Source organism: Cornus florida, unplaced genomic scaffold (assembly GCF_030987335.1).
Source record: "Cornus florida cultivar Cherokee Brave unplaced genomic scaffold, ASM3098733v1 CherokeeBrave_3.0.0_Hap2_Chr02, whole genome shotgun sequence".
In the NCBI taxonomy this organism is placed as follows: Eukaryota; Viridiplantae; Streptophyta; class Magnoliopsida; order Cornales; family Cornaceae; genus Cornus; species Cornus florida.
The window spans coordinates 75,610,287-75,682,375 of NW_026775572.1; the positions used below are offsets into that span (position 1 = coordinate 75,610,287).

General features: G+C 35.7%; 1 non-coding gene and 2 pseudogenes across 1 annotated transcript; 1 reads left to right on the forward strand and 2 right to left on the reverse strand.

Moving 5' to 3' along the window:
- Positions 1 to 35,749: 35,749 nt before the first annotated feature.
- LOC132296434 (transcription factor DIVARICATA-like) lies at positions 35,750 to 39,032 on the reverse strand (annotated as a pseudogene).
- Positions 39,033 to 48,025: 8,993 nt separating this feature from the next.
- On the forward strand, positions 48,026 to 48,131 carry LOC132297912 (small nucleolar RNA R71). The gene has a single exon (XR_009479453.1). It is a non-coding gene; the product is annotated as a small nucleolar RNA R71 (small nucleolar RNA).
- Positions 48,132 to 57,520: 9,389 nt separating this feature from the next.
- On the reverse strand, positions 57,521 to 57,619 carry LOC132297775 (small nucleolar RNA R71; annotated as a pseudogene).
- Between the last annotated feature and the right edge of the window lie 14,470 nt (positions 57,620 to 72,089).

A 72,089-nucleotide genomic window follows, 5' to 3' on the forward strand; every position in this document is an offset into this window, starting at 1 on the left:
TTCCATTTTTGTTGTTTGATAATCCATGCTTATGAGTACAAGTAGTATATTTCTCTAGATTCTTGAGTGTGCATTGATTGTGCGCTTATAGAAGGATTAATGGCTTAATTTGATACGTTATGCTATCCACTTGATTGTTTAGACAATGTATGCTTACTTGGCTATCCAAGTTTATCATTCCAATCAATTGCACACACCTTGTTTACAACACATAATCCCCCTAATTTATCAAATGTTGAATGTCTAGGTGAGCAATGCTTAGTGGTGAATTCTATGTCCGAAGAACCCTCTCTCATTCTCTACATCTCACTTATTTTAGTTGTTTTACATTGCACTACTTCAGTTTTCAATGTAGTTTAATTAAACCAATAAGCCATTTTTGATCATTCGACCTACTAATCCAACATTAATTTTGGAATACCTTCTCTTTTCCTTAGGACGATCCTTACTCACTCTTGTTACTTTAGTAGTTAGTAGTGGTAGTGGTATTTTACAAATTTAAGCTTGGCCACACCTTTAATGCACATTGGTGATGACACCACCAAGTTTTAGCGTCGTTACCTGGGATTGAGCAACGCCGTATTTTGAATTAATTAGGAATTAGTACTCTTTTGATCTTATCTTTATTTTATTTTATTTTGGTTACTTATTGTGTTTGTTCTTGATTAACTAGGTACTTGGAGCCTAGGAAATGAAGCAAAGGAAATTTAAAGCAAAGAAGCAAGTCAAGCTAAGCAAAGCAAAAAGCATAAAAAGCAAAAATAAATAAATAAATTTGCAAAGCAAAGCAATGCAAAAAAGTTAAAAACAATTTGAAATTGCTTAAGGACCCTTTGTGAGCTTTCCTAACTCTCTTTACTTAGTTAAATCGTCGGCCCGCGTGGAGGCAATTTATTTCTTGCATTTGTTAAAAGCATAGAAGTATGTGATCAATGTATGTGGAAGATTGTTGTTGATTGACTTGTTGCGAAGGAGGAGTGCTTGTTTTTGTTGGTTTGTTGCTTGAATTTTGTGCGGTCTTAGCCCACCCTTCATTATAGGCACTTCAATGGAAAATCTAGAGGGCAATCTTAGTTAGCTAGACCCGAATTTCATGGAACATCATCCTCTTGACCAATTTCTTCCCGGAGTTCAAGCTCTAATTTCTCCAATGATCCTTTATGATCATTACAATTTCCATGAATACCATGCACCGAATTGTATCAATATGAAATTAAGCCTGAGACTATTCAAATGTGTCCACTTTTCTATTGCTTAGATGATGAGGAACCATATAAACATCTTGATGAATTTCTTGAAATATGCTCCACTGTGAGATACATGAATGTTCCGGAAGAAGTCCTTAGGTTGCTTCTCTTCCCTTTCACTCTAAAAAATAAGGCAAAACATTGGTTCAACAATTTGGGTGCAAATTCAATAACATATTGGATACAAATGAAAAATCAATTTTTGAAAAGATTTTACCCCTTAAGCTTGACCAATTTAATAAGGACTGCCACTAGAGAATTTTCTCACAGGGAAGGAGAGTTTTTGCATGAGGCTTGGGAGAGATTGAATGACTTGCTACAGAAATGTCCACATCATGACATTCCAAAATGGCAAGTGGTTCAATATTTCTATGAAAGCATATCCGACATTCACTAGGACATAGTTGATACTTCATATGGGGGTTCATATTTTGGGAAACATAAAGATGATGTTTGGCACCTTTTCGCAAAAATGAGTGAAAATTCTTTGCATAAATTTCAAACTTCTCGAGTGAGTCATCATTCTATTGAAAAAAAGAAAAATTTAAAGGTGTGTCAAATTGAAAGTCCAATGGAGATTGTAGCCGAGGTCAAAACTCTCACTCAAAGGCTTGATCAATTTATATTGAATCAAAAACCGGTTACCCAATCATCTCCTTTTCATCATCCCCATCATTCATGTGAGCCTTGCATGACATGTTCAAGTGTGTTGCATATTACTTCCAATTATCCCTATAGACATGCATTTAATGAACACTTTGAACAAGTCAATGCCACATTTGCTCACCCTCATTCAAATACTTATGTTCCGGTGTGGAGTGAAAATTCAAGTCATTTTCAAGCTAAAAATTTTCAAAGTCGGTATTTTCCTCCTCATAAAAGTTATGATGATTCTGAAGAATTTGTTTTTTCTTATCATTAAAGAATGAACCACTATTCTCATCCTCAAGTTTATAATTCTCAAAATTGCTTTCATCATCCTTAATCACTTTCTAGCAATTCTACATTTGAGGATAAGGTTTTGGTGGCTTTGGGTAGTTTAGAAGTGAACACTAAATTTCTACATTCTCATTCTCAATCGATATCAAAGCTTGAATCCCAAATTGGGATGATAGCTAATTCCTTGAATCAAAAAGAGATTGGTAAACTACCTAGCCAACCCGAAAGAAATCCGAAAGCCCAATACGTGGAGGAGGTAAATCCTACATCGAGATGCCCTTCCAATGAGCAAGTGCAAGCCATTACCACTTTGAGAAGTGGTAGGCAAATTGATAATCGGGTTGAAAAACCAAATGAAGATAGTGAATCGGTACAACCCAAAGTTAGCACCCATCCCATTTTTAATCATATTCCTACTTCCTTGGATGAAAGTGGTCTTAATGAGAAATCTCAATCTTCTTCCTTATCTCCTCAAGTTGTAAAATCCGATGAACCAAAAGCTCCATTTCCATATGCTTTGAGAGAGACTTCACCTTTTGGGAGGCAAGAAGGAAAAATTCATGATATAATGGAGGTGTTTAAACAAGTTAATATAAATCTTCCTCTTTTAGATGCAATTGGACAAATTCCACCTTATGCAAAATTCTTGAAAGACCTTTGCACACAAAGAGAAAGAACAAGGGACAAAGCCTTAAAAAAGTGTTTCTCACGGAGCAAGTGAGCTCCATCATTCAGCATAACACTCCACCTAATTTCAAAGATCCCGGTGCTCCGACCAACTCATGTGTAATTGGAAACCATGAAGTTTGTAGAGCTCTTCTTAACTTAGGAGCGAGTGTCAATTTGATTCTTTACTCCGTGTATGTCCAATAAGGGTTGAATGATTTGAAGCCAACCTCGGTGGTGCTTTAATTAGCCGATAGATCCATCAAAACACCTAGGGGCATGCTAGAGGACATACTCGTTAAGGTTGACAAGTTTTATTTCTCGGTGGATTTTATAGTTCTTGATACCAAACCGGTTACCAACCCTACCAACCACATCCCAATCATCTAAGGAAGACCATTCCTTGACACTACAAATGCAACCATCAATTATAGATCCGGGGTTATGGACCTTTCTTTTGGTAACATGATAGTTAAGCTTAATGTCTTTAATACAAGTCGATATCCTATCGATGAAGACGAGTGTTATCTTATAGATGTCTTGGATGAAGTTGTTGAGGAGTCTATTCCTTCCATGATTTTGTAAAAACCAACTGAGGATAATCTTTCATCTCTCCTCTCCGATGATCCTCTTGTATCTTGTCTCCTTGAAATGTATGGGAATTGTGGGTTTAACAATGAGGGATCAATGAGTGAGGTAAGCAATCTAATAGAATTTGCTGCAAGTTTGGATTTTCACCTTAGAAAAATCCAAAAGAACCCCTTCCTTCACTCTCTAGCATTCCACCGGTTCCATCTCTAATCTCCCCACCCAGTCTTGAGCTTAAAACTCTTCTTTTCAATCATAAGTATGCCCTTTTAGGCCCGAAAGAGACTCTTCCGGTTATCATTTCTTCAAGTCTTAAAAAGGACCAAGAAAATGACCTTTTGAATGTGCATAAAGAAAATAAGGAAGCTATTAGATGGAGTATGGCCAATCTAAAGGGAATCGACCCTTCCATTTGTATGCATCGTATTCTTATGGAAGAAGATAAGAAACCTTTTAGAGATGCCCAAAGGAGATTGAACCTAAACATGAAAGATGTGGTTAAAAAAAAAGTTTTCAAGCTTTTAGATGCAAGTATCATTTATCCAATCTCTAATAGCAAATAGGTGAGTCCAACCCAAGTAGTTCCTAAGAAATTGGGGTTTACAGTAGTTGAAAATTCAAAAGGTGAGGCAATTTCTAAGCGTACCGCCAATTCTTAAGAAAACAGTAAACACAACCCGGAAAGATTGGTCACGCAAATTGAATGATGCATTGTGGGCTTACCAGATGGCATATAAGACTTCCATTGGCATGTCTCCTTATAAACTTGTATATAGAAAGCCTTGCCACCTTCCGATTGAGCTAGAACACAAAGCTATGTGGGTAGTTAAAAAGCTCAATCTTGACCTTAATAAAGCCGGAGAGAATCATCTCCTTCAACTGAATGAGTTGGAAGAGTTTAGACACAATGCTTATGATAATGCCGAACTTTACAATGAAAGGACTAAAGCTTTTAATGATGCCTATATTGTGAAGAAATCCTTTTAACCCGGACCAAAAGTATGGCTCTTTAATTCTAGACTTACACTATTTCTTGGAAAGTTGTGTACCGAATGGGAAGGCCCTTATGAAATCATTTATGTTGTGCCTCATGGGGCAGTTGAGATAAAGAGCTTAAAAGATGGCAACACATTCAAAGTAAATAGGCAAAGGTTGAAGCCCTACATTGAAGGGCAAGTCTTTCAAAGGCACATGGAAGCCGCCATTTTGGTGGATCGTGTCTATGATGAAGAGTGATGATAGATCTGGTGTCATCTAGGGATGTTCAATATGGTTTTCTTAGAGTCTCACTCACTCTTTTTGTTGTCATCTCTAAAAGCTTGCATGGATTATTTGTGCTCTTATCTCATAAAGAAGCATTTCATCTCTATTCGATCGATCATAAAGCTCTTCCGATCGATCGAACCTCTCTATAGACAATTCTCTGCATATTTTCATGTCTCTGTCCCATCATGCGAAAGTTTCTGCATTTTTTCAACTCTCTGTCTATCGTTCAAACTTTCTTTTCAATCGTTTACAGCAACCTTCTATCGGTCCAGGTACCCTGATGATCGATCGAGATTCTATACTTAGAAAAATTTTAGACCTCTGCATATTTCAACTCTCTATCCAATCGTGTAAAATTTCTGCAGGTTTTCAGTCCTCTATCCATCGTGGGAACCTTTGGCTCGATCGAAGTGTTGATCGTTCATGTTATGATTGATTGGATGTTTCTAAAAAAAAAAAAAACCAATCTTTCAAAATGGCATTCCGTCTAGCTAAAGACGTTAAACTTAGCAATCATTGTGCATATTTCTTGCATTTTTGTTCCTTTACATGCTTTCACTATCTAAAAAAAAAAAAAAAAAACTTTTCAACATTTTGCACTTTTGTGTAGCCATGCATACTTTATGATTTATCTTAGGCTTGATCTCATATCTCTCCTCCATTTTATGCTATATTGCATTAGAATGCTAGATTTATTTCTTATCCCATTAGATATTTGATGTGCATTTGCTAGTGTGGTTTTTCATAGTAGGTAATTGATTCGGAGTTTGGGGGTGCGCTTTTTCCCAATGGATCACTTTCGAGCTTCATGTCTTTGTCCACATGGTATATTCTTTCCATCTTTTCCACTGTTCTCATTGCACATTAAGGACAATGTGCGGTTTAAGTTTGGGGATAAGGTGTCTTTGTTGCATTCTACTTAAAGTTGAGTTTTAAATGCATGATTGAGATTGGAGATCCATGATTAGCTATAATTTTGATCTTTTGAGGCCTATATTGCTTAAAATTTAAAAATTACTTGACTTGAGAGTCCAATACTCCTTGTTCGCCTTATGGAAGCCATTTAGGAGTAAATTATTTGAAAGATTGATATCCTGCTTGCATTTATGGTCCACATCATCCTAATTTTGTGATTGTTTTGAGATTCATTCTAGGATTCTACATTAGCACAAGCACACACTAGCATTCATTTGTGGGGGTACATGCTTTGTTGATTATTGATTTGGTTATGTCCCAATTAAGCTAGTAGTGCATTGAAAGCTTTCATTCTTGATAAAGGTAGATAACAAACCCTTTTCACTAAGTAGTGGGGATTCTAGCTTCATCAAGCACTGAATTTCTCACGCAGAAAGGTGGAGGGCCCAAACTTTAGGTTAATAACTTGATTAAAAAATAAAAAAAATAAAAAAAATAAAAAAATAAAAAAGTGAGGTTTTCTCCCAAAAGGTGAGAAGTGAGAAATGATTAGATAGAGGTTGTTGTTATTTGTAGCCTAGTTGATTTGAGCTTGTAAGTCCTTAGGGGTATTTAAACACCTAATGCCCTAAAGTCGTCCGATTTGGGAGTCATTGACCAAACGCTCGACCTCATGGAATGCTAGAAAGCTTAATTGATCAACACATTGAACCATGCTTTCATCTTTAATCCTCTAGGATAAAAAAATAAAAAATAAAAAAATCGAGTGAAAAGAATAAGCACACCTAGTTAAAAAATGTTTTAATAAAAGGTCCATTCTTTGTCGTGATGATCGGTACTAGATTTGTGTGCTAGTTTGAGGCCAGATGTGATCATTTCTTTAGTTGGCTTAGATAGCAACATATTTGATGCCGGTTCACTTAAAAAGGATTCTAGAGTTGTTTTGGTTTGCATGATCATTGTCTTGATGTGTAGAGGACCATACTTACTTGCTTGATGTTTAGATTTTGGGATATTGCTTGGAAATGGTTGAAAAATTGCATACTTGAGGTAGTTCTCTCCCAATGTTTGTTTTCTATATTGGTGCCTCTTTAGTGAGAAAGAGCTTAATATTTATGGGTATCATTTCTGGAAACCCTCACGAGACTTCACTCATCCACTAGGGGTAGCCTGGGGATTTAAAAGGCTTATTAAATATGCTAAATGCATTCATGTTCCCTACGAAAGTGGCGTTATCCATTTTTTGCTTTCTAGTTTATAGTTGTTTAGTTGTTCATTTCATTTCTTTACTTCGTAGTTTATTACTAGGGACTAGCAATATTTAAGTGTGGGGGTGTGATAAGCGCTGAAAAGTGCGCATTTTAACTCCTTAATCTTGAATGTTCTAGGACCTTTATCTATCTTTTTTTTTTTTTTGTTTTAGTCTAATTTCATGTTATTCCCCTTTTCAGGCACTTATCTCCAAAACATGTCAAATAAGCTGAATTAGAGCATTGGAGGAAGTAATCTAAAGTTTAGTTGAAGAAAAGAGCAAAAAGGAAGCAAAGTGGTGAAAAAGTCCTCTATGATTGATCGAACCAAGCCATGGTCGATCGCACTGCGTCGTTCCAACCATGCCATGATGGATCAAACCCCTTGTCCTTATCCTTAGGAAAATTTCCTATTCGATTGATCCAACCTTTCCTTCGATTGATCGAACCTTTTTATCTTATCCTCACCAACCACTTTTGTCCTTTTCCCATAAATATCTCGACCTTTGTCCTTATCCTAATAAATGCGCAGCCTTACTTTGATCGATCAGAGCAACCATGTGATTGATCGAACTACCTCAAATTTCGTGCAAAATAAATTTCAAGCTAAATTGAAGGTGTGCTCGTGGTGCAATCATTTGGAGGTCCTAGTTGTGATATCCTTTGATTCTAGAACCACGGGTGATCCAGTCCGAGCACATATATGAGGGATACCAAACAATTAATATTTAACAATCATAAGTACAAAAAAATTAAGAAATAAATAATTAAATATGCTGAAAGAATTCTAGATAATAAATCTTCAAAAGTTATAAAACTAATACAATCCAAACTTTCCAAGACCTCCAATATAAGTGCAACTCAGGAACCTATCTAATGGACCCCTAATAAAAACCCAATAGAAGGTAAAGAACGGAAAAAAAAAAAATCCAAAGCTAAAACATGAAAGGAAATCCTACGTAGTTGGAGAAGTGAGTGACTGTCTCTGCTCAGCACGATCAAGCTCTAAGCCTGGAACTGACGATCACCCGAAAAATAAGAGTGGGTCAGACCTACGAGCAAGTTCTACTCTACTACAATCCATACAGAGACCCAATACATAGATACATCCTAGATAACTCAGCAATGACTAAAATAGTCTATATATGTATAAATACACACTATAGAACGCTCACTAGCCCATAGGTTTGTCTCAACCTGAGTAGAAGGTAACATGCAAATCACACATAATGTGGGCATGTATACCTAGACCTACCAGGGGACCAGGTATCTACTATGTCCAGTTATCCATCCCAGGCGATATGCGCACCCTAACCATGATCCTGAGACACAAGCTCATACAACGGTACCATAATTATATATATATATATATCAATCCATCCAAACTAAGGTATGTCATTCAACTGTTTATTAACCTAACACAAAGTATAAATACGACTTAACCTTTATAGTTAATCCATTCCTTATTCCAGAATAGGTAGGACTTAGTGTTTTGAACTAATCCATCCCCAATATGCCATCGTCCCATACTGGTGCATATCTACTAAACAGTCCAAATAATTGATGTAGTAAATAATAACTTAAAACATCAATTAATCCAATCTAAGTATAATAGTTTTCAGATAATCAACTACGCTTAATACACTGCTGAAACATGATTAACACTATTAAATCATGTAAAGAAACAAAATTGTTAAATACCAATATGCAATTACATTAACTATTCAATACTCAACATGCAGGTTTACTGTTTAACTTCATGTCGTTTCATTCCTTAGCATATTAATGTAATCATGTTTCTCAGTAGTTTTACATATCTATAACAGTTATTTAAATCATTTAAAGCAACTTAAACAACTTAGGAATACTCCAGATGGCAAAATAGAACTTAAAAAACAATATTTGCAAGTTCCAGCACGAAAGCAAGCTCCTAAACTTCGAGAGCCAGCTCTGCCCTCTTGGAATCCGGCTCCCCACAAGTGGGAGTCGGCTCTGTAGCACTGGGAGCCGGCTCCCTCCAAGTGGGAGCTGGCTCTGTCCATGAGGGAGCCGGCTCCCTCCATTAGAGAGCCGGCTCTCTCTCCCTGAGAGCCGTATACTGATCTCGTTCATCTTCTTCGCCTCTGGCGATGTTCAGAACCCTCTTTATTGTTTTATTAAGATTCTTAGGGTTTAATCTATGTCCTAAAGGTACTAGAAACTCATAGAAATCCAGTACGCATTGCTAACAAGAATTTAAAACATAATATGTAACAATTTATGCAATAAAATAATTTCAATTAATTAATACATAATATAGTTTCCAGTCTGAATTAACATGCATAAAACATCCATTTTAAAGTCTGATTAAGTCCTGAAGACTATCTAGGCATGCACAAAACACAGGTCTAAGAGAATGAGTTAGAATATGAATTTGCCTTTGATTTCAGTTTTGAAACCTTAACCCTCTTCATTGACAAATCCAACGACCTTGGTTGCTTTCACAGACCTTCCGTTGCTCCTGATTCAACCCACGAGCAAGCTTCAACCCTTGTTCCTTGCCAAACCCTAATTCTCCCTCTCCGTTCTCTCTCAAACCTTTCAGTTCTTTCTCTCTGCCTCCACTGTTCATGAATAGGGTTCTCAAACCCTTTGTAGACACATAACGATATATATATATATAGGCCTCTATGAAAACCTAATTCTGATTCCAAATCAACTATAAGTCAGCTAAATCCCACAACGTGATTACCTAAAAGAAAATAAAACCCCATACCTATAACTATACATATAAAAACTAATGACATGAATTTAAAACATTTAATCACAACAAACAATTATTTAAATTGCCACATAAGCATATAATAATAAAGCAAATAAGTCAATTAAATAATTAAACAATTAAACAAATAAGCAACTAATTCAATTAACTAATTAAACAATTAAACAAATAAGCAAATAATTCAATTAATCAAATAAAAATGCAATAAAACCATTAATTAAAATAACGAAACTATCCTTTTAAAATTAGGGGTATTACACTAGTGCACGAGGTCTGACCATTGGGTGTGACATTTGAGCTACCTATATAAGGAATTTGGTTATTTTTAGCAAAGAGATTGGTTAGTTGGAGATATTAGCTAGAGATCAGAGAGAGAAAGATTGCATTTTGGGGAGAATTCTTCATTCTTCTAAGGTCTTCTACCAAGAACAACTAAGGAGGAGGATGAATTCAACCATGGAGGAAGCCCTTGCCATGAGTGGCTAGACTATTCTCTTGGGGCTGGAGATAACCCTAAGCATGCTTCCTAGACTTTGATGATTGTAATTAATGGGGATTTGTGTTGTAACTATTGTTTTGACCTCTTATGTATATAAATCTTGTTTCTATATGATTTGTGTAGTTTAATACTTCCAATTGATCTTTTAATTCTATTCATATATCTATGTATGTTGGAATGAATGGTCATATGCTTTACACTTGATTCTTTACATTTGATGAATGTCTATGTGTGTTAAATTGATGAGTCTAGTGTGGGTGAAGGCATGGTGCTTAATGGATTACTCTTGTGGTTTATTTGGTGGTTCATACTTATTTCTTGATGCATTGTGCCACCTCCTTAGTTTAATTAGTTTAATTTTCATTTCATTAGTATAGTTGTAGTTTAACTGCCATAATTTCTGAGATAGGTGGACATTCCATTCTTGTTGTTTAATGATCCATGCTTATGAGTACAAGTAGTATATTTTTCTAGATTCTTGAATGTGCATTGATTATGGGCTTATGGAGGGATTAATGGCTTAATTTGATATGTTGTGCTATCCACTTGATTATTTAGACAATGTATGCTTACTTGGCCACATAATCCCCCTAATATATCAAGTGTTGAATGTCTAGGTGAGCAATACTTAGTGGTGAACTTTATATCCCAAGAACCCTCTCTCATTCTCTACATCTCACTTATTTTAGTTGTTTTACATTGCACTACTTTAGTTTTCATTGTAGTTTAATTAAACCAACAAACCATTTTTGATCATTCGACCTACTAATCCAACATTAATTCCGGAATACCTTCTCTTTCTCTTGGGACGATCCCTACTCACTCTTATTACTTTAGTAGTTTGTAGTGGTAGTGGCATTTTACAAATTTAAGCTTGGGCACACCTTTATCGCACATTGGTGACGACACCACCAGTTGACATCCTCGAATCATTTATTAATTTTATTTTCATTATGCATAGTATTTACCAATATATAAGGAAAAGTTGAAGACAATGAAAACGTTAACTTTTGAAAAGAAATCTGATCCATTTATCAGTGTTTCAAGGTTCACCAGAAAGAGAGATTTGAAAACAAAAAAAAAAATTATGAAACACCAACAATTCAACCATAAAAGTTCAACTATTTGCCGTCATAAAACAACATAAATATTGTATTTAAATCTAAGCCTTAATGGAATTTTCATCTTTCATTTGTACATTAGATTTCCAATTTAACTTAAAAGTAGTTCTTTGTTGCCAAGAAGAAGATGACTCCAGCCGAGAATACAATGGATCATCAAAACCTCTTAAGCTTCTTTCCATTTTTATTTTTTTTAATTTATTTTTGGTATCTTTATCGTGCAAAGAAATATTAACGATTTAGGTAATTATGTGGCAATTACACGTAGCATTCAGATTAAGAGTAGGCCAATTTTATCAGACAGAGTATCATTACTCTTTTCATATTTGTAAACATCAAAATTTTTAATGGGTCCATGGGTTATAACGGGTTGACCCTATACATTTTCAACCCGCCCATTTTTAACCCGTTCTGAGCAGGTTGAATATGGGTCTTAACCTATGTTTGACTCGCCCATTTTCAACCCAACCCAAATCCAACATAACCCGCTCATTCACCACCCCTATCATAATAATAAATAAAAATATGTCAAAATTTTTTACAAAAATTATCGAATTCAAAATCAATGTCCGATAGCGAGTTGATCAGTTAATTCAATAAAAAAAGGGAGTTAGCACTCAATATCGTTGGTACTATCCAACCGAATCCAATTCAATTGTTCTCTTATTCAATGAATTCATTTTCAAGCACAATCAACCCATTTTCAAACTACCAAGTGGATGGATAAGAATCTTGAGAAAGTCTTTTATTTGTCTATGATTATAAACAATCCCATTAAGATTATCTATGGAATTCGAACCCGAACTCTATTTATGATTCATTATTGCTAGATTCAATAAGGACTTAACCTTAAGAGTCAAAATGCCCCAATTTAAAAGATCATTCCATGGGAATTAATGCCATTGAATAACATATTTTGTAGAAATGAAACTCTGATGAGCACTGAAAAGTGTGTATTTAAACCACTTAAGCTTAGGCATTCTAGTACCTTTATCTATCTTACTTTACCGTTTTAGATTGATTTCATATTATTTCCATTTTTAGGCACTTATCCCGAAAATAAGCTAACTCAGCCAAATAAGAGCTTAATTGAAGCAATTTTGGGATTAATCAAAGAAATGAGTAAAGTAGAGAAAGAAGGAAGCAAATGAAGCCAAAGGTGGTAAGCAGTAAAGTTCGATCGATCCAAGTTCAAGGTTCGATCGATCGAACAATGATCGATCTCAGCACTTCAAGATAGATCCAAGCCTTGACCCAAAAGTATAAAGTTCCAAAAGTTCGATCGATCCAACACCATCCTTCGATCGATCGAACACTTTTGTCCTTATTTAAATGATTGATCCTATCCACAGCTGTACCACCTACTAACCACTTTTGTCATTTTCCCATAAATATCTCCTATAAATATCTCGGATTTGTCTTTCTCTAAAAAGCTCAACCAGTTGGATCGATCCAGCCTAAGTTCGATCGATCTCACTTACTTTCGATCAATCTAAGTTCAAGGTTCAATCGATCGAACTTCCTCCAGTGCGAAAAAGTTAAAATTCCATCTCATTGAAAGTTGTCCTTTATCCAATCATTAGGGAATATTGTGTGCACGACCCCAGCTCATTTTGGGTGTCATTTTGACCTACCTATATAAGGATATGGATTGCTTTTAACAAAAAAAAAAAAGCCAACATTATTTTTCATATCATCTCTTGGAGAGGAAGTTTGGAGGAGGAGGCTAGAGACACCATTGGAGTTCTACATCAACAAGGAGCAGATTTCAACCATGGAATTACCCTTGAGGGTTGGAGCATCATCACCATGAGTGGCTAAACATCCTCTTGGGGCTAGAGTTAGCCCCAAGCATGCTTTCTATATCTTAATCTTGTGTATTATTGAGGGATTAGTGTTGTAATTGATGTTTTGACACTCTGATATATATAGATCTTGTTTATTCAATGATTTATGTGGTTTAGTGCTTCCAATTGGTCATTTCATTCTATCCATATGTCTATGAATGCTAGAATTGATGTTCATGTGCTTGTCTCTAGATTTTGTGTTATTAATGCATGTCTATGTGTATTGATGCTATAGATTTGGTGATTGTCAAAATATTGTGCTTAAAAGAATGTTTTTATGATTCTCTCGATGGTTCATGCTTATCTCTTGATGGATTGTGCCTCTCCCTTAGTTTATTTTCATGCTAGTAGTGTAGATGTAGTGTAGTTGTAGTTATTGGGAAACGTGCTAGTTTTAAAAACTTTTCAAGGGATTTTCTTTCACAGATCTTGATTCATCACATAGAGACAAGTTTTATGCAAAAATAAAATATGATGTATCATTCAATTAATGGATTGAATACTTACATCAAAGGTCTGAGTAAACCTTTAAATCTTTTCTCTAAAGTGAATGTTCTCACTTATTGTATATCCCTTAGCAAGATGTCTTCTCTTTCGATCTCCATCTTCTTGGTAATTGTTTTGCCCTTAGCAATCAGTCATAAGCCTCCATGAATGACCTTGGAAAACTAGGCTTGTGGGAGCCTCCATTAGATGAGAACATAAACCCTAATTTTCTAGAGAGAGAAAATATATTCCTTTTTCCTTCTACTAAAAATCACCCCCAAAATATACGTAGACCATGTATATTTATAGGCAACATAAAGATAAAGTAAAGGAAACAAAAAATCTTTCTGAATCTCTAATTCACATGTCTCAAATCTAATATGATTCCAATATCAAGTTGGACTATGAGTGAGAATCCGTTGGGCCTATTATTTTATTGGCTACAATGAATTAATAATTGGCCCGGTCCATCGACCCAATTCAATTAATTCATAAATTAATTTCTACTCCACTAAAAGAAATTAATTGAACTCCAATTAAGTAATAAATAACCTCTAAGTCAATATTGCACTTTGACTCCTCTATGCATAATTAGTTATCGGATACATAAAGCCATCAATCCGACTACTTAATTAATATATTTATTTTGGTACCTTTGATTATTTCTGACTCGATCACAATAAAACATTTGTTTGATAAAAATAATAATTTAAATAAATAAATATATAATAAATCATTTTGTCTAAAAATACACGAAGGCCTTCGAATTTACTTTATGATCAACCATAATCAATACAAAATAAATACAAGTAACAATAATATAACCCTCTAACTATTAATTACATAAATACCCAAAGTGTCGGTCTAAGGATCCCGAAGAATCCGCCAAACAAATCAAAGTAATTATTAATTAATAAAAGAGTCTATACTTTTCTCATGCTTAAGAGTCAAATGCCATGACGGTGATAGGGAGAAATTGCATACGACGGCTCTCGCAATATATCTCAACCTAACGCGGATCGAGTTCAAGTCTTAATTAATTATGAGTCCATCCATAATTACCGACTATGAACCATTTATGATTACTATTTATATTCATGTATTGATCGCCATCACATACATATATAAATATCTCTTATAATCAAGTAGACACTATCAATTCTATAATGAATTGAAACATAATACATTGAATTCACCAATTGTATAAAGCATAAATACTTCAGAAACGTCAGGAACTTATGTTACTTTAATCCAAATAGGAATTTGTTATGCCAGGGCATATAAATCCCAACAGCTCCCACTTGCCCTCATAGCCAATTCAAATTGCATCTAACTCCAATGTTATCCAGGTGTTGATCAAAACTATTGATCGATGACACCTTTGTTAATGGATCAACAAAGTTGTGTTCCAATGCAATGTTCTAGCCACAAGTACATTTTCTTGCCAGACAATATCATGTAAAACATGATACTTCCTATCAGTGTATTTTGTTCATCTATGGAACCTTGGGTCATTGGTTTGGACTACTTCTGCACTATTGTCGCAATATAGCTCGATAGGCAGGCAAGTATGCTCCACGACCTCTAAATCAGTGAGATCAAACCAAAAAGGCTTACTTTACCGCCTTTAAGGCTGCATTGTCTCCTGCAGGTTTGAGTCAGCAAATGAAATTTGCTTAACAATCTACTAACTGATTTCCCTTCCATTGAGTAAACATACAATAAGTCATGAACCTCATAGTATCTATTTCTAATTGAAAATCAGAACTAGGATACCTGACTAGGACCATATCATCACATCCATAAATGAGTATGATATCCTTGGTCCTCTTTAGGTACTTAATGATATTTTTCACAACAGACCAGTTATCAAATCTAGGATTGGATTGATATCTTCTGACTATCCTTACTATGTAGTGGATGTCCTATTTGGTATAGACCATGGCATATATGAGACTTCCATATGCCAAAGCATATAGTTCCAGTCTCATTTACTCAATCTCCTCTGCTAGTCTTGGAAAACTACTTACCAGAGAGAGCACTCCATATTAATAAAGCAAGAACCCATTCTTTGAGTTATGCATACCAAACCTGGTTAAAACTTTATCAATGTAGGATTATTAAGATAAGCCTATTATCCTTTTAACCTGATCTTGTAAAAGCTTGATTCTAGGAATATAGCTTACATCTTGAAGATCCTTCATTTCAAAGTAATTGAACAACTACCTATTTATTGATGACAAAACTTCCACATCATCTTAAATGAGTAGGATGTCATCAATATATATAGAATCAGAAAAATTATGACATTCCCTTGTACACTCATGATTTATTCACTAAGAAATCTTCTGGTGTCTTTTTGTAGATTAACTTGCCTTCCATAGGTATCACCCTACTAGAAAGTTCTACAAGATCCCAGAATTTATTAGAATACATAGATTCCAACTCTGATTTCATAGTAACTCGCCAAAACGATCTGTATCCATATCGGTTCACGCTTCCGTGTAGCTTACTGGGTCCAACTCATGTTTAACAGGGATGTTCATAACGGTCTCACCTAAAAACATGATTCTGTCGGATTGGAAGATAATCCTCCCACTACATCAATGTACCGATGTAGGAATCTATGTATTAGATGATGCTAACGCATCAATAGGGAATTCATATATTATTCTTAATCTCTATAATAAGTGTGTTCATCATGAGGTACATTTGGTACTCATTCCATAATCTCTAACATTATGTTACTAGGTATGTGATTCATAATATGATACTCCTATAGATAAACAGTGAATGTAAACAATCAACTTTTATCATTGAGATCATAAAATAATCCATCCTAGTGCATTTAGAGTAGCCATCAAATCAAGCATGCCTATGATCTGCTTCCAACTTACTTGTCCATATCAAGCGCACATGTGCAAGACTACCCCATATGTGCATATGATTTAAACTAAGATTTAGTCAAAAACACAGCTCAAACGATATCCTTGAGATAGACTAAGATAGAGTGTAGTTCATAATGCGCATCGATATCATTAACGCTAAACTCTTAAATGAAAGAGATAATGTGGCATAATTGTTCATAGATCTAACCATGTTAAGCGGAATTCTGTTTTTCCTATTTGACACCTCAATTCATTGAGCATCAATTACGGAAAACTGGTACACAACACCCTCATTGACTATATAGTCTTTGCATTATCCCAAGAAATACTCATACCCTCAATCAGATCGAAGTGTTTTGATAAGTTTACCTGATTTGTGCTCCACATCAGTCTTGACACTTTCAGAATATACCAAAAGTTTAAAACTCGTGTTACATCAGATAAATTTATCCAAAACGTGAGTAATCTTGCTTGGATGTTCATAAGACCACACGTGTCTGTGTGTACCGACTCCAATTATCCTTTATGTCTATTTTATCTGGCTGATTAAGCCCTTAGAGTTTTCTATCCTTTAAAACAATATTCACAAGTTTGGTTTAGGCTCCTCTGCCTCACTAGGTAATAAACCTTCTTTGACCAATCTTTGAATCTCATTTTGACTGATTACAACCCAAAAATAGACACCAAAAAAATAAAATGAGTCAGGAATAACAAATTTTCTCTTAACACTCAATCTAGAAGATGCAACATTAGTTTCTACATCCTGAAAATCTTAAGAGTTTGTGATTATAGTATATTAACCATCTTTCAATGCACCAGAAGCAATCTCATATCTATTCAATTTTATAAAACCAGTTTTACAAAATAACAACACAGTTTTTATAAACTACAAGTGAAACAAAAATTAGATTACGTTTAACTTCTGTGCATAAAGATAGTTCTCTAATACTAATATCCTCATACTCTCTAATTTCAGATGTAATACTCCCACTGACTTAACTACAACCTTAGCATCAGGTCAAAAGATAAATATATATCCATATCATCAAGGCTTCTGGATTCCTGAAATCCTTTCAATGAATTGCAAACATGTTTAGTGACTCCAGAATTTATCTATCAGGAATTAATAGATGCAACCATATAACATGGCTCAATGATTAAATATATATTTTCCTATGCCACGTCATTGCTTAGACAGTTCGTCCTTTAGTGTTTTAGTTAGCGGCAAAAGAAACAGTTTCCTTCGCCCTCAACATACACTACCTTATTCCCTTTAACCTTTTGGATACCTATATTTTGTGCTAGCCTAGTTCTACTATCATCCTTCTTCTTTGCTTGCCCTTCCACTTGGGCCTAGAAGAAGATGGTATAGACTAGATTAGATTGATAAGAATGCCTATGCTTTTGATTATCCCTTCATTTGTTACCAATTCTATAAGAATATTAGCGAGTGTGAACTCAAACTAATTCCTTATTTAGTTCACTCTAAAAGAGCTAAACCAGTTTGGTAACAAGGCAATAATCATATCAATTTGAAACTTACCACCCAAGTCAGCCCTATAAATCTCCAGCTCATTTTTAAATAATAAACAATCATTTTCCAAAATTCAATCTCATACTGGAGTTCCTTAGGCTATCTTGATGGTGTTTAAGTCTGACATAGTACGTAGGCATACGCCCTATCTAATCTCACTAAAACATCTCATTAAGTATCTTAAAGTAAATGAATTAGGTATAGGAGTATTAAATAGATTTTGTACCCTTACGTTGTGAATAATATATCTAAGTTCTTTTCCCAGTCAATATTAATAAGGTCCAATTATATTGAATATGTAAGCAAGCAGATAAATAGGATTACATATAATTAATCTGAATATAAATGCATTCATACAATATGCAAGGTGAATTATTAATACTGTCATGTATATTTAAAATTAAAATGAGTTTGTTAACCACATAATATAATAAATCTCAATCGAACAAGAGATCATTATCATTATTGGTGAACAATCCATTTTAATTAATGCGGGTCCCTTAACTCTGTAGCATAATAAATCAACCAATCAATATGTCAATAACTTATCCTGTTGAAGGAGTTCATTAAAACTATTGTTGAGATTCATTTACTATTAGGTGAGCACTTCCATTAAAATAGTATGTGGGTCCCTTAACCACTGCATTAAAAATCGGATAACCAATAAGCCAATAACTTATTCGGTTGGCGAAGTTCAAAATTTCTATTAGCGGGCAAATCCCATCATTTCCATATCTCTTAAGACAATGCCTTGTCTATCATATGAAATGATTCCCAATTTATATTTAGCCTTTCTAAAATCACCTAGTATAGACCACTCCGTTGGGGAGCTAACACTATAGATTTTAGATTGAGTGTGTAATGTTATTAATGCTCTAATGAAAAATAAAACATTAAATATCTTGCCATTATAATCTAGACTCTTTAAATCATGCGTAGAGCCTTATTTTTAAAGATCTAATTACAATGAACATTTAATATTTTAATTTTCATGAGACAACTATTCTTGTAATATTAAGACTCTTCAAATCATACGTGGGGCCTTATTTTTTAAGATCTAATTACAATGGTTTTAATAACAAAGGCCATGGGGCAATGTATAAAAATCCCCGCTCCCACTCAATTTTTAATCATTTATAATTAGGGTTTTCATTTTATTCATTTACATGATATAATGCATGCAAAACATCTCGATTTTAATCCAATTAAATTTAGAAAATATTTGGACTTTAAACGATTCACTAATATTTTATTTGAGGCACACTTTAAAAATAATTTATAAAAATGATTTTTCGTTTCCAATAAGTACCCTCAAATTAACTAGTATTTAAATCAAATTAATTTTCATAATTTAATTAATATAAATCAAGTCATTTAATTAAATATCATGGATCTAATGCATGAATAATAATTAATCAACAATTATCTATCCCATGCATCACATACATCAATAAACAACAGACAAAAGCAAATTAAAATGGCCAATGGAATCAGCTTTTAACATTTAATTACTCTAAGTATTGCGGGAAGGTCATCAATCGGCTTGCAAACACCCACAGGAGGCTAGTACGCACTGGGAGAAGCAAAACGTTGGTCAGAACACGCCCGAATGGTCTTACACGCATTTGAACGCGCCTCTATAGGTTTCCAGCGCGTGTCACGCGCTGGGAGAATGTTGGAGGGCTTGCCACACGCTCTCACGCTCAGGCAGGCGTGTGAGAGCTGCCAGCGCGTTCCATGCGCTGGCACGCGCCATGTGGCGCTGACCTGCTTCCGGCGCGTGGGCCTCACGCGCCTGGTGAATGGGTGCGCTCTGAGTGCACCATACTCTCTGCCGCACCTGTCGAGAGCTTGAACGCGCGAGAAGAAGCATAACAGTGCATAGGATGCACACCTGGAAGTCTCCAGCGCGTGGCACGCGCTCCTACGCGCTTGCACGTGCTGGGAGAAAGTTGCGGCGCATGGCACGCGCCGCCACGCGCCTAGAAGGCGCATCAGCCACAACCGCGCTTGAAATCACGGGCCTGAGATGAAGACTTTGCTTGGCTCGTGCTCCTCACGCACTAAGGATTCTGACCTTGACTGGCCTGGAGAAACACGTGAGAAACACGCGCCAGTGTGTTGACTTGTACAGGTGCGTGGTCCTCACGCGCCTGATTGTTTTGGATTATCCAGTGCGTGGTCCTCACGCGCTGATACCATTGGGTACGCATCATAAACGTGCTACACCAGATAATTTTTCCACCTTCTGGCATTGTCCCTCGCCGCCGGCATTACTCCGGTCGTTGGAAAATCGCCGATAAATCCAGAAAATTAATTAAAAAAAATCCCAGAAAATTAAATTAAGCCTCAAAAAATTCAAGAAAAATTCTAAACAATTCCAGAAAAATTCTAGAAAATTCCCGAAGCCTAATTTAACCCTTTTGGAACTTCTTGAAGCTTCATAGCATCCTTTGATGAATATTACATGGCTTTAAAAATATTTACAATTTGAAATACAATGGAAAAAATTAAATTACATCATTGAACTTTCAAACGGCTAAATCAAAGCCTTAATTACATTCATCCAAAGATAAAATTACATTCAATGAACCTATAAGCTTCATCTATGGCCCAAACATACATTAACATTCATCCAATCATAAATATACATACATCATGATTATATAAACAAAAATATATACATATGCACTTATAAATTTGGATCCATGAATGATGATTTTCAGAAAATCATGATCTCTAGTAATGAATCAAACCATGCTCTGATACCACTGTTGGGAAACGTGCTAGTTTTAAAAACTTTTCGAGTGATTTTCTTTCACAGATCTTGATTCATCACATAGAGACAAGTTTTATGCAAAAATAAAATATGATGTATCATTCAATTAATGGATTGAATACTTACATCAAAGGTCTGAGTAAACCATTAAATCTTTCCTCTAAAGTGAATGTTCTTACTTATTGTAGATCCCTTAGCAAGGTGCTTTCTCCTTGGATTTCCATCTTCTTGGCAATTGTTTTGCCTTTAGGAATCACTCATAAGCCTCCATGAATGACTTTGGAAAACTAGGCTTGTGGGAGCCTCCATTAGATGAGAACATAAACCCTAATTTTCTAGAGAGAGAAAATATATTCCTTTTTCCTTCTACTAAAAATCGCCCCCAAAATATACATAGACCATGTATATTTATAGGCAACATAAAGGTAAAAAAAAGGAAACAAAAAATCCTTCTGAATCTCTAATTCACATGTCTCAAATCTAATATGATCCCAATATCAAGTTGGGCTATCAGTGAGAATCCATTGGGCCAATTATTTTATTGGTTACAATGAATTAATAATTGGCCCGGTCCATGGACCCAATTCAATTAATTCATAAATTAATTTCTACTCCACTAAAAGAAATTAATTGAATTCCAATTGAATAATAAATAACCTTTAAATCAATATTGCACTTTGACCCCTTTATGCATAATTAGTTATCGGATAAATAAAGCCATCAATCCGACTACTTAATTAATATATTTATTTTGGTACCTATGATTATTTCTAGGTCGATCACAATAAAACATTTGTTTTGACAAAAATAATAATTTAAATAAATAAATATATAATAAATCATTTTGTCTAAAAACACACGAAGGCCTTCGAATTTACTTCGTGATCAACCATAATCAATACAAAATAAATACAAGTAGCAATGATGCAAATATTGAAAATATAACCCTCTAACTATTAATTACATAAATACCCAAAGTGTCGGTCTAAGGATCCCGAAGAATCCGCCAAATAAATCAAAGTAATTATTAATTAATAAAAGAGTCTATACTTTTCTCATGCTTAAGAGTCAAATGCCATGACGGTGATAGGGAGCAATTGTATACGACGGCTCTCGCAATATATCTCAACCTAACGCGGATCCAGTTCAAGTCTTAATTAATTATGAGTCCATCCATAATTACCGACTATGAACTATTTATGATTACTATTTGTATTCATGTATTAATCGCCATCACATATATATATAAATATCTCTTGTAATCAAGTGGACACTATCAATTCTATAATGAATCGAAACATAATACATTGAATTCACCAATTGTATAAAGTATAAATATTTTAGAAACGTCAGGAACTTATGTCACTTTAATCCAAATGGGAATTTGCTATGCCAGGGCATATAAATCCCAACAGTAGTGTAGTGTTAAATAGGAGGACAATCTATGCTTGTTGTTTGATGATCCAAGCTTTTGAATGCAATGAGCATATGTCTTTATCCTTGTGTTGTATTTGGATTGTGAGCTTAATGAAAGGATTAATGACTTGTTTTGATTTATTGTGCCTTTCACATGTTGTTTAGACAATATATGCTTCATTGCTTAGATATATTGTGCCTTTCACATGATGTTTAGACAATACATACTTAACTAGTCATCCTAACTTGTTGAATCAACCAAATTCACACACACCAATATTGCAACACACTATTTGCCCTCATTAATCACTTCTCAATGATATAGAAATGTATTGCTTGGTGGTGATCTTTAAACCCCAAGATCTCTCTCTCTCTCTTACTTACTCTTAATTGCACTCTTTTGCTATTACTTAGTTTAATTTAGTTGCTCTTTAATCAACCAACCAACCAATTGTTTGATCACTCGACCTACTAGCCCTAATTGTGATTCCACGACATTGCTCAATCCCCATAATCCCTTGGGATGACCCCTTCTCACTCATACTACATAGTATAGGTGTTAAGCGATTTATAAATTTAAGTATGATGCCCACTTGACACTAATTTCCAAACTCAAAGTGTTATGCATTATTTTGTGCACTCCTAGGGGAAAGCATCATAGTTTTTGGTGCCATTGCCGGGGATTTGTTGATTAGATTTGGCAACGTCGGATTTGTGGAATTAATTTGGATTAGTACTCTTTTGATCGTGTCTTTACTTTATTTTTATGTTTCTTTTTGGTTACTTATTGTGTTGTTCTTACTTAACTAGGTGCATTGTTGGAGAGGAAGCAAGCAAAGGAGCCATTGAGCATTCAATTCAAGCAAGCAAAGAAAGTAAAAAGCTAAAATTTCTAAAAATTGCTAAGCTAAGCTTTAAAATTTGGAGTTGAAGTGCTAAAGGACCTTTGTGAGATTTTCTTTACTCAATCCCTTAGTTAAATCGTCGGCCCGCGTGGAGGCTTATTTTTAATTGTCTTGCATCATTGTTGTTAAAGTATGGGAGTATGAATTAAATGTTTGTGGAAGAAGTCTAATTGCATTGTTGTGAAGGCATAGTGTTTGTCATTATTTGTGTTTGTTGTGTTTTGTATTGTGCATGCATGGGTGTCGTTCATTGAGACCAACTCTTGTCCCTCTTAATTTACATCTTGAATCTATCGTTAGAAATCCTAGGGGAAGAGGAAATTCAAATAGAGCCAATCTTTCAATGGATGACCATAATGATAATCATGTTGAGGACATTGGTCACATAGACCAACAAGGTATCCTTCATCCCAATGTGCACAATGAGAACATACAAGTACCATTAGGCATGCCTAGGCCATTCATTCACCAACCACCACAACAACAAGGCCAAGTTCTATATGGAATGCCAAGGCCAATGTATGCTCCACAACCTCCCATCAACAATCAAGGAATTCAAAACCAAGGTGTTCATGTTGCACCTCAAGTAGCTAATCCACCTCTTGCTTTAAGAGACCATTATGTGCCTGATGAGTATAATGCACCTACATGCATCCAATTGCCTCCATTTAGAGCACATCATTATGAAATTAAGCCACAAACCATTCAAATGCTTCCTAACTATCATGGACTTCCAAGTGAAGAACCTTACAAGCATTTGGATGAGTTTCTTGAAGTATGTTCCACCGTAAAATATATGAACATGTCGGAAGAGGTTTTAAGACTCAAACTTTTTCCATTCACCTTAAAAGACAAGGCGAAGTATTGGTTTAACAATCTTAGGCCTTTTTCAATCACTTCTTGGGCAGAAATGCAACAAGAGTTCTTGAAGAAGTACTATTGGGTTTCTAAGACCAATGCCATGAGGACCTCAATTAGAGAATTTTCGCATGGGGATGGAGAAACGTTTCATGAGGCATGGGAATGCTTCAATGAATTGCTTAGGAAGTGTCCACATCATGACATGCCCAAATGGCAATTAGTTCAATACTTCTTTGAGAGCTTATCGGACAACTATAAGAGCATGGTTGACTTTTCCATGGGTGGCTCATACATTGATAGGCATGAGGATGACGTGTGGCGTCTCTATGAAAGCATGAGTGAAAATTATTTGCATAGAACACTATCATCCAAGAATGGTAGAAATTCACAAGGTAGGAAGAGTGTTGGCTTACATCAAGTCAAACATTCAAATGAAATAGCCGCCGAAAAGAAGTCTTTATCTCAAAGGTTTGATCAATTTTTGATTAACCAAAACTCGGCGAACCAAGTATCTTCCTTCCCTAACCATTCTCATCGTGCATCAAATGAAACATGTATGACTTGTTCTAGTGTTCTTCATTCTACTTCTCATTGTCCTCACAGACAAGTGCAAAGTGAACCTAATGAATAAGTCAATGCGGCTTTTGTGAACCAAGGGAACAATCCTTATGGTACTCATTATAATCCAAGTTAGAGGAATCATCCGAATTTCTCTTGGAAAAACCAAGGAGAGGGTTCAAACCCTTCCCAAGGCAGTTTTCAAGGGAAGTACATTCCACCTTCACTTCAAAACCAAGGGTCCAAAGGTTATAGACCTTATCAATCATAAGGGAATCAATTTGCTAACTCTCATTTTCCCAACCAATCTTATTCCCAAGGTAATACTAGAAGTCCCGCCTTTAAAGAGAAAGTTTTGAATGCTTTGGGCACTTTAGAGGCTAACACTCAATTGCTTCATTCTCACTCTCAATCTATTGCAAAGCTAGAAACCCAAGTAGGGCAAATAGCAAGCACTCTCAATGCAAAAGAGAAGGGAAAGATACCTATAAATGCCCCACGTAAGCAACAATGTGTTGTGGAAACCCATTCCTTATTGGAAGGCCACACCTTTAAACATGTTAATGCGGTGACTACCTTGCGGAGTGGTAGGATTATGGACAATCAAGTTGGAATGTCTAATGAAGAGAGTGAACTGGTGCAACCTCAAGTTGTCACCCGTCCCGTTTTACATCCCATTCCTCCATCATTGTATATACATGATCTTGTAAATGAGAAAGTTTTAAAAGATGTGTTTGAAAAAGAAGTTTTGAAAAATGATGTTGAGAAGGTTTTATTGAAAAATGATTTGAAAACTTCTTATGTTGAAGAGAGTTCAAAAGAAATTTTTGAAAAAGTGTTTGAACCAAAGGTTCCATTTCCGGATGCCTTAAAATGATCCATTTCAAAAGACAAGTAAAAGGCAAAAACCAATGAAATCATGGAAATGTTTAGGCAAGTGAAAGTTAATCTTCCACTATTGGACGTAATCAAGCAAATTTCGGCTTATGCCAAATTCTTGAAAGACTTGTGTACCTAAAAACGGAAGAACAAGAGCCAAACACCAAGAAAAGTGGTTTTGACCGAGCAAGTAAGCTCAATTTTGCAACATAACACTCTTCCAAAGTTTAAGGACCCCGGTTCACCCACTACATCATGCATTATTGGTGATCATATCATTAATAGGGCGCTTCTTGACTTAGGAGCAAGTGTTAACCTTCTTCCCTACTCGGTTTATGTCAAATTGGGCTTAGGTGAATTGAAACCGACGTCGGTAGTTTTGCAACTTGCCGATCGATCCATTAAGAAGCCTAGGTGTATAATTGAGGATGTTTTGATAAAGATTGACAAATTCTTCTTCCCGGTTGATTTCGTTATCATAGACACGGAACCAGTTCCCAATCCTAACAGCCAAATTCCCGTTATCCTTAGCCGTCCTTTCTTGGCAACCGCTAATGCCAACATCAATTGTAGGATGGGGATAATGAAGATTTCATTTGGCCACATGAAGGTGAAGTTAAATATCTTTAATCCCACACCCAATTCATTTGACAAATATGAAGGAGAAGTTAATGTTGTAGATGAATGTCATAATCTTCAATGCTAAGGAAATGAGCTTTTGTGTAAAACCAAAACTTCTAAAGAATCATCTTCAACCTTGCATTCTAAAAGTCTTGTTTCAAACTCTTGCTTTGAAAGGGCATGGAAGCCCAAAGGTTGTAATTGCATAGACAAGGGACCAAAGACTTCTTTTGAGCTTAATCCAACAAGTTCTTCAAAGAACCATTTGTTGGGTGGAGTTCAAAGCATCTATCACCCCAACAAGGAGAGGATACATTATAAGATCTTTGATCCGGGCTAAAAGAGTCCAATGTCTTGCTAGAGACGTTAAAGACTAGCAAAAGCATTCGTAGGGTGTCAAAACCCTATTCATCCCCTATTTCTATCTCTCATTTCATTTCTTGCGAAGTTTAGATACTTGTTTTTGGTTCATATACATTTCAAGGAACTTTGGTGAGGATTGCATAAGCTTTCATGTCATTATTGAACATTCTGCAAAGTTCGATTGATCTCAAACTTGAGGTCGATCGATCGAACTCCTCTCTGCATCCAACACTTAGAAAAAATTTTGACCTGCAGCAACCTGCATCCAAATCACCTCTCTGTCCCATCGTTCGAAACCAACTTCAAAATCGATCAAGAGACCTTCGATCGATCCAACTTCCAAGTTCGATCAATCTCATAACTCAACACTTAGAAAAAATTTTGAGCCTGCATCAACCTGCATATTTCAGCTCTCTGTTTGATCGTTCGAAACATTCCACGATCGATCTGAAAGTTCTTCGATCGATCCAACTTCCCAGTTTGATCGATCTCATGTTCCAACACTTAGCCAATTTTTGAACCAAAAACCTGCATATTTTTGCTCTCTATCTGATCGATTGAACTCTTGTTTCGATCGATCTCAATCTTCATTTCATTATTTTAACTTTGTTTTGACTTTTCAAAATTTCAAAAATCCAAAAATATTTTCATTTTTATTTTTATTTTTATTTTTTTTTCATTTTACTTTATTTTATTTTCATTTTATTTTATTACATTTTCAAAAATCCCAAAATATCTTAATTAATTTTTAATTATTAAGTGTTTATTAAAATAAATAAAAAAAAAACTTTGAAGAGAGTTCATCAAAGTTCGATCGATCACAGTTGAGTTCGATCGATCGAACTCTGTCGGGAATATTTTTAAAAATAGAACCGAGGGTTTCTAGATCGATACCTTAGATCGATCCAACCCTCTCAAACCCTATCCCTCAATCCCTCTCTGCGCCGCTGTGAGCCTCAACCATCTTCATTATCTTCAGCGTGTTTTCCGGCGAAACACAGTGAGCTTTGACTTTCTCTCTTTCTCTTGCATTTTGGATCTCACACCCTCTTCGCATCCACTTCTCTCATTCGGTTGAGGTAAGATCTGAAGTACCATAGTTGATTGCAAGCTTCAATCTCATGTATCTATGCTTTATATGTCGAATCCATGTCATTTTCATGATCAAATCCTCTATGGTTGACGCTTGAAATATATTTGTATATATGCGTATATATTTTTGTATTTTGATTCGATTTGGAAGGATGGGCCATGATTGGGTGTTAGAAATTGTTGATTTGTTGTGTTGATAGGCCCACGAACACGTTCGTGTGGGCCTCATGCTTCCAAGGTCACAGATCTGTGACCTTTGGGTTTTCATCGTCGCACAGTTTGATCGATCGAACTAGTATCTTTGATCGATCTTAAGAGATCGATCGAACTCATGTCTTCGATCGATCGAAGTAGTGAGATCAATCTCACTTACTTTCGATCGATCCAACTTTTGTGATCGATCTCATTTCATTTTAAAATCGATTGAACTTCACAGATCTCACACACACACTTCATTCATCATCTCTTATGTTCATGTTATCATATCTATGCCCACTGCCTGTGATATTCCACATTGGATCCATTTCATACTTACATTGTTTAGTATGTTTCATATTCTACTACTTGCATAGATTCATGTCATATTTGTTTTGTCTATTTTACTTGACATCCATAATTCTATTTTGTGCTTTTAAATTTCTTATTCTGGCACTAACTCCCATTGCAAGTTTTTCTTTTTCTTTTTGCAGGCCATGGTAAAGAGGAGGACCATTGCCAACAAGCAACACGGGCCCACCCGCCATACTAGGCCACGGACAGAGGAGCCCGCAGCCCTCTTATGCACAGCGGGAGCCGGCACAGGATACCCCGCCTCAATCACCATCTCATAAGCCTGAGGATGACCACATACCAACCACTTCTACGGCTCATCCTGCTTTTACTCCATCATCATCTCCACCGCAGACTGGAGCTGAGCATTCACATATACCATCTCAGCCAGCTCATCTGTGGTGTGATAGGCCCACGCCTCGATATGCACACATGACACTCGACCATGAGTCAAAGTTTGACACGGCCTTCTTCTCTCGATCGGTGCTGACCCGATCCGCCTACCAGGATATTATTCAAAGGGGACTAGCCGCTATTCTTGCCCCCGTTACAGAGCCGTTCTACCCACGGCTGGTTTGGTTATTCTACTAGAACCTCCGACCATCGCCGCATACCACAGCCGAGATGGTCACTTCTATCGATGGCCATCCGATCACCATTATAGTGGACACTTTAGCCCTCTCTTGCCGCTGTCCACACAGATGTCCTCCAGAATTTCAGGACACATATCCGAGGCTATTCATGCCTTCATATGCCGACATGGCAGTCTCCCTCACAGGTCACCATGCCAGTGGCATGACTTTCGCCACCCGGACATACCTTCTAGATGACCTATGGTTTATTGATTCCATCCTTTACCGAAATATCAACATGGCGGGGCACAAGATTCAGAGGAGAGGCGATTATCTGACAGCCCTTTACTCTTTCTACACCGGGCACTGGGTGTCCATTCCCGCGCTCATCTAGAGCATGATGAAGAAGTTATATGACGAGTACATCAGCAAGGAGACATCCGGACGAGCTAAGTCTCTTCCTTTCAGCCACCTCATCACCCAGATTCTCATTGATCAGCGCTACCCATCCATCCTCGGGACCACCCCGAGACAGGTTCCTGTCACTTACTCAGGAAGGACTGGAACAAGACCTATCACTCCCTTATTACCAGGTTGCAGGACCACGTGGTACTGGCTACAGCAGAGTTGGAGCTGGAGGAGGCACAAGCCCAGGCAGAGGCACCGGCAGAGGCAGCAGCAGCACATCCCACAGCGGATGACGCACCAGTCGATCCAGCTGCCGAGCATTTAGACATTGACTTAGAGCGCCCTGCAGATGATGTAGAGCAGGACTCTCCAGCTAGGTCGCCTATTCATGAGCAGGAGCAGACTAGGAGCTTTCTTCTGATTCATCTATGCCTGAGACTCCAGATATGACCCCCGGCTTTGGAGTATGTCTGCAGATGCTCGAGGATACTGTTGTTACCATCCGAGCTGACCTCACAGCCCACAGAGCTGAGTTTGCTGCTTTCCGCATGGATGTCGCGACCATGTTCAGAGATTTATCCAGAGGCATCCGTGGAGCCAGACTTGCCCGTCCTACTTCATCTTCCTGAGCTCCCAATCTTTTCTATCTTTTGATCCCTCTCTCCTTTTGATACTTTATTATTGTCACTGTATTATTTTTACAGCCGGTCTGTCGGCTTTGATATTTTTGTTGTACATGCACTTTATCCATTTTATATATATTTTTATTTTTGCTATGGATGTCATATAATTGTATTCGCATATCTGTATGTTTGACTCCATCAGGTGCATCACAGTGACTTCAGTGAGAGAGTGCTACCCAATTTCTAGGACCACCCTTATACCTCTCTCATTTCGTTATCTGTTTATCCCATTTACACTTGCATGTCCACTGTGCACTGATTATCCCATTTTGTTATCTAATAAGTTTATCCAATTGCCAATTTTCAGGACCACAGTTCATCCTAAGTTTGGGGGGGCAATGCCACCCACTTCGGATACTTCAGTCCCGATCATTCTTACTTAGTTGCACTGGTATACTCTTTCCTTTTTTCTCTTTGCACATTGAGGACATTGTGCAATTTAAATTTGGGGGGAATGGTGCTCTACAGTGTTAGTTTTAAATTCAAACTTTTAGCATGACTTGTGTATTTGAGGGATATTTCTATGATTGGTCCATATCTAGCTATGATTTTGATCTTTTGAGGACTATATTACTTAAATTTAAAAATTGTTTGACTTGAGAGTCCAATACTCCTTGTATGCCTTATAAATGCCCTTTAGGAGTAAATTTTTTAAAAAATTGATATCATACTTACACTTGTGGTCCACATCATCTTAATTTTGTAATTGTTTTAAGATTTACTCTAGTATTCTACACTAGCACAGGTGCACATTAGCATTCATTTGTGGGGTACATGCTTTGTTAATTATTGAATTGGTTATATCCCAATTGGGCTAGTAGTGCATTGAAAGCTTTCATTCTTAATAAAGGTGGATAACAACCCCTTTTCACTAAGTAGCTGGGATTTTAGCCTCATCAAGCACTGAACTTCTCACGCCGAAAGGTGGAGGGCCCAAACTATAGGTTAATAATTGTTTAAAAAAAAAAAAAAAAAAAAAAGTTACAAAAGCAATAAAAAAGTGAGGACTTCTCCCAAAAGGTGAGAAGTGGGAAATGATTAGATGGAGGTTGTCTTGATTTATAGCCTAGTTGATTTGAGCTTATAAGTCCGTAGGGGTGTTTGAATACCTAATGCCCTAAAGCTGTCTGGTTTGGGAGTCATTGACCTAACGCTCGACCTCATGAATCACTAGAAAGCTTAATAGATCAACACATTGCACTATACTTCCATCTTTGATCCTCAATAAAAAATAAAAAAATAAAAAATAAAAATCGAGTGAAAAGAATAAGCGCACCTAGAACAATAAACCTTTAATAAAAGGTCCACTTTTTATCTTGGTAATCGGTACTAGATTTATGTACTTTTTATCTTGGTAATGATGTGATTAATTCTTTAGTTGGTTTAGATAGCAACACATTTGATACCGGTCCACTCAAAAGGATTCTAGAGTTGTTTTGATTTGCATGATCATTTTCTTAATGTGTGGAGGACCATACTTGCTTGCTTGATGTTGAAATTTTGGAAGATTGCTTAGAAATGGTTGAAAAATTGCATACTTGAGGTAGTTTTCTCCCAATGCTTGTTTTCAATATAGTGCCTTTTTTGAAAGAATGAGCTTAATGTTTGTGGGTACCATTTCTGGAAACCCTCACGAGACTTCACTCGTCCACTAGGGGTAACCTAGGGGCTTAAAAGGCTTGTTGCATATGCTAAGTGCAATCGTGTTCCCTACGAAAGTAGCGTTATCCATTTATTGTTTTTCTAGATTCATACTTGTATGGTTGTTTATTTCATTCCTTTACTTTCTAGTTCATTGCTAGGGACTAGCAATATTTAAGTTTAGGGGTCTGATAAGCACTGAAAAGTGGGTATTTAAACCCTTTAAGCTTAGGCATTCTAGTACCTTTATCTATCTTACTAGACCGTTTTAGATTGATTTTGTATTATTTCCATTTTCAGGCACTTATCCCAAAAATAAGCTAACTCAGCCAAATAAGAGCTTAATTGAAGCAATTATGGGATTAATCAAAGAAAGGAGCAAAGTGGAGAAAGAAGGAAGCAAATGAAGCCAAAAGTGGTAAGCAGCAAAGTTTGATTGATCCAAGTTCAAGGTTCGATCGATCGAATAATGATCGATCTCAGCACTTTAAGATAGATCCAAGCCTTGACCCAAAAGCATAAAGTTCCAAAAGTTCGATCGATCCAACACCATCCTTCGATCGATCAAACACTTTTGTCCTTATTCAAATGATTGATCCTATCCACAGCTGTACCACCCACTAACCACTTTTGTCCTTTTCCCATAAATATCTCCCATAAATATCTTGGATTTGTCTTTTTCCAAAAAGCTCAGCCAGTTGGATCGATCTAGCCTAAGGTCAATCGATCTCACTTACTTTCGATCGATCCAAGTTCAAGGTTCGATCGATCGAACTTCCTTCGGTGCAAAAAAGTTAAAATTCCATCTCATTGAAAGTTGTCCTTTATCCAATCATTAGGGAATATTATGTGCACGACCCCAGCTCATTTTGGGTGTCATTTTTACCTACCTATATAAGGATAAGGATTGCTTTAACAAAAAAAAGCCAACATTATTTTTCATATCATCTCTTGGAGAGGAAGTTTAGAGGAAGAAGAGGCTAGAGACACCATTGGAGTTTTACATCAACAAGGAGCAGATTTCAACCACGGAATTAGCCCTTGAGGGTTGGAGCATCATCACCATGAGTGGCAAGACATCCTCTTGGGGCTAGAGTTAGCCCCAAGCATGCTTTCTATATTTTAATCTTGTGTATTATTGAGGGATTAGTGTTGTAATTGATGTTTTAACACTTTGATATATATAGATCTTGTTTATTCAATGATTTATGTGGTTTAATGCTTCCAATTGGTCATTTTATTCTATCCATATGTCTGTGTATGCTAGAATTGATGTTCATGTGCTTGTCTCTAGATTTTGTGTTATTAATGCATGTCTATGTGTATTGATGCTATAGATTTGGAGATTGTCAAAACATTGTGCTTAAAATAATGCTTTTGTGATTCTCTCGATGGTTCTTGCTTATCTCTTGATGGATTGTGACTCTCCATTAGTTTATTTTCATGCTAGTAGTGTAGTTGTAGTGTAGTGTTAAATGGGAGGACAATCTATACTTGTTATTTGATGATCCAAGCTTTTGAATGGAATTAACATATGTCTCTATCCTTGTGTTGTATTTGGATTGTGAGCTTAATGAAAGGATTAATGACTTGTTTTGATTTATTGTACCTTTCACATGTTGTTTAGACAATATATGCTTCATTGCTTAGATATATTGTGCCTTTCACATGATGTTTAGACAATACATGCTTAACTAGTCATCCTTACTTGTTAAATCAACCAAATTCACACACACCAATATTGTAACACACCATTTGCCCTCATTAAACACTTGCCAATGATATAGAAATGCATTGCTTGGTGGTGATCTCTAAACCCCAAGATCTCTCTCTCTCTCTTACTTACTCTTAATTGCACTCTTTTGCTATTACTTAGTTTAATTTAGTTATTTTTTAATCAACCAACCAACCAATTGTTTGATCACTCAACCTACTAGCCCTAATTGTGATTCCACGACATTGCTTAATCCCCATAATCCATTGGGACGACTCCTTCTCACTTATACTACATAGTATAGGTGTTAAGCGGTTTATAAATTTAAGTATAATGCCCACTTAACACTAATTTCCAAACTCAAAGTGTTGTGCATTATTTTGTGCACTCCTAGGGGAAAGCATCAAACTCCTTATTCTGTAAGTACATGAACACTAAAAAAAAGAGTTGGTTTATATCTTCTACCCTTTTTCCCTACAAAGAACACAACTGATCCTTACATTAAATTCCATTTTAACCGTTCTCTGTTGATTAAGTAATTTGTCTTGAATAGCTAACCAAAGGAAGAAGGAATGCTTTAGGACATGATGTTGAAACCAAATAGTATCATACCAAGGAACCTGATTTGTGTGCATTTTGAATTTATCACAGGCAAAACTGACTTTGAGAGGTCCATTGGAAGGAACCCAAACCATTAGCTACCTAGCATTCTTCCCAGTTCAAATCTAAGTCACATAAAACAGGAAGGGGAGCGAAAACAGGTGCGGAAGCATGAATGCAGCAAAATTAAATCATAAATAGTAGAAACGAGAGTGAGAGTGCACGCGGAGCGTGAAAGTGAGAGCGCGCTCGGAGCATGAAAACAACACCTGTTGAGAAGGATTGTATGATTTAGGTTCAGATTCCTCAATTATAGAACCATTTGGAAAAATCATACCAATGAGAAATGAACTTTCCATCCCCAACAACAAATCTAATGTCTTATTTGATTGCATCTCTAATCTTCAATAATTTCTCCGAGGTCCAAGAGCACTAGCTTGTAGGCTTCAAATACCAAAAAAAATCATCCTTTTTTATAAGGTTAGAACTCACCCAATTGATCCAAAAAGAACTGTATTTAGATTAACTATATTCAAAACATGGCTGCTTTGTTCATTATGCCCCAAACCACCTTCGTATTTAGTTAATACCTCTTCCCATAGAAATCTTCTGAATCACCTTTTGTGAATTATGAAATCTTAAGCCCAACAGTCACTTTCTAAGTATTTGACTGGAAGAGCTACTCTTTGGTAGTTCAGGAATTCAGAACCTCAGTGAGAATTGCATCATTTATTTCAGTTTGAACATAAACAAATGTTCTTTAGAGAACAAATTAAGATCTTGGAAATAGAAAGTGCTAATATTTCCTGCAGAAAAGATAAAATTTACATAAATACATATTGAAGAGAAAGTTGATTCCTTATATATTTATACTATCTTTAGGAACTAGAACCATGGATAGATAATAAATTGATATCAACATATAGTTTGGGGCATACCTGAATAATTAGTCAGGTTGAAGGTGATATTTGGGTAATTGGCTCAATGAACATTTTGATTGCTTTCATGCCCAATGAATTGGAAGCACTCATACAATCTTGCAAGTCCTTGTCGCAGGCTAATAAAACACAATCACCATCATCATCTGAATATTTGATCTTATGAGTTCTAATGTTTAACTTTAACCTCTTGGAGACTTCCTCTTCCAACTCCACCATTCTTGATGAATAATGTCCTCTGTGTTGCCTTTATAGTTACGGTCGTTACTTCTGGTGGTGGTGTTACAAGTGGAGTCATGTAAGCAACAGTAGTCACTAGTTTCTCAGCAGGCAAATCAGATCATGGAGGGTCTCGTCTAGAGGGAGAGTTATTAACCTTATGTCTCTTGCCCCGCTTCCAGCGGTGGATTCCTTTCTTTCTGCAGATACACTTAAACATAGATCTGCTCACTGCAAAAATAAGGATTCAATAATAAGAATTCATATAAGGGCAAGATTACAAGTGACAATTTCAATTCGCGCATAAGCTTACCCCTAAAAATCTGTGCAACATCTTCAAGTTTCTTTCCAATTATGTTTTTTGAGTTCCTCATAAGTGATTGAATTAGCCTCATCTGAACAAGAAGCGGCAGGAATGTTATTTCGTTCTTCACTACCAACATCCCTTCCATTGTTTAATATCATCAATTTCAACTATTAGTTGTTGATTTGATGAATGTGGTTCCGTATCATCTCTTGTCCATCATGTAAGACTCTAGTATTTTGGCATTCAAATGAAGCGTGTTCCTGATTCATGAAAGCCTCGTCTGAACAAGAAATAGAATCGTTATTTTGCTCTGCATTAACAACATTCCTTCCATTGTTTACATCACCTACTTCAACAATTAGTTGCTGATTCATAAGATGATCTGCAACCGGCATATCTTTCGCGAAATTGTTGAGGTTGTATTCTTCATCATGTTCTAGAAGATGATCTGCCATCTCCACCATTGTCAATGAGCTACCTGGTTAAGAAAAGGAATGTGGATCGAGCACATCAATATATAATAATATGTATACACACTATTAACTAAAAAAAGGCCAAATTGATAGAAGTCGAGTGATAAATGAACCATTTTCCTGGTGCAAGTAAGGGAAGTTGAGTTTTGCTTTGCTGCCTGCTCTCAATTCAGGGCAGCTATATCATAGGCTAGAGCTGCATCCTCTGCTGTCTGAAATGTACCTAACCAAACCCTTGCAGCCCGGCGTGGGTCCCTTATCTCTGCTGCCCATTTCCCGGATGGCCACCGTCTCACTCCTCTGTAGTGGTTTCTTCTTCTCACTCTTATTTCTTCATATGAAACAGTCTCAGTGGATGTTCCAATATTTGTAGCTGGTACCATAAACAAATAAACCATAACTATGACAAAAATAGAATCTAACCAAAAAAAAAATCTATGACAAAATTAGAATTTGTCCTAGAAAGAATGAAAATTTTTAGAAATATTCAGTCCAAAATTTCTTATCATAAAAAAAGTTAAAAACTAAATATACTAATTAACATAATAAACTAAAATTGCATCGTTTTCATAGATTATTAATGCACTTACAAGACTAAAATCTTCATTGTAGTGGTCCCCTTAATCAATGATTAGATGATAAGTTTTAAAAATCTAAATTTTTACCACTTTATGTCCTAAACATAAAAGATGGAGTGCAAGAGTATACTATTATTCTAAACTATCAATTGGATCTAGTTGAAATTGATCAAAATATGAAATTCAATTTTTTTTAAAAGAATCATCAAAGCGAAGAAGCACATATTTGATCTTCACTGTAATCCGTTAATTGGTGGTGGGACTGTGATAATCTGTAATACAACCTCCTACAGGTTCAACTGAAAATCATATATATACAACCTCCTACAGGTTCAACTGAAAATCATATATATATATATATATATATATATATAAGGGTTAAGTGCTAAAAACACCACTCTGTTGCGAAAACAGTCATCTGCTGTGCTTACAGTGCATATCACACCCTTTATGTGCACAAAACAGCATCAAAGTATCACATTGTGCAAATAAGTCCGCTTGTATAGACATTTGACAACATAATTTTAAACTATATATATATATATATATATATATATATATATATATATATGTGTGATTTTGTGAAATGACCAAAAAATGGTAGAACTTAAATTGCATGGCACACCTTTTCTTCTTTCCTGATTGGAAGGCCGAGCCGATGAACTTCTCTTACTGAAGGGTTCATAGAAGTTTTTCAACCCATCAAAGTCTTGGTTCAAGCTCTCAAATGTGAAAGAACTACTGGTAGTGGTGTACCCCAGGCATAGGTATCAGCCTTCCCTCTGTATCACTAGCATCTTTTTCCAATTCCCTGTTCTGTCTGATCACATTGATAATGGTCTTCCCAAGAATCATGGCTCCAACGCGGCACCATCTATCTAGCGTATCCTTAAAGTACATGGCGATAGCTGCCTCGAACAGCTTGTTCTCTTGAGGTGTCCATTCTGTTCCCTTGCTCTCCTCAAACAGCCCACACGAATTCAAAAGATACGATGATGGATAAATAACTTCCTTCCCTCGATTCAATGTGGAGTAAACTTTATACAAACTTGCAAAAAGGCCTTAGAATTCATAATTATCATTGAATTAAAACCCAGAGAAGTGGAGTAACCTTTATACAAACTTGCAAGATTTGTCATTGCAAAAGTGAGGCTCAAAGAAAAGAATTGAAGAAAACTGCTAAGATTACTTTCTTCAGTTCACCAGCATCCACCACATCATGCTGTAACAATTAAACAACAAATTGATCTCAATTTTTGAAGGATGAAAAGTATAAGATTTCCTAACGAAAGCTACTAACAACAAAATAGACGACCAATCTAAAAGATGAACTTTTATGATTTTCAACAAGGCTGGAAAATATATAAATTTAGAGTTCATTGTTTTGTTGGTAAGCTACAATTGTCATAGAAAGCTCAAGGGCTCAATTAAAAAAAAAAAATCAGAGACACAGAGAGAGAATCACAGCAAGAGTAAAATATAGAAAGAGAATATATATATATATTCTCTTTCTATATTTTATATAATAGAGAGAGGGGGGGGGGGGGGGGGGGTTAAGTGCAAAAAACTACTCTATGCTATTAAAATAGTACAAAAAAAGTTCATGTGCAGCATAAAATACCCTTCTACTTTTAATTTGGTTTAAATAACCCTGTCTTCATAAAAAGACTATGATACCCTCTTGCCAGTAAAATGAAATAATATTTAAAAAATAAAGTAAGGTAAAATTACCTTTTTAGATAAGGACACGTCTTTCAACACTGATTGGTTAGGTGGCCCAATAGAAAAAAATAAAAAATATGTGTACAAAATTTTACATAATATTAAAAAAATAAAATAAAACGGAGAAGATCCATCATTAAACAGGTGAAACCCAATTGATAAGAAAAAGGCAAAATAGGAAGAGATGGGGGCAAATTAAGGTTTTTAAATTTACTTTATGTTAATTTTGAACAAAAAGTGGTCAGATGGGCCTATTTGCATATTTTTGAAATTTTATGGACTGAAATGTATATTTTCAGAAAAGATGGACTATTTGTTCACAAAACCTATATTACAGGGAAATTTTGTGCACTTAACCCATATATATATATATATATAATACACTCCACCATAGTGTTGTACTCCTTATTTTTTAAAAATACATACACAAAACATATATATATATATATATATATACACATACATACACAAAAAACAATATATATACACAAAAAATTCTAAGAAATGAGTTAAATATGATTTATATGCATATAACACTCCTATATAATAAAAACAATATAATACACACTCTAGGACATTTTTTAAAGAATGGGAGAGATAATAGTGTATTTTTAAAAAATAAGGAGTAAAACACTATGGTGGAGTGTATTTTAGGGTGTTTTTCGCAACTTAATTCAAATATATATATATATATACACACACACACACATACATACACAAAAAATTCTCAGAAATTAGTTAAATATGATTTATATGCATATAACACTGCTATATAATAAAAACAATATAATACACACTCTATGACATTTTTTAAAGAATGGGAGAGATAATAGTGTATTTTTAAAAAAAATAAAGAGTAACACTATGTGGAGTGTATTTTAGGGTGTTTTTCGCAACTTAATTCAAATATATACATATATATGCACGCATATATAGTGGTTTTCGGGTAAGCCTACAACTAAATTCTTTCTTTTCTTTTTTCTATGCCAAATACTAGATATTTAATTTCCTGTTAATTGAAAATTCAAACCAAAAAAAAATTGAAAGTAAACATTAAGGGAGACACAAATAGAAGCCCGCTTACCGAAATAAGAGAGAACAACACTGAAGAACTCTTTATAGAATCATGATCTACTATCTCCGCCATTGTCGATGAGCTACCTACCCCTGGTCAAGAAATGGACTTTGCATCTAGCACATCAATATATAGTAGTAATACATGTAAGACATTTTTTTATATTTGTGGCCCACATGATTTGGACACGTGATTTACCTTTATTATTTAGTAGTTAAATAGAATAGATATTAGATTAATATTATATTATTTGGTCAGTTTATAAATTACCTTTCTGGTAATTAATTATTGGAGAAGTGTTTTCCTATTTATTCCTTACTAAAAAGGAAAATTGATACTCTCTCTGCCTTTATAAAAGTGCATATTCCCATCAGTTATGTATGCTAATGAAAACAATACGTATAATATTTATGTGTGCAAAAGGCCAAGAGGGATTTACACACTTTAGCTATTGCAGTTTAGCATGTTATTCGTTCCGTAGAAATGATCTCGACGTTTACCTTGATCTATACGAGTTTTACAATTACGGATCGAGATATTTATACCTAACTATTTATTTATACATTATAGATATTTGAAGATAATGAAGTTCTAAGATCTTAGGATTCATGTTTATTTGTAATTAATGGTTTCCATGAATTATTAAAGTTTACATGTGGTGTCAGAGTTTACGGTTTATGAATTTATTATTTTATCCCTTACCAACTTGTATCCCTTACCAACTTGTATATAAGTTTGAGCATATAATTTTTTATCCCTTACCAACTTGTATATACATCAAACTCCACAATATATGCATAAGGAATATTGTTCGTCTCTTTACCTTTTAGCTAACTCATTATTTGGGATTGCATTAGGCTGAATTTATCCCCTTTTATATATGGAACAATATTGGTTGAATAATGTTCCATACCAAATCTTTTTAGAATTCTTTCAATATATACTTTCTGAGACAATCCTAAAAATTCATGTGATCTATCATGGAATATTTCTATTTCTATCACGTAGGATAACTCATCTATATATTTTATTTCAAAGTTCTTAGAGATAACTTTTATTTTCATATAATAAACTAAGATCACTATTAGCAAACAAAATATCATCAATATATATAGAATCAGAAATATAAACTTACTCCCACTAACCTTATAGTATATACACTAATCAATTTTTTTTTTTCCTTAAAACCAAAAGAAATAATGATATCATTGAACTTAATATACCATTGTAGGGAAACTTGTTTAAGTCCATATATTGACATCTTAAGTTTGTAGGTCATATATTCTTTACCCTCTAATATGAAGCCTACAGGTTGATCCATATAGATTTCTTCTTTCTAAACTCCTATTCATAAAAGTTGTATTCGCATCCATTTGATGTAACTCTAAATCATAATAAGCTGCTAATGCCATGATATTTTATGAGAATTCTACTTATACTATAGATAAGGTTTCTTTATAATCTCTTCATTCATGGCACTAATCCATTTAGTAAAATCATTACTATTAATGGCTTATGAATATGTAACCGGATCCTTATATATCTCAATATCAAAATCATATTCTTACAGATATACCACATAGTCATCTTGAATAGCAGATCTCCTTTCTGAGATCGTCTTAATGTTATTCCTTGTGATTCTTTTACAATCTATTAATTGGTGACAATCTCATCATGGAGTTGTTGATCATTCAATTATTCTTCGTTGTTATACTGTTCAACAACTGAAGGAACAATTATTTTTTTAGAAGTTATAGGTAAAGAGATTTGTACCCTAACTTCTGGAATGATTACATTATTTTTTTTTTATTACTCCCACTGATTTCACCATTCTCAATGAATCTTATATTACCAGTTTCAATAATTATCGTACTATGTTTAGGATAGTAGAACTTGTGCCCTTTAGATTGCTTAACATTCATAACATTATGGGTAACGAGTAATTACTTAACATACTCCTAACCATATCCATAAGAGTACGATTACGCCTTTCAGTTACACACTTTTGTTGTGGCATGCCTGGCATAGTGTATTAAGCACAAATGACATGCATTTCAAGGAGTTTAGCAAACGGTTAGAGTATTAACCTGTTTCATCATACTTTTTATAATATTCATCACCTCTATATGACCTTATGATTTTCACTTTTTTATCTAGTTGTTTTTCAATCTCATTTATGTATACTTCAAGAGTACCTACTGTCTGACATTTTTCATGCAACAAATAGATATATCCATTACACGAAAAAATCAACTATAAAGGTGATAAAATACTTTTCTCCACCAAAAGATGGAACATTAGAAGGTTTACAAATATCTGTATAAATAATTTCAAGAAATTCTGTACTTCTTGTGGCTCATTTATTTGTGTGTTTGGTTTATTTACCTTTACTACAATCTATACACACCAAAATCAGTAAAGTTTAGATACAGAAAAATCACATCATTTACTAATTTTTCTAACCTTTCACCGAATATTATCCAGTCTTTTATGCCATAAGATAAATGAATTTTCATTAATTGAGCTACGCTTGATTATAACATTATGATGCAAAGTCAAAAGGGTTTTAATAAATAAACTATCAAGTTTGAATTTAAAGAAATCATCAAAAGAATACCATAACTCACAAATTAGAATTTCTTGAATAAACATCATTATCTAATTTAAAGTATAAACCATTAACATAAAGTTTTTGAAATAAAATCAAATTATGGGAAATTGAATAAATATAAAGAATTTAAAACAATTTAAATAAAATCCATTGTCTAAGATTAAACAAAATGTCTCAATGGTTTCAACAAAACTTTTTCTCAATTCTTATAAATAAGAAATTCTCATTTGAATTTGTGGTTTAGACCATAAGAAATCCTTAGATCTATTAGAAACATAAACATTAGTACTTAAGTCAGCCTATCATTTATTAGAAGGAATATCAATAAGGCTTTGTTGGGATTAAGGGATTTAGAGAGAAAAGAAAGGGAATGATAGTGATGAGTGTGTTTGGATGGGAGGAATAGGAGAGAAAAGAAAGGATTTGGAGAGATTTGAATCCCTCCAAATCCCTTATTTGGAATCCCTCCAAAATTGAGAAGATTTGGAGGGATTTGAAGAGAAATGGAACAAATTACAAAAACAACCTTGAGGGAAGGGGCAAGCTTGGTTGAGAGAAGGGTAAAATGGTAAATTATTCACCTTTCTTTTCTTTTCTATCCATCCAAACAAAAATATTACCCATTCCTTTCTTTTCTCTCCTATCCATCTAAATATGAATATTATTATATCTATCATTTCATTTCATTTCTCTTATAATCATTTCCTTTCTTTTCTCTCCTATGTATCCAAACGAAGCGTAAGTAATTCGAAATATCCAAAAGCCAAAAGCTTACCTTTCTTTTTCGAATCATTCTTTATATTTCATGGAATATTTCTAAAAGTGTTCAATACATAAATGACACTTTTGCATTATTACATTCCTTTCTTTTAACAGATTAATTAAAATCTTTTATTTTTGGGCGTTGCTCACTTAATATCATTTCAAGCTTCTTCCTAAATTTCTTTATACCTTATTGAGTCATGAGATGAACATAATGATTATCTTGTTGTTTAAGTCTTGTCTCCTCCTAAATTAATATAATGGTCAATTCTTTCACTTTTTACTTGTCTTAATAGTATTAATTCGAAATGACCCATACTGAGTAGACAAAAAATTAAGAATAAATTGAATGAGAAAATTTTTATCCACAATTATCCTTAAGGTTCTTAATTTTGTAGCAACATTAGTCATCTCAAAATTATGTTCTTGCATGGTACGAGTACCAACAAAAATGCATAGTAGTGATATCAATTAATAATTTTCGTTTTAGATATTTATTTACAATATGAAAACATTCTTATAGTCAAATATTCCTAAGCACTATCACTATAGGAAATAATTTTCACATAACTATAATGCTTAATCTGTTCGATCTCTCCCAAGCTTTATGGAGAATCTTTTCTCCCTCATTGTCTTTATCAGTATTAACAATAGGTTTCTCAATTTAAAATGCTAAATCAAGATTTAACACATCTAAATTTTGAACTCAACTTACTCATTCCATTATGAGAAGTTAGTCCTATTAAGAATCAGAACAGATGTAGCATGCACATTAAGATATATAATAAAACAAACATAATAAGATAAAATGCTCACAACAATAATGCTTTCAGTTAACAACACGTATGTATAACTTAAAAATATAAATACAATATATAATTATAATACCCATTTGGGTGGCAACTATAAAATACTAATAATGATACTTATTTGTATTTATATATATACATTCATTGGTGATGCATTATTTAATTAAACAGATAAGTTACCTTTAGATATTCTATATCTACCTAATTAAAAATACATGCAATCTCTTAATTTATGAACTTATTATTTTATCCCTTACCAACTTGTATCCCTTACCAACTTGTATATAAGTGTGAGCATATAATCTTTTATCCCTTACCAACTTGTATATACATCAAACTCCACAATATATGCATAAGGAATATTGTTCGTCTCTTTACCTTTTAGCTAACTCATTATTTGGGATTGCATTAGGCTGAATTTATCCCCTTTTATATATGGAACAATACTGGTTGAACAATGTTCCATACCAAATTTCTCATAATTCAAGGCGTTTTACTTTTATGTGCTTACTAAATTAGGATTTTCAAATAATAACACCATAATCATTTGTGAATTTGGAATAAATGCATTTATCAACATTATTATACTTAAAATCAAATAATATTATCATAAAATCAAATTTCTCATGCCATTGCTTTGGTGCTTATTTTAAACCATATAATGACTTTACTAATTTGCAAACTTAACATTCATTTCCAGGTAGGACAAAACCTTCTAGTTGTTCCATATATACTTCTTCCTCAAGATCACCATTTAAAAATGCAGTTTTTACATCCATTTGATGCACATGTAAATGATAAATAGAAACCAAAGACATAAGAACTCTAATCGATGCAATTCTAGCCACGGGTGCATAAGTATCAAAATAATCAAGACATTTCTTCTATTTAAAACCCTTGGCTACTAATCTGGCTTTAAAGGTTTGAATAGACCCATCGGTATTATACTTTCTCCTAAATACAAATTTACAACTCACCGGTTTTGATCCTTGTGGTAATTCACCCAAAATCAAAGTTTGATTTGACAACAATGAATCCATTTCATCATTTATAGACTCTTTCCAAAAAGCTGCATCTCTTGAAGCCATTGCTTCAGAAAATGTTTTAGGATCATCTTCTATGTTCAATAAAATTGGTATTTTTTTAAGAAATTTATTTCATCTTCTTTACAGTAGGTAGTAATGGTAAAATTAAATATAGAAACTAAAAATAGGGTGAGAGTGGTTTTGTGTTAAAAGAAAATGCTATATGTGGGTTTGAAAAATGACCATTAGATTTAATCTAACGGTCTATATAGAAAGTGTGGATTAATTTTCTTGCTCATATTAGTCTTGATCTCTTGTTCCCTATGGAGCAAGAAAATTAATCTACACTTTCTATATAGACCGTTAGATTAAATCTAATGGTCATTTTTGAAACCCACATATAGCATTTTCTTTTAACATAAAACTACTTTCACCCTATTTTTAGTTTCTATATTTAATTTTACCATTACAACATGTTTGTCACTAAAATCAATTTTGTCGCCAAACCCTTTCCAGTCATATAGCGGGATTGAGGAAATTCCCGGGATTGATATTGCGATAAGTTTTTGTGACAAATTTGGATTTTGTCGAGTAAAGTTAGTTTAAGGCAACAAGGCAACTTTTTGTCACAAAAGGTCATTTTATTACGACGAATTCATCTTGTCGCTATAGTTTTTGTCGCAAAGACCAAATTTCTTGTAGTATTTGTGTGTGTATATATGTATGGATGAGATTGATGGGTGGAGTTGATGGGTGAATTATGGTGTAAGGAGGAGGAGGAGGTTGTACCATCAAGCGGTTGTTGAAGAAGAAGAAGATGACGGTGGTGGGAGGAGCTCGCGGTGATGGAAGAAAGAGTCAGTGGTTGAGAAGAAAGAAGAAACGCCAACGATAGAGAGCAGATAGAGGGGGATGTGTATTTTCAGAAGACTAAAAGGGTAAAATGGGCATTACATTAATAATTTATGTCAAATTTTTTATAGAGGGGCAATTTTGCACAATTGCAAAAGATTAGGGGTGTTTATTGCATACTTTTTAAAATAGGGGGAAAAAATGCTACTAAAAGTATATTGGAGGGGTGTTTTTTTGCATTTACCCTATATATATATATATATATGCATAATCCAAAAGGCATCCGTCGATAAACAAATGTACCGAAGGGACATGTAAATGTGGTCTTTTCTTAGTCCAATGGATCTAGGGCCACTAGATTGTACCCCGAGTAACTATCTAGGAAGCAATAATATTGTTGCCCAGCCAATCTTTCCAAGATTTGGTCAATGAAGAGCAATGGAAAATGGTCCTTCCTAGTGGCAGAATTTAGCTTTCGGTAATCTATGCAAACACGACATGAAGTGGCCGTGCGTTTCGCGATGAGATCACCCTTAGCATTTTCAAAAATTGTGATTCCCGACTTTTTGGGAACCACTTGAGTTGGACTAACCCACTTGGAATCAAAGATAGGATAAATGATTCCCATACCTAGAAGTTTCACAACCTCCTTCATGATAACTTCCTTCATATTTTGGTTCAATCTCTTTTGAGCATCCCTAAATGGCCTTTCATCCTCTTCCATGTGTATGCAATGCATACAAATAGAAGGGTCAATGCCAACTCCATCCAATGGCTTCTTTGTTAGTTTTAAGCACTTCCAAAAGATCATTCTCTTGGTTATTTTCAAGATTTGAAGTAATGATGACCGGAAGAGTCTCTTTTGGGCCTAAGAAGGCGTTGAGATTGGATGGATGAGGCTTAAGCTTAAGAATAGGAGGAGAGATGAGAGAAGGAACTGGTGGAGTACTAAAGAATGAATGAAGAGAATGAAGAGGTTCTTTCTTGCTTTTCCAAGGTGGGAAATCCAAAGTGGCCACAGAGTCTATCAAAGCATTCACCTCACTTATGGATCTTTCTGTATTAAAACCACAACTTTAAAACATTTCACAAAGGCACGCCTCAAGAGGGTCCTTAGAGAGAATAGAGGGAAGAGTCTCCTCTATGATTTCATCTAAGACATCCACTAGGAAACACTCGTCTTCATCTGTGGGATGTTGACTCGCATTGAATACATTAAGCTTAACCATCATGTTGCCAAAAGAGATGTCCATAATGTCCGATCTACAATTAATGATGGCATTGGCAGTGGCAAGGAATGGTCTTCCTAGGATGACTGGAATGTGATTGGTAAGATTAGGGATTGGTTCAGTATCAAGTACCACAAAATTAACTGGGAAATAAAATTTATCAACCTTAATTAGAATGTCCATAACAATTCCCTTCAGTTTCTTAATTGATTTATCGGCTAGTTGGATTAATACCGATGTCGGTTTTAAGTCCCCTAATCCTAATTGCAAGTAAACAGAGTTTGGAATGAGATTAATACTTACACCTAAATCAAGGAGAGCTCTACGAACTTCTTGGTTTCCAATAACACAAGAAATGGTCGGAGCACCCGGATCCTTGAACTTAGGAGGAGTATTATGAAGAAGAATGGAACTCACTTGTTCAGTTAGAAGCACTTTTTTAAGGTCCTTTCCTTTGCTTTTCCTCTTTTTAGTGCACAAGTCCTTCAAGAACTTTGCATATGGTGGAATTTTCCTAATTGCATCTAGAAGAGGAAATTTAATTTTCACTTGTTTGAACACTTCCATCATGTCATGAATTTTTCCTTCTTGTCTCCCAAATGATGAAGTCTCTCTCAAAGCTTAAGGAAATGGAGCTTTTGGCTCATAAGACTTCTCTAATTGGGGAGATAATGATGAAGATGATGGAATGTCATTTTTGGAACCACTAGCATCCAAGGAAGTAGTAATTGAATTTGGAATGGGATAGATACAACCACTTGGTTGTGCCAGTTCACTATCTTCCTTAGGTACCTCTACCTTATTATCCACTTTCCTACCACTCCTCAAGGTAGTAATTGCTTGAACTTGCTTATTTCCAGAAAATCCTGATGAAGGACTTGCTTGTGCTATAAATTGCCCTTTAGGATTGGTCTCAATTTGACTAGGCAACTTACCTTTTTCTCTCACATTTAAAGAATTAACTATTTGCCCAATTCGAGCTTCAAGGTTTGCAATTGATTGAGAATGAGAATGAAACAATTGATTATCCTTCCTAAGATAACCCAAGGCTTCTAAGACCTTGTCTTCAAGAGCGGGACTCTTAGGAGGTGCTTGATTTGGATTAGAGTAAAATTGAGAATTTGATGCTTGAGGATGAGAATATTGATTCACATTTTGAGGATAGAATGAAGGACGGTAACCTTAAGAATTCTAATTTTGATTTTGGAGATGTGGGGGAACATACTTTGCTTGGTAACCTTGAGTTTGAGGAGGGTTTGCACTGTCTCCTTGATTTTTCCATGCAAAGCTTGGATGATTTTTCCACCCCGGATTGTAAGTATTAAAATAAGGGTTGTTTCCTTGATGAATGAAAGCCGCATTTGTTTGTTCTTGAGACTCACTTGGTATTATTTGTTCAAGAAGGCAATTTGAAGTATGGTGAGTATAACTAGAATAAGTTATGCACATTTCATTAGAATGTTAAGGATAAGATTGAATTGTCGGACCTTGATTCAAAAGGAATTTATCAAGCCTTTGAGTAAAAATTTTAACCTCGGCGACAATTTCCATGGAAGAGTCTATTTGATTTAGAGCTTTCTTTCCTCCCATATTTGCTAGGCGACCCCCCCTAGAAGATGAAGACCTATGCATTGAGTTTTCACTTATTTTTTTAAAGAGATGCCAAATTTCATCTTCATTTCTTTCTATGTAGCTTCCGCCACAGGAAGCATCAACAATGCCCTTTTTAGCATCAGATAAACTTGAAAAGAAACAATGAACTAATTGCCACTTAGGAATGTCATGATGTGGACACTTCCGTAGCAAGTCATTCAAATGTTCCCATACTTCATGAAGGGGTTCTCCTTTTTCTTATTTAAATTCACGAATGGAAGTTCTAATTTAATCGGTTCGACTCGCGAGGTAATACTTCTTTAGGAACTTTTGTTGCAATTGTGCCCAAAGCCCCAAGTTGTTAAACCAATATTTAGCTTTATCCCGAAGAGTGAAAGGGAAAAGCTTTATTTTAAGGACTTCTTCCGGAACATCCATGATTTTCACGGTGGAACAAACTTCTAATAACTCATCTAAATGTTTATAAGGCTCTTCATTGCTCAACCCAAAGAAAAGGGGGCAAATGTTAATGGTGGAAGCCTTAATCTCAAAATGATGAGCACGAAAATTTGGCAACTGAATGCAAGTGGGTGCATTATATTGATTTGGAGTGTAACAATCCCTAAGGACCATTAGAGGATTGAGAGGATTGAAATGAGGGTATGCCACTTGACCTTGTTGAGGGTGTGTCATTTGAACATATTGATGTTGTTGCTCACCAATTGGGGGGACAACATTTGGCCTTGGCATCCCTAGATTAGGTTGTTGCATAACAGGATTGATTGGTCATGGCATTCCCAAGGGTGGATGCACACCTTGAGGATTTACAATATGAACTTGTGGTGGGTGGTGCACACCATTATGATCCATATGACCAAGATCTTCAATGGGATCTGTAATTAGATCTATTGGGTCTTCCATTAAAGGTGATGGAGGATTAAAATTTGGAAGATTAGGATGACTATCCCTAGTACTACCTCTTAAATGCCGAAGAAAAACTTCAAAATTTTGATTTACAGGAGCAAGAGGACGACTAAGTGATCTACGACCATGCATGCCCTAGAATAAGCCAACACACCAACACAATAATTTTCAACCTCCACATACGATGTTCCCAAACTCCACAATAATATCAATGCACTTAAAACAAATAAATGCCTCCACACAGGCCGATGCCTTCTACAAGAAGGTATGCTTGGACTTAAAAATAAAACAATTCAATTTAAGCCTCCACTTAGGCTATCCAAAGCATGCAAGATAGTAAACAATTAGAGCACGAGAATCAAAGAAAAACTTACAAATAGTCCTTAAGCAATTTTTTTTAAAAAAAAAAAAATTAATTGCTTCAAAGTCCAGCGTTTGCTCCACTTTGCTTCAAGTACCTAATTGACAAATATCAAGTGAGAAAATAAAAATTAAAATGACTTTAAAGTAAACAATCAACAAAGAACTAATGTCTAATTCAATTCTTTAAACCGTTAGATCCCCAGTAACGGCGCCAAAACTATGGTGCGACCTCGCATGTGCACAAAATAATGCATAACACTTTAGGTTTAGAAATAATGTCAAGTAAGCACCATATTTTATAATTTATAAAACCCCTAAACACTTATACTATGGAGTATGAAGCGATTAGGGATTGTCCCAAAAGATCTAAACAATTATAGCTTTTTGGAATTGAATTCTACTTTAGTACTTATGTGATTGCTAAAAAGGGTTTTGTTTTGTGATTAGAACTAATTTTAATCTAAACGATTGCAATAAAATAATAGAGTTTAAAAAATTGGAAAGAGACTTAGGGTGTAGAATTCACCACTAAGCACAATCCCTAACTCACTAACTTTCAACTAATTAGGGAAAATCAAATGTAATTCTAAATGAGGTTAACAATTGCAATGAAAAGTATGAAGCATCAATGTCAGGCCTAAATTGCCTACCTAATGACAATTAAACTAAGTTTAGTACAATTCACCAATTCAAAGCATGATTCATCAATTCAAGTTACAATTTAGCATACATTAATCAAGAGGATAATGCAATTGTGATACTAAGCATTAATTTCAAACACTAATATGGATTGTCAACTTACCTATGAATTAAATTGCAATTAAACTAATTAACCTTAAATTAAACTAACTAAGTATGCAATTAAACTAATTAGACAAGAAATTAACTACTTGTGTAGGGCAATCCATTTAGTATAAGCAATATTCATCAAATTAATACACAATTACAACTAATTATCACCATGCATAGACATTACAATAATCAATTAACAAAGATTTCAAGTGTAAAAGTTGATTATCAAGCAAACACACATAAGACAACATGATATTAACATTGATAATCAATTGGAAGAATTTATTCATAAACATTCAAGCCTATACACTAATTACATAAATTAAACCCCAAAATGAGAAAAGTTAGGAATTAAGTTACATGCTTAGGGTTTATCCAACTCTAAGTAGAAGAATCAGCCACTTATGGTTAATGGATTCGAAGACAGAACAATCTCCATCATCTGCTTCATCATCTTTGAGCTACTTCTTCCAAACCCTAGCCTGTTCTTCAATTTCTCCTCTTCCGCGTGTTTTCCAGAGAGCGTAATATTTTTCGATGCAGAATATAAAACTTTTCTAAAATAATAAAAACTCCCTCTTAAAATAATGAAAACTAACCCTAAAAATAATTGTTCATTGGGCCCTTAAGTAACAAGCCCATTAGAGCCAAATAGGTTACAAAATTAGCCCAAAAGAGTTAATCCCGTAATACTTAAAATAAGTCAATCCCGTAACTGGTCTGCTGCCAAGAGCTTGGCGTCCAGACGCAGTGCATAAACGACTCGCGTCCGGACGCGAGTAATGACGTCCGGTTGTGGAGTTTGGCTTCATCCTTGCTTTCTTCTAGAATTTTTTCGATGCTCTGGCTTGACTCCAAAAATGCGGTAATGGACGGATTTAAACCCGTTTGAACTTTATTGCCTTGAAATACACATAAACATAAATTAGGACTAAAACATGAAATTAAGATAAATGCAAAGACTAAAATACACTAGCTTAGGTGCTGAAATGTGCAACATTTAAGCACTTATCAGTATCTCATTCCAGATGGGCCAGAAGACCTAAAAGCCCACCAAACCTTTATTTTCTTCTATAAAAGAAGGTATAGACCTTGATAGAAGAAGTTCCTTTTTCTCGTATTATTTAGAAGGCTAATATTGTGGTGGCGGCTTTTAGGGTTTCCATAACCTTAGAAGGTGAAGATCTTGAGAAGAGTAAGTGCCGTCCGTGACGATGGAGATGACTACAACACAGATGATATTCGGCATCGTTATGAGTAGCTAATTCCTATGGTCTGATTGTTTTAACTCTGGGATATTTTTAATATGTATTATGTTTTTGATTACATGACTATGAGCAATTGAGACAACTCAATTGGATTTTATGTTTTAAATAGTTTTCAAATTTTTATTACCTTGTCTTAGATATAGCTGTTCGTTTTCTATTCTTAACCCATTCTTATTAGACGGTATCTGGCGGAGCCCTACCGGACATAAGAATGGAAGTCATGTAATGGTGTTCCAATGTTTTTTTATAAAAGAATGTTTTCATAGTCTGTGCTTAGGAAAGATGGATTGTTTACAAAATTAGTTAAAATAGTTAGTGTATGTAGGTGGATAGTCCATGCTAACTACGGATAGGTTATAGTTAACTGCAATTTATAAAATATCTTTCTTTAAAAACTGAATTGAACAAATGTTATTGATTTCAATTTATTTTAAATATAATTTGTTAAATCCCTAGAGTTGAAATAGTTAACCATAGTATGAAGGTTGTGGTGAAGTCAAAGCCCTAAGACCTTTCTCTCTGATCACTTTAATTTAATTTTAGTTTAATTTTAATTTATAATCATGACAACCAATCAATCAATTCAACCAGTTACCTGTAAACCAATAGAGATTAGTTAAAAGAAAAACATAATACACTCATCTCCCTGTGGGTTTGACACCCTCTCTATAGTGCTATCCTACAAAAATTCGTACTATTGCGAGTGGTTATTTATAATTGACACATCACAACAATTTTTGGTGCCGTTGTCAGGGGAGGTTTGTTTATTAGTTTAGTTTTTAATTATTTTTATTTTTGGTTTACCAATCTTCGGACTTTTTGATATCTCACCTTAATTCTTTTTCTTTTCAGGTACATGAAATTAGCTTTGAGAACAAAGATGCTTAAGGGATAAAAAGCTTCGGTTTATTAAGCCTTCTGTGAGTTTTTGTTATTTTCTTTTACTTGGAAATTTTATTTTTGTCACTATTAGGATTAGTGGAATTAGTGTATGTTAACTCGCTATACTCAGTCAAAACCTTTAGTACATAATCCGAAAACAGAGAGAACTCTTAGTCAATTAAGAAAACTTAAAAAACATTTAAATACAATAGGAAGTTTCTCTAATAATATGGCTAATAATCGTGATGCACCGAGAAATGGCAATGGCAATGGTAATAGTAATGATAATGGTAATGGCAATGGTAATAGAGAATAGGTGCCACCTGTTCTTTACAACCACAATTGAGGGATCATTTTATTCCAACCACATATATTTCCCTTTCGTGCTTTGTTTTTCTGATGCTGATGCAACCCATTTTGAGATCAAGCATGCTATAATCCAAATGTTTCCTACCTTCTATACGTTTGCAATAGAGGATTCTTATATGCACTTGGATGTATTTTTGGAATTGTGTTTGACTACCAAGTTGACCACTCTTACCAATGATTCATTCAGGATGCAACTATTCCAATTCTCTCTTAAGGACAAAGCAAGAACTTAGTTGTAGTCCCTTCCACCAAATTCCATATATACATGGGACATGTTGCAACAAGAGTTCTTGAAAAAGTACTACATAGTGGGTAAAACCTGTTAAATGAGAAAAGAAATCATGGCATTTTCCCAATCCCGGGAGAACAGCTCCTTAATTCATGAGAAAGATATAATGATCTTCTAAGAAAGTGTCCATACTATGATATTGCTAAATGGCACTTAATACAGATTTTCTATGATAGTCTTTCTGATTCTTATAGAAATATGATAGATACATCTAGTAATGGAGCCTTTCTGCGTAGGAGTCTGGGTGACGCTTGGGAACTATTTGAGGCCCTAAGTGAAAATTCAATGCAACATGTTTCTTCCTCTAGGTTTAGGTCTTCACCTGGAATGCATAAGGTTGAAAAACTTTAAGAGGTAGACAAATCTAGTGAGTTAGCCGCTCAAATAGAAGCATTGAACCGTAGGTTTGATCAAATCTTATCATCTAGCTTTGTTCCTGTTGCTAATCCACAAACTGCCTTGCCAAAGGAAGTTCGTTCAATCTGTGCTTCTCCTTCCCATTTTGCTGACACTTGCCCTATGATGGGACAATCATCTAAGATCCCATAGGAGCAAGTGAATGTTGCATTCTCTAGACCAGCTTACAATCCATATGCCTCTATATATAATTCTGGTTGGAGAGATCATCCAAATCTATCATAGTGTAATCAAAGTTAATAAACCACTATTCCTCAATCATAGGGACTATACAAAAATTCATCCAATCTTATGCCATAAAATAATTCTTTCAATCAATCTAGTATTTATCGTCCACCTCAGTTCAGGAATCAACCCACTCAAACTCCTAATTTTTCACCTCCTCCTAGAAATTCTACTTTTGAGGATCAAGTACTCAATGCTTTTATTGATCTTAAAGCCAATACCCAACTTCTTTATTCTCATTCACAAGCCATAGCAAAGCTAGAGGCACAAGTTGGGCAAATAGCGAGTACTTTATCTCGAAAAGAGGATGGAAAACTGCCTAGTCAGCTAGTAGCCAACCCAAAAGGGCAGACTTACATGATTGATGAAACCAATTCCTCAAGTATTCATCATGAGCAAGTTTAGGCTATTACTACATTGAGGAGTGGTAAAGTGGTTGATAATCAAGTTGAAAAAGGACAGGAAGAAAAAGAGAGGCTTAGGGTTACCATTGTTCCAATCATTCATAATCCACATCCTAAGGATGTTTCCTCAAACTCTATTCCACAATCCACCACAGGAGTTGAAGGTGGAGTCACTTTTTCATCTGCTCCTAACCTTGAGACAGCTAAAAATCAATCTTCCAATGCTTGATGTTATAAAGCAAATTTCAGCCTACTCCAAATTTTTAAAGGGCTTGTGCACTCTTAAGAGAGAAAATCCAAAAGCAAAGTTCCTAAGAAAATTTATCTCACCGAACAAGTCAGTGCTATTCTTAAGTACAACACTCTTCTATAGGTTAAAGATCCTGGTACTCCTACAATTTCTTGTATCATTGGAAACAATGTGATAGAGCGAGCACTTCTTGATCTTGGAGCAAGTGTGAATCTAATCCCTTACTCGGTGTATGAGAAGTTAGGTTTGGGAGAGTTAAAACCTACATCGGTTGTTCTATAGCTTGCTGACCGTTCTGTCAGACAACCACGAGGTATTGTTGAAGATGTACTCAAAAAAGTGGACAAGTTCTGATAAGCGCTGAGAAGTGCGCATTTAAACCCTTTAAGCTTAGGTATTCTAAAACCTTTATCTATCTTATTTTCCCGCTTTAGATTGATTTTGTATTATATCTATTTTCAGGTACTTATCTCCAAAATAAGCTAACTCAGCTAAATAAGAACATAATTGAAGCAATCCTGAGATAAATTAAAGAAAGGAGCAAAGTGGGAGCAAAGTGGGAGCAAAAGAAAGCAAGTGGTGGAAATTCAGTAAGTTCGATCGATCTCAGCAAATATTCGATCGATCAAAAGTTCATCGATCTTAGTATTCCAAGATGGATCCAAGCTCTTTTGTCCTTATCCAAAGATCCCACAAAGTTCAATCGATCCAACTTTCTTCCGATCGATCAAAAAGATTCCATCTGATTCACTTGTACCACCTCACCTACCACATTTGTCTCATTCCCAAAAATATCTTCAAAATATCTCAGATTTATTTTTATCCAAAAAGGCGCCGCCATAGAGGATCGATCCAGCTTAAATTCGATATATCTCAGCCATATTCGATCGATCTCACAACAAGTTCAATCAATCGAACTCCCCAAATCCCGAGAAAATCCAAATTCCAGCTCATTAAAAGTTGTCCCATATCCAATCATTGGAAGGAATATTGGTGTACGAGCCCAACTCATTTGGGGTGATATTTTGACCTACCTATACAAGGAATATGAGCCACTTTTTGAGATATACTTGATATACTTTAGAATAGAGAGGAGGCATAATTTTCATATTCTTAGTAAGGAAGAAAAGAAAGGAGGAGGCTAGAGATACAAGCTTGGAGTTCTTCCATTAACCAAGAAGAGGAGCAATCTCTACCATGGAGTTAACCCTTGAGGGTTGGAGAACACCATCCATAAGTGGCTAGACATCTTCTTGGGGCTAGAGTTAGCCCTAAGCATGCTTTCTTCATCTTGATTTATGTATTTTTGAGGGGATTCGTATTGTGATACATGTTTTGACACTTTTATATATATAGATCTTGTTTATTCAATGATTTATGTGGTTTAATGCTTCCAATTGATCATTTCATTCTATCCATATGTCTATGTATGCTAGAATAGATGTTCATGTGTTTGTCTCTATTTCTTGTGTTATTGATGCATGTCTATGTGTATTAATGCTATAGATCTATAGATTGTCAAGACATAGTGCTTAATGGAATGTTCTTGTAGTTTATTTGATGGTTCATATTCATTTCTTGATAGATTGTACCTCTCCCTTACTTTAATTAGTTTAATTTCATGTCATTAGCTTAATTGTAGTGTAGTTATAGTTTTGGCGTGAAATGGGAGGACAATCCATGCTTGTTGTTTGATGTTCCATACTTATGAAAGCAAGTAACATATATCTCTAATCTTGTGATATGTTTGGATTATAAGCTTTAAGAAATGATTAATGGCTTAATTTGATATATTGTGCTATCCACCATGTTGCTTAGACAATATATGCTTAATTTGTCATCCATGCTTGTTGAAACAACCACACACACACACTATGTTGCAATACATGTTTTTTCCCTCATTAATCATTTATTAAGGGTGTAGAAAAGCTATGCTTAGTAGTGATCTCTAAACCCCAAGATCCCTCTCTCTTATTTTCTCTCCGTTACATTTAATTGCCTACTTTAGTTTAAATTGCATCTTAGTGTAATTCGATCACCAACCAATCTTGTGATTACTCAACCTACTAACCCTAATCTTGATACCTCAACCTAGTACGACCTACCAATCCCTTGGGACGATCCCTACTTACCCTAACTATATTTTTAGTGAATGGTAGTAGTGGCAATTTCTAAATGTAAAACTTGGCCACATTCATCATAGCTCTACACCATTATCTTTTGGTGCATAAACTGTGTGGGTTTTAGGTTGACACCCCTAGCCACACCAAGTTTTTGGCGCCGTTGCCGAGGATTGATTGAAGGTAACATCGTATTTGTGGAATCAATTAGGAATTAGTACTCTTTTGATCGTGTCTTTACTTTGTTTTCATTTTGGTTACTTATTGTGTTGGTTCTTGTTTAACTAGGTACATTGAAAAGAAGGTGAGCAAAGGATCATTGAAACAAAGGACCTAAGCAAAAGCAAAGGAAAAAGGCTAAAAATCTAAAAAATTTGCAAGGCTAAAATTGAAAATTGAATTGAAGTGCTAAAGGACCCTTTGTGAGCTCTTTCTTAACTCAATCTCTAGTTAAATTGTCGGCCCGCGTAGAGGCTTGTATTTCAATTCTTAGATAAATCGTAAGCCCACGTGGAGGCAATTTATTTTTCCTTGCATATTGTTGATAGCATGGGAGTATGGGATCATTGTATGTGGAGGAAGTTTGTTGGTTGTTGATTTATTGCGAAGGTGAAATGTTTGTTCATTACTTGTTGCTTGTTGTGCTTTGTGGTGCATGCATGGTCGTAGATCATTGAAACCTAGTCTTGTCCCTCTAAATTTTCATCTTGAATCTGTTGTTTGAAACCCTAGGGGAAGAGGAAGTTCTAGTCAATCCATTTCATCAATGGAAGGACATAATGAGGACCATGTGGAGGACCTTGGTCACATAGACCAACAAGGCATCCTCCACCCCAATGTGCATCATAATAACATGCAAGTACCATTAGGCATGCCGAGGCCATTCGTTCATCTACCACAACAACAAGGCCAAGTTCCATTGGGAATGCCAAGGCCAATCTATGCTCCACCACCTCCCATCATTCAAGGCAATCAAGGTGCCCATGTTGCACCTCCAATTGCTAATCCTCCCCTTGCTTTAAGAGATCACTATGTGCCTAATGAATACAATGCACCGACATGCATTCAATTGCCACCATTTAGAGCACACCACTATAAGATCAAACCACAAACCATTCAAATGCTTCCTAACTATCATGGACTTCCAAGTGAAGAACCCTACAAGCATTTGGTGAGTTTCTTGAAGTATGTTCCACCATGAGACACACGGACATGCCGGAAGAGATCTTAAGGCTTAAAATTTTTCCATTCACCCTTAAAGATAAGGCAAAATATTGATTTAACAATCTTAGACCTTTTTCAATAACTTCTTAGGCAGAAATGCAACAAGAGTTCTTGAAGAAGTACTATCCGGTTTCTATGACCAATGCCATGAGAAGCTCAATTCGAGAGTTTTCACACGGGGATGGGGAAACGTTCTATGAGGCATGGGATAGATTCAAAGAATTGTTTAGGAAGTGTCCACATTATGACATGCCCAAATGACAATTAGTTCAATATTTCTTCGAGAGCTTATTGGACAATTACAAGGGCATGGTTGATGCTTCCATGGGTGGCTCTTACATTGATAGGCATGAGGATGACGTGTGGCGTCTTTATGAGAGCATGAGTGAAAATTCTTTGCATCGAACTTTATCTTCCAAGAATGGTAGGAATTCAAGTGGAAGGAAGAGTGTTGGCTTACATTAAGTCGACCATTCCAATGAAATAGCCGCCGAGATGAAATCCTTATCTCAAAGGTTTGATCAATTCTTGATCAACCAAAACTCGGCAAATCAAGTATCTTCTATCACTAACCATTCCCATCATGCATCCATTGAGATATGTATGACTTGTTCAAGTGTTTTACATTCTACTTCCAATTGTCCCCATGGACATGTGCAAAATGAGCATCATGAACAAGTCAATGCAGCTTTTGTTAATTAAGGTAACAACCCTTATGGCAATCATTATAATCCTAGTTGGAGGAATCAGCCGAATTTCTTTTAGAGAAACCAAGGGGAAGGCTCAAACCCTCCCCAAGGTGGTTTCTAAGGGAAATATATTCCACCTCCAATGCAAAGTCAAGGTTCCCAAGGATATAGACCATTCCAATCACAAGGAAACCAATTCTCTAATTCTCAGTTTCCTAATCAACCATCATATTCTCAAGAAAATGCTAGGAGTCCGGTTTTTGAAGAGAAAGTTTTGACCGCTCTAGGCACTCTAGAGACTAACACTCAATTATTTCGTTCTCATTCTCAATCCATTGCTAAGCTACAAACCCAAGTAAGGCAAATAGCTAGTACTTTAAATGCTAGAGAGAAAAGGGAAAATGCCTTTGAATGCCCCACCAAAGCAATAATGTATTATGGAGACTCATTCCTCATCGGAAGGTCACACAATAGAGCATGTCAATGCGGTGACTACCTTAAGAAATGGGAAGATTATGGACAACCAAGTGGGTATGTCCAATGAGGAGAGTGAACCGGTGCAACCACAAGTTGACACCCGTCCCATTTCACACCCTATTCCTCCTTCATTGCATATGCATGATCTTTCAAATGAGAATGTGTTGAAAAGTGATTTGAAAAGTCATTTTGAAAAGAAAGATTTGTAACATGATTTCAAAACTTCTTGTGTTGAAGAGACTTCATAGAAAATTTCTGAAAAGGTTTTTGAGCCAAGAGCTCCATTTCCGGATGCCTTAAAAGGATCCATTTCAAATGATAAGCAAAAGGCCAAAACAAATGAAATTATAGATGTGTTTAGGCAAGTGAAAGTCAATCTTCCACTTTTGGATGTAATCAAGCAAATTTCGGCTTATGCCAAGTTTTTGAAAGACTTATGCACCCAAAAGAGGAAGAATAAAAGCCAAGCACCTAGGAAAATGGTCTTAACCGAGCAAGTAAGCTCAATTTTGCAACATAACACTCTTCCGAAGTTTAAGGACCCCGGTTCACCTACCACTTCATGCATCATTGAAGATCATATCATTAATCGGGCTCTTCATGACTTAGGAGCAAGTGTTAATCTTCTTCCATACTCAGTATATGTCAAATTAGGCTTAGGAGACTTGAGACCGACGTCGGTGGTTTTGCAACTTGCAGACCAATCCATCAAGAAGCCTAGGGGTATCATTGAGGACGTATTGATTAAGATTGATAAATTCTTCTTCCCCGTTGATTTTGTTGTCATTGACATGGAACCGGTCCCGAATCCTAAGAGCCAAATTCCTGTTATCCTTAGCCGTCCTTTCTTGACAACCGCGAATGCCAACATTAATTGTAGGACGGGGATAATGAAGATCTCATTTGGCCACATGAAGGTGAAGTTGAATATCTTCAATCCGACCCCCAATTCATTTGACAAGCATGAAGAAGTTAATGTTGTGGAGAAATGTCATGACCTTAAATGTGTAGAAATTGAGTTTTTGTGTGAGACCGAAGTTTCAAAAAGTCCATCTTCAACCCTGCATTCTAAGAAAATTGTTTCAAATTCTTGCTTTGAAAGGGCATGGAAGCCCAAAGATCATTGTGACCAAGGACTAAAAACTTCTTTTGAGCTTAATCCAACAAGTTCCTTAAAGAACCATTTGTTGAGTGGAGTTCAAAACACTTATCACCCCATCAAGGAGGGGATGCACTATAAGATGTTTGATCCGGGCTAAAAGAGCCCAACGTCTTGCAAGAGATGTTAAAGACTAGCAAGACATTTCGTAGGGTGTCAAAACCCTACTCCTCCCTCATTTCTATCTTTAATTTCATTTCTTGCGAAGTCTACATATTGGCTTTGGGTTCATATGCATTGCTAGGAACTGTGATTAGGATTGCATGCACTTTTATGTTGAAATTGAGCATTTTACATAAGTTCGATCAATCTCAAAATAAGTTCGATCGATCAAACTTCCCACTGGCATCAAACTTGCATCCAAATCACTCTCTGTCCAATCGTTCGAACAAAACCTACATATTTCTGCTGTCTGTCCCATCGTTTGAACTTGTTCCTAGATCGATCTTTAGTTCTTCAATTAATCCAACTTTATCTTAGATTGATCTGTAGTTCCAACACTTAGAAAAATTTTGAACCTGCATCCACCTGCATCCAAAAGCCTCTCTGCCTCATCGATCGAGCATTTCTTCAAATATTTTCATTCTCGATCGATCGAAAGTATTCTGAGATCGATCTTTGGGAAATCGATCTTTGTTCTTTGATTTTCAATTTTGATTTTGTTTTGACTTTGTTTCAAAGTCTTAATATCAAAAATTCCAAAAAAATATTTTATTATTTTTATTGTCATTTTTATTTTTATTTTCCAAAAAAATAATAAAATAATAAAAAATATATAATAATAAAAAATACAAATATAGTAATAATAAAAAAATATATATATAAATAAATATTTTTCAAAAATCTTAAAAATACTTTTACTTTTATTTATTTTATTTATTTTTATTTTTCAAAAATCCCAAAAATATTGTCACTTACGATGAGAGATCGATTTCAGTTCGATCGATCTGAGGATTCAGTTCGATCGATCGAACTGGCAAGGGAATGTTTTTAAAAAATCGATTTAGGGTTATTCGATCGATTTCACAAAAATTAATCTCAAACCCTCGTTGCACCCTTCGCCGCTGCATCCCAACTCTTCTCCATCTCCGGTGAAACTCCAGCAATCTTCATCTCATCCTGAATCTCTCTCTTCTCGGATCTAGGATCTCATCTTCATCTCACCTTCTCTTTCGATTCCGGTAAGATCCGAGATCTCATCTGTGACTTCAAGCTTCGATTTGATGAATTCATGCTTTAAATGTTAGATCTATGTTGTTTTAATGAAGCATATCGCCATTGATGAAGCTTCGAACCTCTGTGTATATATATGTACATATATGTATATATGTTTTGAATAGTTCTTGATTTGATTTGATTACGGGGGTCACGGGCCGGATCAAGTGACCAATGTTGATGTTTTGTTGTGTAGATGGGCCCACGACCATGTTTGTGAAGGCCCCGTGCCATCCACGTCACAAATCTGTGACTTTTCAAGTTTCACCTTACAGTTCAATCGATCTAACTTTTTATTCGATCGATCTGTAACAGATCGATCCCACTTCTTCTCGATCGATCGAACTTGCATCGATCTCATATTTTTGTGATTGATCGAACTTCACAGATATACTTCACACATTTCACACAACATCTCTTGTGATTCATGCTATCTCATACTTATAATGTCTAGCATGCTCCACATCATGTCACTCATTCCTTTTCACTTGCATAGATTCATGTTCCTTATCTATTTTGTCTATCTTATTTGATATATATGATTCTATAAATTATGCTTTAATTCTTTATACTGGCACTGACTTCCTTTTTGTAAGTTTTCCTTTTATTTTGCAGGCCATGGTTAGGATCAAGACTGTTGCTTGCGGACATTATCACAGCAGGGCCAGGCGGAGTTTGGACGATAAGGTAGGTCTATCTCACGCTCAGGGCCCCATTCAGGAGGAGCCAGTAGAGCCCACTCTACCTCAGTCTCCATCTGACAGTCGACTACAGTCTTCACCCGAGGAATCTTCTTCACAGGCTGACGCTGAGGCTGAGTACATACCATTTCCATCACCACCACCACCTCAGCCAACCCAGCACTTAGACCGGCCATTACCGAGATACTCACGCCTTCGGGTGGCGCACGAGTCGGTCTTTGACATAGACTACTTCTCCCGGTCTTTTCTTACCAGAGCAGCATATGACGATATAGACCAGAGGGGCATCTCACCCATGCTAGCCCTTGTCACGTACCTAGTATACCCAAGGTTGGTCCGGATGTTTTTCCAAAACCTCCGACTTGCCCCAAGTAACCTGGCGGAGCTATGGACTATAATTGATGGCCACCCTATCAGTATCACGATGGACACTCTTTCCAGATCCTGCCGTTGTCCACACGTCTGCCTTCCCGATCTCTAGGATACCTATCCTACTCTATGGAGGCCCACATATGTAGACATGGCCGTTTTACTCACAGGTCACTATGCCGGTGGTGAGACTTTGCCACCCGGACTTATTTGCCAGACAACCTGTGGTTTTTCAATTCGGTGCTATACCGAAATGTTTTTATGGCCAGACATAAGATACAGAGGCGCGACGACTATCTTACAGCTTTATACGCCTTCTATATAGAGCACTGGCTGTCCATTCTTGCGCTCATCTGGAGTGTTATGATGAAGTTGTATGTTGACCATATCAGCAAGGCCAAGCCCAAAAGGGCTAAGTATCTCCTATTCGGCCATCTCATCACACAGATTCTGAGAGACCATCGCTATCCCTTCCAGCCACAGGAGAAACCTGAGTCCGGGGCCTGCACATTCAAGAAGAAGGATTAGGATAAGAGCTACAACGCTCTTATTAAGAGTCTGCAGGACGACGCTATCGAGGCAGCTGAGGAGTTAGAGAGAGAGGAAATGGAGCAAGTGGCAGCAGCAGTGCAGGTGGCAGACGATGTACCAGTTGATCCGGCTACCATGCACATGGATATTGACTTAGAGTGGCCCATGGAGGACCAGGAGCATCACTTTCCGGCTGGGTCGCCCATTCACTATGAGGAGCAGGCTCAGGATCATCATTCTCCCGCTCCAGCGGTACCTGAGGCTCCAGCACAGACACCTAACTATAGAGAGCGACTCCAGGCTTTGGAGGATGTTGTAGTATATATCCGCGCCGACACGGTTTCTATCCGAGAGGATGCTATCTCCATCTGAGCTGACATTTCATCTCTCCGTACGCTGCGTTGCGAGACTTATCTCAAGATATCCGTGGAGCACACCCTGCACATCCTACCTCCCCTTCCTGATCTCTCTATCCCTTTACTCTTGTCATTTTATATATCTATGATACATTATTACTGTTACTCTATTTTTACGGCCAGTCTGTTGGCCCTAATACTATGCTATGATGTATATTATTTCTGTTTATACATGCTATATGTTGGATGTCATACCTTTTATTGATATATCTGTTTGTGATTGACTCCATTAGGTGCATCCCAGTGACTTTAGTGAGAGAGAGTACTGCCCAAAATTTTCAAGACTACCTTTATACCTCTCTCTATTTTCAGTTGCTATCCCATTTACACTTGCATATCCACTGTGCACTGTTATTATCCCTCTTGTTATCTGATAAGTTTTATCCAAGTGCCAAATTTTCAGGACCACAATTAATCCCAAGTTTGGGGGGGCTAAGTTACCTACTTTGGATACTTTTGTTCTGGCTATTATTTGCTATAGTTGCACTGGTGTACTCTTTCCTTTTGTTCTCTTTACACATTAAGGACATTGTGCCATTTAATTTTGGGGGTAATAGTGTGATTTGCAGTGTTTACTTTAAATTCAAAATTTTGAGTATGACTTATGTATTTGAGGGATTTTCTATGATTGGTCTATAATTAGCTATGATTTTGATCTTTTGAGGACTATATTGTTTAAAATTTAAAAATTGCTTGACTTGAGAGTCCAATACTCCTTGTATACCTCGTGGATGCATTTAGGGGTAAATTTTTCGAAAGATTAATATCATGCTTGCACTTGTGGTTCACATCATCCTAATTTTGTGATTGTTTTGAGATTCACTTTAGTATTCTACACTAGCACAGGCGCACACTAGCATTTATTTGTAGGGTACATGCTTTGTTGATTATTGAATTGGTTATATCCCAATTGAGCTAGTAATAAAAAGTGAGGACTTCTCCCAAAAGGTGAGAAGTAGGAAATGATTAGATGGAGGTTGTCTTGATTTGTAGCCTAGTTGATTTGAGCTTGTAAGTCCTTAGGGGTGTTTGAACACCTAGTGCCCTAAAGCCGTCTAGTTTGGGAGTCATTGACCTAACGCTCGACCTCATGGATCACTAGAAAGCTTAATAGATCAACACATTGCACCATGCTACCATCTTTAATCCTAAAAAAATAAAAAAATAAAAAATAAATAAAAAAATCGAGTGAAAAGAATTAGCGCACCTAGAACAATAAAGCTTTAATAAAAGGTTCACTTTTTGTCTTGATGATCGGTACTAAATTTGTGTGCTAGTTTGAGGGTAAGGATGTGATCATTTCTTTAGTTGGCTAAGATAGCAACATACTTGATGCCAATCCACTCAAAAAGGATTCTAGAGTTATTTTGATTTGCATGATCATTTTCTCGATGTGTAGAGGACCATACTTGCTTACTTGGTGTTGAAATTTTGGGAGATTGCTTGGAAATATTTGAAAAATTGTATACTTGAGGTAGTTTTCTCTCAATGCTTGTTTGCAATATTGGTGCCTCTTTTGAAACAATGAGCTTAATGTTTGTGGGTAACATTTCTGGAAACCCTCACGAGACTTCACTCGTCCACTAGGGGTAACTTAGAGGTTTAAAAGGTTTGTTGCATATGCTAAATGCAATCGTGTTCCCTACGAAAGTGGCGTTATCCATTTATTGCTTTCTAGTTCATAGTTGTATAGTTGTTCATTTCATTCCTTTACTTTCTAGTTCATTGCTAAGGAATAGCAATATTTAAGTTTGGGGGTGTGATGAGCGCTGAAAAGTGCGCATTTAAACCCTTTAAGCTTAGGTATTTTAGAAACTTTTTCTATCTTATTTTCTTACTTTAGATTGATTTTGTATTATTTCCATTTTCAGGTACTTATCTCCAAAATAAGCTAACTCTGCAAAAAAAGAGCATAATTGAAGCAATCTTGAGATGAATCAAAGGAAGGAGAAAAGTGGGAGCAAAAGGAAGCAAGTGGTGGAAATTCAGCAAGTTCGATCGATCTCAGCAAATATTCGATCGATCAAAAGTTCATCGATCTTAGTATTCCAAGATGGATCCAAGCTCTTTTGTCCTTATCCAAAGATCCCACAAAGTTCGATCGATCCAACTTTCTTCCGATCGATCGAAAAGATTCCATCTTATCCACTTATACCACCTCACCTACCACATTTGTCTCTTTCCCAAAAATATCTTCAAAATATCTCAGATTTGATTTTATCCAAAAATGCGCCGCCATAGAGGATCGATCCAGCTTAAATTCAATAGATCTCAGCCATGTTTGATCGATCTCATAACAAGTTCGATTGATCGAACTCCCCAAATCCCGAGAAAATCCAAATTCCAGCTCATTAAAAGTTGTCCCATATCCAATCATTGGAAGGAATATTGGTGTACGAGCCCAGCTCATTTGGAGTGATATTTTGACCTACCTATATAAGGAATATGAGCCACTTTTTGAGATATACTTGATATACTTTAGAATAGAGAGGAGGCATAATTTTCATATTCTTAGTAAGGAAGAAAAGAAAGGAGGAGGCTAAAGACACAAGCTTGGAGTTCTTCCATCGACTAAGAAGAGGAGCAATCTCTACCATGGAGTTAGCCCTTGAGGGTTGGAGGACACCATCCATGAGTGGCTAGACATCCTCTTAGGGCTAGAGTTAGCCCTAAGCATGCTTTCTTCATCTTGATTTATGTATTTTTGAGGGGATTTGTATTGTGATACATGTTTTGACACTTTTATGTATATAGATCTTGTTTATTCAATGATTTATGTGGTTTAATGCTTCCAATTGATCATTTCATTCTATCCATATGTCTATGTATGCTAGAATAGACGTTCATGTGTTTGTCTCTATTTCTTGTGTTATTGATGCATGTCTATGTATATTAATGCTATAAATCTAGAGATTGTCAAGACATAGTGCTTAATGGAATGTTTTGTGGTTTATTTGATGGTTTATACTCATTTCTTAATGGATTGTACCTCTCCCTTAGTTTAATTAGTTTAATTTCATGTCATTAGCTTAATTATAGTGTAGTTGTAGTTTAGGCGTTAAATGGGAGGACAATCCATGCTTGTTGTTTGATATTCCATACTTATGAAAGCAAGTAATATATATCTTTAACCTTATGATGTGTTTGGATTGTGAGCTTAAAGAAAGGATTAATGACTTAATTTGATATATTGTGCTATCCGCCATGTTGCTTAGACAATATATGATTAATTTGTCAACTATACTTGTTGAAACAACCACACACACACACTATGTTGAAATACATGTTTTTCCGCTCATTAATCATTTATTAAGGGTGTAGAAAAGCTATGCATAGTGGTGATCTCTAAACCCCAAGATCTCTCTCTCTTATTTTCTCTCCATTACATTTAATTGCCTACTTTAGTTTAAATTACATCTTAGTGTAATTCGACCACCAACCAATCTTTTGATCACTTGACCTATTAACCCTAATCTTGATTCTTCAACCTAGTATGACCCACCAATCCCTTGGGACGATCCCTACTTGCCCTAACTATATTTTTAGTGAAAGGTAGTAGTGGCAATTTTTAAATGTAAAACTCTGCCACTTTCATCATAGCTCTACACCATTATCTTTTGGTGCACAAACTGTGTGTGTTTTGGGTTGACGCCCTAAGACACACCAAGTTCTTTTTCCGATCGATTTCTTAGTTCTTGATATAGAACCGGTCCACGATTCCAAAAAGTATATTCCAGTCATTTTTGGACGTCCTTTTCTGGCCACAGCGAATGCTTGCATTAACTGTAGGACTGGAGTCATGGATTTATCTTTTGAAAATATGAAAGTCAAGCTAAACATCTTCAATGCTATTTATCATCCCCATGATGATAGTGAATGGTTCTTCCTTGATATTATTGATGAGATGGTTGAGGAATCACTCTCAACTATTTTATCCAATGATCTTTTAGAAGCTTGTCTAAATCACTTCAATTATGAAGACTTCGATATCGAATATTCAATAACTGAAGTAAATTTCTTGCTCAATTCCATTCCTATCACAAATTTTCTTCCACGGAAATCTGGACTTGAGCCTCTTCATCCACTTTCTAGTACTCCACCAATTCCCTCTATAGAGTCTCCACCTAAGCTTGAGTTTAAACCACTACCGAACAAGCTCAAGTATGCTTTCTTGGGTTTAAATGACACCTTCCCGGTGATCATTACGTCCAATCTTACAAGTTCCCAAGAAAATAGTCTCTTAAAAGTTCTTGAGCAAAATAAAGAGGCTATTGGGTGGAGTATGACTGATTTAAAAGGAATTAGTCCAACAAGTTGCATGTATCATATTCATATGTATGAGGATCCCTGAACATCTCGGGAAGTCCAAAGAAGATTGAATCCTAATATGAAGGAGGTGGTTTTGAAGGAAGTTGTGAAGTTGCTGGATGTAGGAATTATCTACCACATCTCAGATAGCAAGTGGGTAAGTTCTACTCAGGTAGTACCTAAAAAGACAGGTATTACAATAGTTAAGAATTTTGAGGGAGAATTAGTTCCACAACATACCACCACTGGATGGCGTGTGTGTATTGATTACTGGAAACTTAACTTCGTTATTAGAAAAGATCATTTTTCATTACCATTCATTGATCAGATTCCAGAGCGATTGGCTGGCCAGAGCTATTATTGCTTCTTAGACAGATATTTCGGCTATAATCAGGTGGCCATTGATCCTAAGGATCAAGAGAAAACTACATTCACTTGTCCATTTGGTACATTTGTATATAGACGGATGCCTTTTGGATTGTGTAATGCGCCAGTAACATTTCAAAGGTGTATGATGTCTATCTTTTTAGACATGGCTTAAAAGTTTCTTGAGGTCTTTATGGATGACTTCTCTATTTTCGAGTCCATATTCGAAAACTGTCTCTAACATCCATCCTTAGTGCTTCAGCGTTGTAGGGAAACTAATCTTATTCTTAGTGGGAGAAGAGCCATTTTATGGTTCAAGAGGAGATTGTTTTAAGATATATCAGTTCAGAGAGAGGTATTGAAGTTGATAAAGCCAAAGTAGATTTGATCTCTAAATTGCCTCTTCCTACCTCCGTAAGGGGAATGTGATCATTTCTTGGGCATGCCGGGTCCTATCGACATTTAATTAAAGATTTCAGCAAAATTTCTCATCCTTTGTGTAATCTACTTTCAAAGGATGCTCATTTTGTCTTTAATGAATCATGCCTAGAAGCTTTCCATAAGCTTCGCTCTCTTCTTTCTTCAGCTCCTATCATGAATCCTCTAAAGTGGGCTCTTCCATTTGAGATCATGTGTGGCGCATTTGATTAAGCTATAGGTGTTGTCTTGGGACAACGAGTAGATAAACTTCCTCATGTTATCTACTATGCAAGCAAAAGCCTTTCAAAAGCATAACTGAATTATACCACTACTAAAAAAGAGTTGTTTATAGTTGTCTTTGCTTTGGACAAATTCAGATAGTATCTGTTGGGTTCCAAAGTTGTGGTCTATTCTGACCATTCTGCTTTTAGACATCTTCTTTCCAAAAAGGAAACCAAACCCCATTTGATTAATTGGATCCTCTTGCTTCAAGAGTTTGATTACGAAATCTGGGATAAGAAAGTGTCAGAGAATGTGGTAGCTGACCATCTTTCTAGAATTCTGATTAAGGATACCTCAATTTCACTTCCAGTTTGTGATTCCTTTCTGGATGAACAGTTGTTTGGGGTTTCTCATACGGATTTGCCTTGGTCTGCTGATATTTTAAATTACCTCACAATAGGCAAAATTCCTTTGTCTTGGTCAAAGAAAGAAAAAAGATCAATTCTTGTCTCAGATTAAGATGTACTATTGGGAAGATCCCCAGCTCTTCAAGTATTATCCTGATCAAATCATTCGTAGATGTGTTCTTGAGAGTGAGTTTCGTAGTATTTTGACCTGCTGTCACAGTTTAGCTTGTGGAGGTCATTTCAGTGCAAAGAAAATTGCAGCTAAAATTCTTCAGTGTGGTTTCTTTTGGCCTTCACTCTTTCGGGATGCATACTTATTTTGTAGGTCATGCCTTCGATGTCAGCAGTTAGGATCAATTTTCAGAAAAAACATGATGCCCTTAACTCCGATCTTAGTCATTGAGGTTTTTGATGTATAGGGTATTGATTTCATGGGTCCGTTTGTTCAGTCAAATAATAACAAATATATTCTTGTGGCTGTTGATTATATGTCTAAATGAGTTGAAGCAGTGGCTACTTAAACCGCCGATCACGCAGTCGTGGTTGAGTTCATTCAAATGAACATTTTTAGTTGATTTGGTATGCCACGAGTAACGAGCCCCTTTCTAAGTGATAGAAAACTGACTTTTTAATACGAAAGGTCGCTTCGTAAGGTCAAAATATAAATGTGGTTTCGTAAGCCTTTGGAAGTCAAATTTACATTTATAAAAACCACTACTACAACTAATAAAGCATAGCGAGTAGGGATCGTCCACAGGGATTATACGTGTTGGAATTTAATTTCTACTCCAATGTACCAATTGATTGCAAAGAGAGAGATTGGTTGATTGATTACACTAAGATGCAATTAATTAAAATGCAATTAAAGTAAACTAGTGAGAGATAGGGATTTAAGAGATATGAAGAGAGGTCTTAGGGTGTTGGAATCACCATTAAGCTCATGTAATTAACCACTTGCTTTCCATTAATGGGGAATACATTCTTGCAATCTAGATGTGGCCACCATCATAAACACAATTTGCATGTAAAAGTGTGAACTATGTAATGCAAGAGTGAATTGTCTACCTAACCAACAAGTATACTAAATGTAGAACAACCCACCAAGACAAAAGCATAATCCATTAATTAATTAACAAATGGGTCTAATGAGAGCACACATCAATCTAGAGAATCATGGAATTTACAATAATAAACCATGGAATATCAAATCAAGTATAGATTGTCTACCTACCTACAAGTATGAATTAAATTGTAGAACAACCCATCAAGTATAAGTATAATCCATCAAATTAATTGAAAAACCCATTCAATGAAAACCCATAATTAGCCATCACTAAATCCTTAATTAATCATACATAGACATACAACCAACATAGAGAATATAGTGTAGAGATCAATTCCCAAATAATCACACATAAGACAATATGTAATTAAAATAGAGAATCATAAGGAAGAATTAAATCAATAATCACAAGGCTAAGCACTAATCACAACAATATATATATATATATAAATCCCCAAAAATAGAAATACAAGGGTTTAGATTACACAAGACTTAGGGCTCATCCAAGCCCTAAGTGTAGATCTAGCCAATCACGGAGGAGGTGGATATGGTCATGAAACCATCAAGGGCAAGCTCTAAACATGGCTCCATCTTGTTCTTCTTTTTCTTTGAAGCTCTAAAGAGAGAGGGGGTATGTGGATCTAAAGATGGGTTTTTGGAGATGTGCCTCTACTTCCCTCTTTTCTTCTAACCCTAATCTCTAACTTTCTAGAAAGAGAAAGCTACAATAATTTAGAAATTACAATGTAAAAATATGGATCTCTTTACAAAAATGGTTCAATCCCTCTTATATACAAGGCTTTGAGGGCTAAAAAATGTGAGAACTCGGCCTTAGAATCCTCTCTTTTCAACCACAGCCTGAGTTGGTTTGAAATGAACTTTAGATCTGCTTTTTAATAACTTTCGCAAACAGTTCAATCGATTAGACTTTTCTTCGATCGATTAGAGTTTAATCGATCCAAATTTTTTTCAATCGATCAGAGTTCGATCGATCAGACTTTTCTCAGATCGATCAGACTTGGCAGATTTTCAGCATTAGCCTCCTTTTGCTCCAAATTCTCACCAAGACTTGGTTTGACTCCAAAAAGGCTTTAAGAAGCCATTTTTAGCTCATTTTAACTTTATTGACCTAAAAAAAGAAATAACACGAAATTAGTCTAAAACGGAAAAATAAGATAGATAAAGGTCCTAAAATACTCAAGCTTAGGGGGTTTAAAAGCGCACTTTTCAGCGCTCATCACTAATGAGAGCACGCATCAATCTAGAGAATCATGAAATTTGCAATAATAAGTGTGGAGTATCAAACTAAGCAAAGATTGTCTACCTAGCTACAAGCATTAATTAAATTGTAGAACAACCCATCAAGTGTAAGCATAATCCATCAAATTAATTTACAAACCTATTCAATGAAAATCATGCTTAGCCATCACTAAATCCTTAATTAATCACACATAAACGTGCAACCAATATAGATAATCTAGTGTAGAGATCAATTCCCAAATAATCATATGACAACATGTAATTAAAATAGAGAATTATATGAAAGAATTAAATCAATAATCACAAGGCTAACCACTAATCAAAACAGTATGTATAAATCCCTAAAAATAGAAATACAAGGGTTTAGATTACACAAGACTTAGGGCTCATCCAAGCCCTAAGTGTAGATCTAGCCAATCATGGAGGAGGTGGATGTGGTCATGAAACCCTCAAGGGCAAGCTCCAAACATGGCTCCATCTTCTTCTTACTCTTCTTTTTTTTCTTCTTTGAAGCTCTAGAGAGAGAGAGTATGTGGATCTAGAGATGTGTTCTTGAGATGTGCCTCCACTTCCCTCTTTTCTTCTAACCCTAATCTCTAACTTTTTAGAGAGAGAAACTACAACAATATAGAAATTATAATGTAAAAATATAAATCTCCCTACAAAAATGGTAATCCCTCTTATATACAAGGCTTTTAGAGCCCAAAAATATGAGAACTCGGCCTTAGGATCTCCCCTTTCAAGCACAGTCCGAGTTGGTTCGAAATGAGCTTTAGATATACTTTTTTTTAACTTCTGCGAATAGTTCGATCGATCCAACCAACAGTGTGATCGATCAGAGGTATGGTGTGATCGATCAGTGTTTGATCGATCCAACTTGGTAGTTTTCAACATCAGCCTCCTTTTGCTCCAGCTTTTCACCAAGACTTAGTTTGGCTCCAAAAAGGCCTTAATGGATCGAAATTGGCCCGTTTGAATCTTATTGACCTGAAATAAACAAAAACACAAATAAGTACTAAAATAGGAAAATAAAGCTAGATGAATGGACTAAAATACCCTCGCTTACGTGCTAAAATGCATCACATTTGAAAACTCATTACACCCTCAAGCTTAGATAT